The sequence below is a fragment of the Triticum aestivum genome, chromosome 3B, assembly GCF_018294505.1.
Source record: "Triticum aestivum cultivar Chinese Spring chromosome 3B, IWGSC CS RefSeq v2.1, whole genome shotgun sequence".
NCBI lineage: Eukaryota > Viridiplantae > Streptophyta > Magnoliopsida > Poales > Poaceae > Triticum > Triticum aestivum.
Genome location: NC_057801.1, coordinates 528,370,342 through 528,442,430, shown reverse-complemented (window position 1 = coordinate 528,442,430; position 72,089 = coordinate 528,370,342).

Below are 72,089 nucleotides of genomic sequence, written 5' to 3'. Positions count from 1 at the left end.
GGCGGCGACGGTGTGCTTCGGCCGAGAGTGAGAGAGAGCGAGGGAGAAACGGGGGAGAGTGAGAGGGAGCAGGGGGAGAGGCGTGGCGTCGTCCAGGGCGTCGAGCGAGGAGGGGAGGGCAGGCAAGCAGGCGAGCAGGTGGCGTGGCGCGGTGGCCGTGCGCGCGCGCCGGCCTCACTCCCCTCCCTCTGTCGGGACGAAGACGACAGAGGAGGGAGGTGGGCTGGGCCAGCTGCTGGCTGGGCCGGCCAGCTGGCTGGGCTGAACGGGGAGGAGCCCAGGTAAGCTTCTCCCTTTTAGTTTTTTTCTGTTTTCTGTTTTATTTAATATAACTGCAACTTTGTGGATTTAAATAAAATACCTAGGCAATTCCAAAAATCACCAAACTACTCCTGGCTCATAGTTGGATTGTTTCCAACATGAAACATTTTAGTTTGGAGATATTTGAGCATTTAAATATTTTATATTATTTTAAATGCCCAAATTCAAATAGTTATGATTTAATTCAAGAACCCTAGGATGGCCTAGAAAAATGTGCACCACTTTTGTCAGAGGTTCTGAACCAAGGCAAAAATGATGGGCATTTTAGAAGGGCATTTCAGGTTCATTGAAAATTTATTTTAGTAACCCTAGTTGGTTTCAGAGGGGACTGGGGGTTCTGTCATCCCCATTTCAAGTTTCTGATGAAGGAGTAAACATGATGCAACACTCTAATGCATGACTAGCTAGGGTGTGACAGTTGCGGTTGAAGGCAGTGACGCAGAGGTTGTGATACTCATGTGATAAACAATCAGACAAAGGTGAATATTCGGAACTCGCCAGATGGAGTTCTGGGCCGCCTGCTCAGCAACCGGCCCGAAACTCGGGGACTACACCCAGTGGGTGCGCTGGCGCGCCCCCATAGAGAAGAACGAGAAAAAACAAAGTCAAAGAAGAAAGCATACCCGGATAGCTGCTCACGACGCCAGATGCGCCTTGGTGCAGCTCTGGATGGCGTCGCCTTCTGCTCGCAGTTTCGCCTGGACGTCCAAGAGCGCCTCGTTCAGCGGGCCGTTACCGTCGCCTCGCACCCACCCAACGGGCGTGGCGCTCGTCGCCTCGGCATCCGGGATGGCCGAGCTGGCGACACCGGTCTCCAAGGGCCGTGGCGCCGAAGTCGCCTTTTCAAGACGGCGGCGCGCTGGCGAGGCGACTTGAAGGAGCAGCTTCGCCACGGCCTCATCTTCAGTCAGCGGCACCGGCGGGCCTACCGGCTGCTTGCCATGCGCACTACCAGACGGTGGTTGAGGCGGCGGTGGCGGCGCGGCCGTGTCCGACGTGGAGGCTTCGCCGCCGTCCTTCTCCATGATGGGGTTCTCCCAGCCGGCTTCCCCAGTCTACCCCGTGAACTCCGGGGGCGGCGGTGCAGAGTTTAGGGGGATGACGAGCAAAGACGACTAGCGGTGCATGGTCTCATCAGCTCGCCGTCTTGCTGCGACGGCGGCTTCGGCCTCCTCCAGTTTCTTCTGGGCAGAGGCCGCCGCCTTCTCAGCCTCCGCCTTCTCCAGGCGGTCGGCCTCCTCCTCGTCGCGCTTCTCCCGCGCGTTTTGCTCCATCGCCTCCCAGAGGTCGCTGGCGGGGTCAATCCGCCGAGTATCAGCGAACGTCTCGGCCGACCCCATGACAGAGGGGACGGCGACCCTCTCAAGGGAAAGGGGGGCCCTGAAGCAAAGAAGGAATATAAAAGACTAGGAAAAGATTCATCAAAAGAAAACAAGACGAAGGCAGAAAACACTTATGCAGAGACTAGTGGCAGCTTCTTCACTTCCTTGCTGAAGCGGTTGGCGTTTGCGGCCGCCTCTTCCCGTTTGGTCGCGGCGGCCGCCCCCTTGAACTTCTTCGGCCGGCCGCCGAGCGAACTCGGCCCGGCCCAGCGCTTCTTCGCGCCAACTTGACCGGCCAAGCCGGCGGAGGAACTTGCGCCTAGATGGCCGGCTTTCGATTGGTGGCGTTGGGCGACTTCCCCTTCGGCGTCATCCTCGGGCCGGTCGGCGAAGGTGGCCGAGGGCCTAAGGCCATCTCCTGCTCCTCCTCCTCCTCCGCCTTCGGCGTCGGCCTCCATCGCCGCCGCCCCCAAGTCGGGGTCGTCAACGTCGCTCTCCGCTCGATCAGGGACGAACTCGCGGGGCGGTCCCATGGCACCGGCTGAAGGCTGTATGAGGGGGTTCTGACTCAAAGAAACCAAAAGAAATCAAAAGTCGGACTCGGCTGCAAAAGAAAATAGAGGAACAAGAAAGATGACTTACCACAGGTGGGGGGTTGGCGCGCGAGTACGGCTCTTTGCCGAACTGCCAATCCGCCGCAAGCTCGCAGTTTGTGATGTGGTTCACCATGTTCGCCACCTCCGCGTGGGGCATGTCCCTGGTGCACATCCGACTCAGGTCGCGGTGTCGCTCATCTAACTAATCAAATGAGGTCGGCCTTGGAGAGGGAGGACTCGGCGCGCCATGAAGGCGGCCAGCAAGTCGGCCTCGACCAAGCCCTCCGTCTGCGTCAGCAGTCGGAGTCGCGCTACGGCAGCAGCACCCGCGGGAGTCAGTGTCTTGACCCGGTGGGACCAGCTGGGAAGCCTTCCAGCCAGCGCGCCGGCTTCGTAGTGCGGCAGATTGACCCAGTCGCCTTCTGGGGCGACGTTCTTCACGTAGAAGTAAGAACGCTGCCACATCTTCACCGACTTGAACAGCGGGATGGAGGGAAATGGATTGTCAGTGGTCGACCTTCACATCACGATGAAGGCGCCGCACTGGGCTGGCACGCCGGCGACGTGCGTGCCGAGCTTGGATTGGAAGAACTCTCCCCACAGCTCGATGGTGGGGAGAACGCCAAGAAAACCCTCGCACAGGGTGGCGAAGGCGGCCAGCAGCACCATCGTGTTCCGAGTAAGGTGGTGTGGCTGGAGCCCGTTGAACTCCAAGAAGGAGCGGAAGAAACCGCTCGCCGGTAGCCCCAGGCCGCGCATGAGGTGCGAGCGGAATATGACCCGCTCGCCCTCCTCTGGCGCCGGCCTTATTTCCCTCACCGGCGCGGCACGGGCTCGCACCAAGTTTGCGCCGGGGAGTCGACGCGTCTTGTGGAGGAGCTCGATGAGGTTGTCGTCCACCTCGGAGCTGTCCCACATGCCGGAGCGCACGGCCGGGGCCGCGGCGGTGGAGGAAGAGCTCATCGCTGTGGGCGCGGCATGGTTCTGTGCGACAACGGCAAGAGGAAGAAGAGGCAAGAGGAAGCGAGGGAGCAGGGAAGAATGGGCATGCGTGCTTCGCCGTCCCGCTCCCCCCGCCTACTTATAGGCCCATAGGCTGAGAAGCCGATGGGGCGGGCATGGGATTAACTGCACACGGGACCCCACGCCCCCATGATTTACCCCATGAAGTTACTGCACGCAGTAACGACGTGGGAAACCCAACCGTCCGCACGGCCGCAACGGATCCGTTCACGTGCTGAGGCGCGGTAGTGGCGGGCCCCGCCTGAAGGCCTGTCCCGTCGCGCGCGTGGGTGGGCAGACTGTCCCTACCGCGTGGCGCCGCGCGATGGGTCCGCAATGGGCGGATGCAGGGAAGCATATCAGGCACGCCGACTGGTTCCCGCTGCGACTTCCAAACTCCTTAGAGGGGAAGATGACCCTCTACGAGTTCGACTCCAGACAGTCGGCGAGAAGGAAGATGGCCAGCAAGGCCCAGATTCCGCCACCAGAAGAATGAAACTGTTGAGGCCCCACGACGTAACTCCCTCGGAGCCTCACCAGCTTCGGGGACTACTGTCGGAGTAATGGGCCACGGGTAGGCTAACCCGAGTCCCAGAACCTTTCAAGACATCGGGGCAAGCTGTGCCCCTTGAGTCCCAAAGACGACTCCAAGACAAGCCGAGTCCCAGAGGCGACTCCAAGATAAGCCGAGTCCTAGAGGCGACTCCAAGACAAGCCGAGTTCCAGAGGCGACTCCAAGACAAGCCGAGTCCCAGAGGCGACTCCAAGATAAGCCGAGTCCCAGAGGCGACTCCAAGACACGCCGACTCCAGGCCGACGACTTCCGAAGAGGCCGGCTATAGGGAGTCGTCCTGCAACTCCAACCACCCCGTTTAATGAGGGCAGGAATGGCCACAGTGCGCTGTACCGACGGAGATCTCCGTCCGTCGCGGCATTGTTGCCATGCCAGTCCTGACATCAGCCCCTGGGGGCGGGGCTCTGTGCCCACGACGGCATGTCTGTACGACCCAGAGACGGCGGGCCCCGCCGGTCAGTGGTAGTGCAGAAGACGGCGAGAGCGCCACAAAGACGGACCCGTTGGGAGTCGGCCCCCAGGAGTCGGCTGGCCCCTCCCACGGGCCCCGCACGCCGTTAACCAGACACGATAGGGAATGGCAACAGTGATCGCCCGTCAGGCGGCGGCACTGTTGCCATGACCCCATGACCAAGCCAGTGTCATTAGAAGCACGGCTACAGTAATCCGCAGCCGGCAAGACCCGCCCGCAGCGGACAAGGGCTGTCGGCCCCGTACCAGGCAGGTCGGCGGGACCCACCAGTCGGTGGGCCCTAGTAGTCGGCGGGGAGGACTTCGGCTTGAGAGAAGACAGACGACTGGGACCCGCGCCCAGCCGGTTTTACCATTGTACCCCGGGGGGTAGGCCTATATAAACCCCCCAGGGCACCCATGCAAAGGGTTCGAAACCATTAGCACTAGACCAGATCATATAGGAAGGGGAGAGCTAGCCTTGCCCTCTCCTACCTCCAGAAACAGCTCAAGGAGCAACCCTGTACTCACTTTGCCTTAGAGATTATGTGGAGACCCCGCAGAGCAGCAGTAGGGGTGTTATCTCCTCAGAGAGCCCTGAAGCTGGGTAAGATCCACCGGCGCGCATGTCTTCGCCTCATCCTGTTTCCAGGCACCGACGACGTTCTACTCGCCCCCACCATGATAAGCCATCCTTTGGCATATGTCGCACCCAAGCCCCGACAAGAACATGTTGTCTGCAATCCACACATGAAAGGATATATGCGTATATCAAACAAGTTCATTAATTTGACTTTCAACATGTTCATGGAGTACTATAATACTTTACAACATGCTACTCGATTGAGGTGTTCAATTTTGTATTTAGTTCACTATTTTAACGTAGTGAACGAGCTATTTCATTGGATCGAGATATTTCATTTTGGGTTTGATTCGCGTTTTTGAGTGGGTCAACTATTTGTCATATAGTAAATCGCTAGCAACGAGCATGTAAAAACACATTACTCCCGAGCATCATCTCTCCGTCTAAAAAAGAAGTGGCAAGCTAATATTTCAATATTTGATTCGAATCGACTTGGTAAGGTAGACGTGGATGCTCGTTCTCCAAAAATTTGAACGAACCGTTAAACATCCTCTGCTCGGTGGAATTCACCCGAGCAAATAAATGGGAGACGCGAAATTACCGTCCTATGTGGGACACGCATCAATTGGCCCGTTGTACATCGAGGGTAGGTTCCTAAATTCATGCAAGCACGCCTTCTCCTTGGCCGAATTGACATGTGCCAAATAATTCATAAACCATGGTCAGCAAAACACGCTCTCCTCGCTCGAAATAGCTTGCGCCCACTATTTCAAAACACGCTCTCCTCGCCCGAAATCGCTCGCGCCCACTATATTTCAAAACACGCCATCCTCGCCCAAAATCGCTCCCGCCCACTATTTGGGGAGAAGCAAAGTTACTCTACTATCCCCGACCCTCAGTACACAGACCCAAGCCGAGAAGCCTAAAGGCAGGGGTAGAACTGTAACTCCCCCTCACATTTCAGAAAAATGCGTCCGTAAGACATGGTTCCACTCCCCTCCCAATTCCCCCCGCCCCCATTCATACCTCATGGGCACCAAATCACCTTCTCCCCGGGAAGATCCCTTCTCCCGAGCCGCGAAAGCTCAGCCCCTCCTCCATGGCGCCCCCCACCGCACCAATTTCACAGCCGCCCTCCTCCCTAATGCCGGAGATGCTGTCCATTTGCCGTGGTGCACTGGGCCATGTGCCTCTTACTCCATGCTGCTGGAGCTGCCTCGACGACGACCGCGTGAACCATACCGGAGCCGATTCACCCCTGCCGTTGTTCACGACGCCGGAGCGGCTCCAACTTCGGATCCGTCTAGAGTCCTGGCGCTACTTCCCTGTAGCCATCGACCGTTGCGACATCGTTGTTTCCCTGCCGCCGGTCGCCACTGCAACCGTGCTGACCTCACCGACTCAGCAGCTGGACCTACCTACTTCACCATGCCGCCAGATAGGTCGCACCCTCATCTCAAATCACTTTATTTAGGCGTCAGTTGTCTGAATTTTTATTCTGGGCCAATCGATTCCCAATGGGAAGCAGCACCCCTCGATGAGGCGGAGCTCCTAGGCTGCCGGTTGGCTGGTGGCTAACATAAGGGTGCAGGGCCGCAAGTTCGCCGCGGAAGCAGCACTTAGATGGCTATCTTAGAGTTGTCTGGGTTGAAGGTATTGCCGCCGCCAGATCTGGATGACAGGGAGTCTTTGTGGATTGGCTCGGGGGCGGCGCAACCACGGCAGTGCGATGGGGCGGGGAGCGGGGTGTTGGCTGGGGCCACGGACGGCGGAGGCAGGCTGCTCTGCCATTGGTCGCTGGCTCTTCGGGGAAGATTCCGAACAGTGTCAGCCGGGAGGCACAAGACGGCCATCAAGCCATCCGGCGTAGATCAGACAGTACCAAAATAAAATAAAATCATGTGACCCCAATTTAGTCTTCAGACAACAAATGTGTGACCACTCTCGTCCCTTGCTGTTGATATTTTAGTGTATTTCTTCAGATCAAAGAGATATGTCGTTCTTAACATTATGCGTTGTCTGCATCTTCAGCCACACCGTCTTCCGACTCAGCGCAGCTGCTCCAACAAGGGAAGCATACACCAGAAGGGAGCTATAGTCCCCAGTCAACAGTTCCCTGCATCGAATGCGCATGCCCGACTTGGACAGCCACAACAATTGTAGGGCCATCGAGAAGTCAGCACATGATGCTCACTCCTATGGATGGCGGCCAGATAGGTTGTACCCTCATCTTACTTGTGTGCAACATTTATGGTTTTGTTATTCATCTAAGCATGGAAAATAGATTATCTCATTTCACTGTATATTCATGCTGATCTCTTATGGGTATTGATCAGGAGTTAACGTTGTTCCATAGTTCAGCTAAGATACTTGTTCTTTTGGTAATGTTCTTCCATAGTTATCATCCATCAGCCAATGCTATCCCACAGGCCGGTGATTATAGTATTATACCACTTCTAGTATTACCTATGTTGTTCTTTAATACTTTTGTGTGCCATCTAGTTAATCTTGAGTACAAACGATACATATTCTATAGCTTTCATCTGTGTTTTCCATTTAGTTTTTGAGACATGTTGCTGCTAGTTAACCCCAGTCCTACTATTTATGTCGTCTCCTACAGGAACTCATTACATAAGTCTAACTACTAGTTGTCTTCCATGCATGTCAGATATAATTGCACACACTGATATATCCACAAGAACCTCACGGAGCAATGTAAAGGCCAATAAACTTGATGTCAATGATACCCAATATGATGGAACATGTAAAGGCAGTTCTTCAGAAGACTTGCAGAAAGATGATGAATCCTCTTCACCCCACAAGGTCCTTGCTCTAACTTGGCCTGTGATATGGGTACAACATGCATATAATGTCCTGGAGTGTATCTACTCTGTTGTAATGCCATGTGCTTAGCATGTTGATCATGCATGTAAATATGTCATGCCTTCCTATTTTTCAGTACCTATTCCATTCCTGATAACATGTTTTCAAATTCAAGTACTTCCATTCTACTCTATCGCAATGCCATCTTCTTAATTTGGATATCATGCTTCTGAATATCTTATGCATTGTTATTCATCAATATGTACTTCATCTGTCTACCATACCATGTTTTTTTACATTGAAGTGATGTTCTAGTGCTTTGTTGCAATGCCATCTTAGTTTCCCAATCATACACGTGTATATTGCCTTAGTTTTTTCTGTACGTATTCCGCTAGCATACAATTTTACATTCAACTAGTGTTTTTTTCTGTATTGTCCTGTCGTATCCCTAGCTCTTACACCATACTCCCTCCGTCCGGATTACATGTTGCCGAAATGGATAAAAAAGGATGTATCTAGAACTGAAATACGCCTAGACACATCCATTTTTTCCCGGATGGAGGGAATACATGTCAATATGTCATGCCTTTCTATTCTTCAGTACCTATTCCATCTATGTTGTCGCATGTTTTATAATTGAAGCACCATTCTTCTATATAAGGCATGCAAGGGGAAGACGGCTATGTTAGAATCTGAAGGGTTACAAACCAGGTCTTTGCAAAAGACCCAAACGCCAGGAGATAATAAACCAACTCCATTTTTCATAAATACTGCTCCATCACAGAGAAAACCAACTCCCACAGATAATAAGCAGATTCTAGTGGCCAAAGAACTAGTCCGCTCCAGTCCAGCAAAAGAATGTCAACTCCATTCTAAGAAGCGTGTGCGTATCGTTGCATCATGAAGTTTTATAGCATTCTGATCATATTTTCTACATGTTTCTTACCCTTCTCTCTTTTAGAAAATAAGGTTAAACGATAGAAGACTTCCTCCATTGGGATCGTATTCGAGGAAAATATCTTGCGGGAATTCTCTGTGCTCCAATGCTGATGTAAGTACCTGTGGTATATCACTATATTTTTACATCAGTATGTATTTTGTTAATCAGCATGAATCTAACCTTTATCTGATCTAAAATTAGTTGTAGCAAAATGTTAAAGGCGCCAATGTTGATTTTTGTAAGGAAAACTGCCTGGTAGTTTTGCATACTGAGCTGCATGAGTGTACTATCTCATTTCATGCACATTACTGAATTGTAGTGCTTCTCTGGTTGGCCATTCATTCATTGTGTCAATGTTGCTTTCGTATTACCTTACCTGGCTGATGATAGCTGTGCCATATTGTGTTAATTTGGTGTAGGCTAGTTGCCCAAACGTTCGTTGTGTCAATGGTGCTTTCCTATTATCTGACTTGGCCAATGTTAGCAATGCTAGTGTGTTAATTTGGTGCAGGCTGCTGAAGATAAGAAGACAAACTCTGAAAACAGCAAGGCAACCCCATTGTTTCTTTCCAATAAATCTAGGCCAGGTAATATGGCAATTACTCAGGATTAATCTATTTGGTTCCCCTCCTAATTTAATGTTATGATGCAGTGGTCGAGACACCCTCCACTATCAATAATACAAGCCTGCCAAAATCGCCATCTGAATCTGTTCAGTATCCTCTATCTCGAATGCAACGGAATAAATGTATGTTTGTGAACCAATTAATGGCTGAAGCAATGATGGAAATGGTGGAGGAATCAGAGGTGCAGAGTCGTGCGACACAACAACTGATCAATGTTTTTAGAGACAGTGTAGCAAAGCAGCAAGAACTTGCCCACATGCTTATGGGCGTCATCTGTGCTGAGGTTGCAGATTGTGACATTGTAGATCGTTAGGTTCTACCCATTTATTTGCACTGGCATCAATCTTTGATTGCCCAGTGGATGTAATTTCCTGTAATATATGCTGGATGTGCAATGTTTTTCCCTGTATGCCGTACCTTTGCTTGATCAGTTTTGGTCTTGTGCATAACTGCTCGTCGTAATGGGCTCAAATTATCTAATTTGGCCTAAAGACATGTACGAGCTTTAGTGGGCCCATTAAATTAATGGGACATTACTAGGCCGAATGTTAATGGTCGGCCCTCTTACCTCCAGGGTCGTTAACAGGCCGACATCGAAGCGGGAAACAGGTGGGCCCAATTGATTTCATGGGACGTTAACAGGTCCTTACTAAGTTTGGGCTACATATGGCCCAACTATACTGTAGGCCTTTAGCAGGCCAAAAGAGATAGCGGGCTTGTACTGGACCATGAAGAGCATGGGCCGCTAAGAGGCCGAAAGTCATGTCGTATTGTAAATGGCCCAACTGTGTTGTGGGCCTTTAGGAGGCCGAAAGAGAAACCGGGCTGGTATTGGACCATGAAGGGCATGGGCCGTTAAAAGGCCAAAACTAAGGTCCGACTACAAATGGCCCAACTCATTTATGGTCCGCTAATAGGCCGAAAGCCACACAGGGCCGAGAATTGGCCCAACACTTAAATGGGTCGCTAAAAGGCCAAAACTCAGGTCCGACTACAAATGGCCTAACTGATTTATGGGTCGTCAACAGGCTGAAAGAGACACCGGGCCGGAAATTGGCCCAACACTTAAATGGCCCGCTAAAAGGCCGAAACTCAGGCCCGACTACAAATGGCCCATCTGATTTATGGGTCGTCAACAGGCTGAAAGACACTCTGGGCCGGAAATTAACCCAACATTTAAATGCGTCGCTAAAAGGCCGAAAGATGTACATCCTGAAAATTGGCCCATCCATTGAATGGGCCGTTAACAGGCTGAAATCTCATCGGGCCGATATTGAGCCCAAATATATAGTGAGCTGTTAACGGGCTCGAACTGACGATGGGCTGCAATGGTGTCAAATCTTTAACGGGTCGTTGACGGGCCCAATTGGCACATCTCGTATGGGTTGTGGGCTTAAATGGACCTGACACAAGTAGGCCTTATATGGGTCGGCCTACTAATTTTTACTGGGCCGGCCTTTTTCACCGGAATGAGCCACTGTTGGGCCGTGCCACGTCTCGACCTATCATAGGAGCCTCATATCCAATGAGTGGATGACATATGTCCCAATGGTGAGGCAACACGTGTTTCCTACGGCCAATGATGATTTTACACGTGGAAAATCCCCTTTGGTCCGGGCTGTTAACGGGTTATCGGATCCAAAACCGGACCCGATAGCTTAACAGCGTTCCGTTACGGTGGATGCCACGTGTCGGTCACCCTTGACGAAAGCACTTCTGTGACGCGCGATTTATCGTCATGGAAGTGGACACTTCCGTGATGATAATTTTGGTAATGTCATGGAACACATCTACGACAGGACAGGTATGACTATATTGATTCTATCATAAAATCATCATGGATGTACATGCATGAAAAAAAACGCAACCTACTGTGACAAACACGTATCATCACGGAAGTGTATTTTTTTTTGGTGAAAGAACCGCTAAGATGCGTGCTAAAAAATATTGCTTTGTAAAAGTGTGTTCTTCTAGTTTTCATGACAATAATGATGAAGATCTAAAAGTGATTGATGCGACTCCTATTAAATATTTGTTTTCCATTATGGATCTTGATAAAGATGGGACTGGAGATGAGTCAACTTTAGTTAAAAGGCGTCCCAATGATTCGGAGTTTTTAGATCTAGATGCAAAATTTGATAAAAGTGGGATTGGAGAGGTCAAAACTTTAAGTAGAACGAACCCACTCTTTTTGATTTCAAGGAATTTAATTATGATAATTGTTATTTAATAGATTGTATTTCCTTGTTGCAATATGTGTTAAATTCTCCTCATGCTTATAATCAAAACAAAGCTTTTACTAAACATATCATTGATGCTATGATGCAATCTTTTGAAGGAAAGCTTGAATTAGAAGCTTCTATCCCTAGAAGACTTTATGATGAGTGGGAACCTACTATTAAGATTAAGATTAAAGATTATGAATGATATCCTTTGTGTCATTTGGGTGCTAGTGTTTCCACGATTCCAAAAACTTTGTGTGATGTGCTAGGTTTCCATGAATTTGATGATTGTTCTTCAAATTTGCATCTTGCGGATTCCACTATTAAGAAACCTATGGGAAGGATTAATGATGTTCTTATTGTTGCAAATAGGAATTATGTTCCCGTAGATTGCAATCCTGTATGTCCTATTATTCTTGATAGATCTTTCCTTAGAATGATTGGTGCAATTATTGATATGATAGAAGGAAACATTAGATTCCAATTTCCGTTAAGGAAAGGCATGGAACACTTTCCTAGGAAGATAATTAAATTGCCTTATGAATCTATTATTGTCAGGACCCCGACTCAATGCCACATCGATCTAGCATGTAACACCTCATATCACTTTGCGGCCTCACGCACGGTATCCCCACGGTTGTCGCCTTACCTTTGCCCGGGACCGTTTGCGCCTTTTGTCACACGTATATGATAGTGTCACTAGCATCCATATGATAAGGAGCCCGGGCTGACATGGCTAGTCGTAAACCCAAAGTGGCACAAAATTACAGGGACAGGCATCCATGACCCAGCATCGAACGTGTCGGTCATCAGCGAGTGAATCCAGGTTGTAGCACTGGGCTAACAGGACTCCGGTGAACCGGGCTGTAGCGGGCTAACAGGACTCCGGTATTCATCGCGTGACATTTCCCTGAAGGGACAGACAAAGGAACAAAGAAGGACACATGCCGGCCAGCCTAAGTGTTCCGGAGCTGTAGCAAGCTACCATGGCTCAGTGAAAGCACTAGGAGACATTTCCCGGTAAGAGAGGCTACTAAGGATAAACAACTAGATAGTCAGATCCCACACATACCAAGCATTTCAATAACATACACACAATATGCTCGATATGTGCAAACACAACATGGCCTCACAAAATGACTCTACGACTCAAGTATTTTATTCAATAGGCTCCGAGGAGCGAGATATTACAAACATGGGTCTCACGACCCAACATTCAGAGCATACAAGTCAAAGCACATGCGGAAGCTTAACACGTCTGGGTATAGACATCTATAAATGGAAAAGGCTGAGAAGCCTGACTAACTACCAGATCCTGCCGAGGGCACAAGATCGTAGCTGAGGTAACAAGCTAAACGTCGAAGTCCACGTGGAACTACTAGTGAGACTGAAGCCTCTCTGCAAAAACATAAATTAAGCAACGTGAGTACAAATGTACCCAACAAGACTTACATCAGATCTATCAACATATGCATCATTATCAACAAAGGGGTGGTGGGGTTTAACTGCAGCAAGCCAACTTTGACCCGGTGGCTATCCTGAACTATGACTGCAAGTAACTCTTTTGAGGTGGCGCACACGAGTCCACATATTCACCATATCAATACACCATGATGGGTCCGCTCCTGTCTCCCTACGAGAACGCCATCCATAGCACTCACGCTTATCTTGCGTATTTTAGAGTATCCACTTTCACTTGTCTATGAACTGTACAGGCAACCCAGAAGTCCTTTTCCGCGGACATGGCTATTCGAATAGATGATGTTAACCCTGCAGGGGTGTACTTCTTCACACACGCTCTCACCACTTACCGCCATTTACACGACATGTACTCGGCAACCTTCAAGCGAAAGCCCAGCGAGGGTGTCGGCCACGACCTGACTAACCACACAAGTCTCTCGTCTAGGTTTATCGCCTATTCGGGTTCCATCCGCAAGGAGATCCGGCCGGGGTGTCGCTCACGGCCCCAAACGATGTGAGCAGGGTTCCCAAGCCCACCATCCGGGTGCCACTTGGTACACCGTGCCACTGTGCCTAGTCTGTCCCAAGCCCACCTATACCGGATGCCACTTGGTAGACTACTAGCACTACCTACAAACACCAGAAACGAGTTGCAACTCCTGGACAGAGATCGAGTCGGTTAATAAGTCGAGAGAGTCAATTAAGGATCCCAATGTGTGGTAGTAGCTGTTCATGGATCACAAACACAGAACTCGGTTCTTAAGGACGGCTTCAATAAGACAACCCACCATGTACTCCTACATGGCCTCTCACCTCTACCTTTACCAAATCGTGTTCACACACTTAGCTCTCAACAGTAGGACATGTTCACACACCTCCAATTCATCCCTGATGAATCAGACCTGACTCAACTCTAAGCAGTAGCAGGCATGACAAACAAGCATGAATGAGTAGGCACATCAGGGCTCAAACAACTCCTACTCATGCTAGTGGGTTTCATCTATTTACTGTGGCAATGACAGGTCATGCAGAGGAAAGGGATTCAGCTACTGCAGCAAGTAAAAAAATATGTCGTTGTTGTCCTAATGCAGTAAAAGAGAGCAGGAGCGAGAGAGTGGGATTATATCGGAATGAACAAGGGAGTTTTGCTTGCCTGGCACTTCTGAAGATAGAAATAGTTCTTCATCGGTGTCATCGATCTCATCGTCGGTATCACGTCTATCGAGAGGGGACAAATACCGGCCACACAGAAGGGAACACAATAAATGCAATGCACAATATGATGCATGATCATGACATGGCAAAATGAGTGTGTTGGGCTAATGCAACTACAAACCAGATTAAATGAAGTTGGTTTGAACCAAGGGTTCAAATTCCAACTCCACATGTGATTATTTAAATGCCATTCATTTCATTTGTCCTAAACAGTAGTGATAAGTTGTACTAACATGCATGAAAATGGTACAGATGGATAGATTGGATTTTTCTGATCATTTTTCATATATAACTTATTTCATTTGGAGCTATAGATTAATTTCTATGATTTTTAGAAGTTTAAATCATTTTCTGGATTTTCTTGGTTATTTAGAAATAAAACAAATCCAGAAAATGACTTATTGCGTCAGCATGACGTCACTGTGATGCTAGCGGTCAACAGGAGCCGGTCGAGTTCAAACTGACATGTGGGGCCCACTGGTCAGTGACTCAGGGCTGGCTTGAGTGAATGACAGGTGGGACCGGTCAACGATGACTGGGCCAGAGTCAAAGCTCACACGTGGGGTCCACGGCATTAACACTAATTTAACAGAAAAATTATACTAACCTAGTTAAGTGCAGGGGCCCACATGGCAGTGGCTCATGGGGGTGCTTATAGTGGTCATTAGCACTAACTAACCGGCACCACGTCAGCCCGCCGAAGTTGGCCGGCGGCAACCAAAACCGTGGCGGAAGCTCGCCGGAGGCGCTGCTCCGGCAGCGGTTCGACGTGCTAAGGGCACCAGGAGGTAGCCCTTCCTCCCGCGCATCCAACGGAGGCAGCAGGGGGGCGCGGGGTCGCCGGAGTTGGCGACGGTGTTGAGCCGAGCGGCTGTCGAAGCCACGGCACGAGGCAGGCGTCGCTGCGGTGCACGGGGAGGCCAACCGAGGGCCTCAACGGCTTCCTAGGGACCTAGAGAGCACGCCGGTGCTACGGAGACGAGCGGAACAGCTCGGGGGCGCAAAGCTCGCCAGCCATGGCGATGGCCGGAGCTCGATTCTCGCGGGGCGACGACTAGAGGCGTAATCAAGCTCGGGGAGAGGGGGTTCCGGCCCGGGAGCTCACGGTGGTTGCAGAGGCGTCGATGTGGGCTCGGGGGAGGCTCGGAGCAGACGGCACGGCGGTGGCGATCTCGGCATCCCGATGTTGAAGAAGAGGTCGAGGATGATGCGTTGGGGCGTCCGGCGTCGCGTGAGTCGTCGAGGAGGTGTAGACGATGGAGGCGGAGCTCATGGGCACGTCAGAGGGGCGAGGGGGTGGTTGTGGCCGTGGTAAACGGCGTCGGCGGCGACGAGCTTCGCTCGGTGGGGAAGAGAGAGGGATCCAGGGGGCAAGTGAGGGTGAGGGAGAGAGCAAGGAGGGTCCAGGAGGTGACGTGGCATCCGCAGCGGTGTCGTGGAAGGGGCCAGGCAGGCAGGGAGGGAGGAGGTGGCACTGCGCGTGCGTGCGCGCCGCGGGCATATGCCCCTGTCCTACTATCCCTAGGAGGAAGACGACAGGGAGAAGATGGTGGGCTGGGCCGGCCGACTACGATGCTGGCCCGAGGTAAGTGGGCTGCTGGTAAGCGACAGGTAACACTCTGTCTCTATTTTAATTTTTGTTTCTGTTTTCTATTTTGTTCTGTTTTGTTTTGATTTAGTAAAAACACTAAACCATCTGATAAAATGCTGAAAATAATTATGTGGATAGAACTAAAATATACCAAACCACATAAAATGTTCTAGAATTATTGGACATATATTAATTATATAAAAATATATACAATGCAAATAGTTATTTATTTAATTCAAAGGCCCAAAATAAATATCTCTGAGATTCCAAAAATATTGTTTTGAGTTTTACCTCTTTCCAATATTTTCAGAGACTAAGAGGAACATTTTCTTGGACTCATTTGATGAGATTTAAATGCTGGTTATTTTTAGAGGTCTTCTGAGGATTTTGAAAATTCCTCAATTCAAATTTCATTAGAATGTAAACATGATGCTCACATGAAGGCTAGCCTAGTGCGTACCAGAACTAGGGATGTGACAACTCGCCCCCACTAAACAAGAATCTCGTCCCGAGATTCAAGGCGTGAGGTAAGAAGGCAAAGGGGACACTAAGCCAGCTCAAACTTCACGATCCAAATGTCCTTCTCGAGGATGTTGATTCAGTGCTCCAATTTATCTTGATGTCTTTGCTTTTGAGATCTTCATCCAACACGAGGACAGAGACACTCTACAAGGATGGATCATCTTAATGATCACAAGATCAACTCACGGAATGAGATGTAGAACATCTCTTGAGCTCAGAGGCAAAACACACATCATGAAGGATGGAAGAAATAATTTGATGAGGGTTTTAAAGTAGCGAGGAATATAGTTGCCATGATACCACAACGAGACACCTTAGGGATGGTGACTCGTAGATATATCCGCCTTAAATGGCAAAAAGAATTACCTTTGATACATAGATCATTGGAACTCTCTATACCAGCCTAAGGAGATTCTCAAACGATCGTTTGAAAGGGTTCGTTAGAATGGCATACCTAGTCTAGAATGGATGATGTGGATTGCCTTGTTGAAGACAACATAAGGGATGATTTTGCTTATCACCGGAAATGGATGGAACCCATGGTAGGACCACTTTGAGGATGATCCCGATTAGTAATTACTGAGAAGGGTAGTCCATAGTAGGATGGCACAATGACAGTGCAAGCTAGGAACAAGGTGCAAATGTTGGGAATGATTCTAATAACTGGGGAGAGGCTCAAAAGTAGAGAGTGAGTCCACTGTTGAAAATTTATAGCATAACCGAGGAAACTGGAAGCAATCCCAGTTGGTGCCAATGATAACACCTAGAGCATGCGGGTGCTCTCAAGTACTTGAGGATTTCCATATTCATCAAGGTTTACCAATATCCGTGTCAAGTATCCTGGTAACACAACATACTACCATGATGAATGGTGATGGAGGATGCAGATGCAAAGGAAGATAACACTTTCTCAGATTTCATCTTAGCGAGGCCAAGGAAACAAAAATCTGTATGATCAACCGAGAGACACTTAGCACTCCGCTTCTAATGTTCTCCTTGATGTACTAGCGTATCCCATTCATAGATATGGTTTGGTATCTAGAACATCAAGTAAAGGTCGGACTTCGGGATTACAAAAAACCATAAGGGACAACTAAGGAGTAAATCCTGCGAAATCCATATGGGGAGGTGGCCAACTTTCTCAATCAAGATACTACAATAACAGGTCTTCCGGTTGGGTGTGTTGGCCACGACATCCACTTTACCGGTTACAGAGAGACCAATATTATAATTCTTGGAAAATGTTCCAACCATCATATCTGCCTGAGATTCAGATCTGGTTGGTGTCAGAATAATCTAGACTCATCGAGTCTAGAAAGAAAAATGAAAGTTTGCAACACAAACCGACGAGATGATGTTGCGAGATTCTCAGGAAATGAACTAAGATAGCAAGCTCCAAAACATGAGCTGGTTCTGCTACAAACATGTGAACACGTTGTCCCAGACAAACATGATCCCATGGTAGTCTTACAATAAAACACTACCGAGTTCCGGTGGGAAACCATCATCGAGGATATCGAAGTCCTTGCATAAGGTATACGCTTAGGAAGGAGCTTCTTCTCCTTGAACAAATCAATCAGTGGCTTGGTGTGCTAGGGACACATATAGAATGGAGGTAGCTAATCTCACAATCCAATGTATACTTCGCACATGCATGACTGACTTGGGATGATTCCAAGTGAAGCAAAAACAATCTTTCTTGGATACACGGCGGCAACTTACACCAAGTGCACGTGAATTAGAGAAAGTCACATCTTTCATCCGGACATATGTTCCATGAGCGGGTCATGAAGATAATGCTTATAAAAGTTTCCAATACTAGCTCGATGTTCAACACAATCATGGAGAGGTTAAATATGTTGCTGATGGGCTCAACAACAATTCATCCCGGTTTCCATGAAGAAGGAATTCCATAAATATGTGAACAAATGATAGCACTGGTCAGACCCAGAAGATATAATGGTGTATGCTCGAGGAAAATCCACGAGTAAGACAACATTATGAACATCATTGGTTCTGATTTGATTTGAGGATAGCCCACACTCAAATCAAAGTTTTGGCAAGACAATAGGTCCAACAACTGGTCACGAGGATCAATCGATGAAGATATCATCTTTCTTCAACACGCATACAAGATATCCCCTTTAAATGAACTAAATCGAGCAAGCTTCTATCTTCCAACTCTCAAGGTTTTTGTTCAGCTTAACCAACTAGCTCAGGGTACCCAACAAAGATTCTTGGAGAAGGGTGGTATACAGGAAAACCAACTTGATAATGAACTCAACATAGCGGTCAGGTGACAACCTAGTGATACTTCCGAGAAGATATTCAGAGAATCATGAACCACCGGTATGTCACTAAGCTCGAGAACAATCTTGCTTTTAAAGGCAAGATGATGTGATCAAACAAGCAAGGATTGGCACTATCCTAACTCATTGACTGAAAAGTGCACCGGGAATAAGGACTAGGTAGCACGATCTATCTTAGAATGATGATTCAAGAACGAATACGCTAAGAATGAAATTATTGTCCTTTAACTACCAAGCAACGGGGTTGCTAGCAGTATTGATTTCACACATCACGATTCACTTGTCGGCATTCCGGTTCAACAACACGGGGACCGAGGAATGAATAATGATGGCGAGAAGTATCACTGCACCAAGAATTCATAAGATGATGTGTAATTCCTCTGACTTTCTTGACATAAAGAGGGTAATACTTCAGGGTAGAACAGAACAAAAACTGGATTAGTATTTGATCTGCGGAGTATGACTACTTTGACCCAATCCTAGATATGGATGAGGTACTGGAGTTCATTTCTCCTAGTCATTCTGGAATAGAATGGCTTCACGGACCACAAGGGTAATAGGCACCAATGAACAAATGCACGCATACTCTTGACTATGAATTGATAGAGGAAGGTCAGAATACGACTGAAGAGGGACAACTCAAAGGAACACATATCTTTCTGAGTTGTGGATACATAGGTTAGTATGTCGAACAAGTTCAACATAATTCTCCCGGATAACCCATGCAGAAAGGTAGATCTGGCAGAGTCACAACATAGAATCGAGAACTCATCAGGAGCACTCTGGTGGTGACCCTTGGTTCAAAGAACTTCTGCCATAAGTGGTTCATAGTATTTGGAAGAAGGAAATACCACGAGCCTCGAGGACTATCACAAAGGTTACTAATAACCTAAAGGAACGAGCAAACACTATCAACATGAAGTGAGTAGGGTGAGTTTCGGGTTCAAGACCCAGGAGTAGAATACCTACTAACTAAATTGCATCACGGGATGCTTTCGAGAATGATGGCCAGAATCATCACACTGGGAATACAAAACGTGGCTAGATTACTAGGTGATACTCTAGATACCTAGGGTCATAATAATGATTCCAACATATATGTCGAGGCAATAGAATACCTCAACTCAACAATTAGTGTGATTAACCTGGCCCAAAGGAACATCAAAACCATAGGGAAAGGATTTGCAAGTGCATCAGACTATATAGAAACCTGGAATGACTCGGACAACATAACGGCTGTAAATGCTCGAAAAGATTTGAGCCATGCTATAAAAATGGTGGCATAACCACTTAGAAGCACAATATCAAGGTTCTGAGATCAACAGTTAACATACGGAAGTAGTAGGAGCTGAACTGAGGCTTAAATCCAACAATCTTATAAGTCTACGGATTAGTAACACGTGATCCTGATAGAAGAAGAGAAAGCCTAGTTTCTTAACCCCATAGGAAAGATAAGATGACTCAGATCAGAAGGCATAAGGTATAAGGAGTAAAAAGAGCCTTACGTTCCCATCCCACAATCAATTCCCCTACATATAACTAAAGCATTTCTAGACTCAACTTCGACCAGTTTGGCTTGGTAATCCTACAGGTAGTCAAGCTCTGATACCAAAGCTGTCAGGACCCCGACTCAATGCCACATCGATCTAGCATGTAACACCTCATATCACTTTGCGGCCTCACGCACGGTATCCCCACGGGTGTCGCCTTACCTTTGCCCGGGACCGTTTGCGCCTTTTGGCACAGGTATACCATAGTGTCGCTAGCATCCATATGATAAGGAGCCCGGGATAACATGGCTAGTCGTAAACCCAAAGTGGCACAAACTTACAGGGACAGGCATCCATGACCCAGCATCGAACGTGTCGGTCATCAGCGAGTGAATCCAGGCTGTAGCACTGGGCTAACAGGACTCCAGTGAACCGGGCTGTAGCGGGCTAACACGACTCCGGTATTCATCGCGTGACATTTCCCCGAAGGGACAGACACAGGAACGAAGAAGGACACATGCCGGCCAGCCTAAGTGTTCCGGAGCAGTAGCAAGCTACCATGGCTCAGTGAAAGCACTAGGAGACATTTCCCGGTAAGAGAGGCTACTAAGGATAAACAACTAGAGAGTCAGATCCCACACATACCAAGCATTTCAATAACAAACACACAATATGCTCCATATGTGCAAATACAACATGGCATCACAACATGACTCTACGACTCAAGTATTTTATTCAATAGGCTCCGAGGAGCGAGATATTACAAACATGGGGAAGTTTAAATCATTTTCTGGATTTTCCTGGTTATTTAGAAATAAAACAAATCCAGAAAATGACTTATTGCGTCAGCATGACGTCACTGTGATGTCAGCGGTCAACAGGAGCCGGTCGAGTTCAAACTGACATGTGGGGCCCACTGGTCACTGACTCAGGGCTGGCTTGAGTGAATGACAGGTGGGACTGGTCAACGATGACTGGGCCAGAGTCAAAGCTGACACGTGGGGTCCAAGGCATTAACACTAATTTAACAGAAAAATTATACTATCCTAATTAAGTGCAGGGGCCCACATGGCAGTGGCTCATGGGGGTGCTTATAGTGGTCATTAGCACTAACTAACCGGCGCCACGTCAGCCCGCCGGAGTTGGCCGGCGGCGACCAAAACCGCGGCGGAAGCTCGCCGGAGGCGCTGCTCCGGCAGCGGTCCGACGTGCTAAGGGCACCAGGAGGTAGCCCTTCCTCCCGCGCATCCAACGGAGGCAGCAGGGGGGCGCGGGGTCACCGGAGTTGGCGATGGCGTTGAGCCGAGCGGCTGCCGAAGCCACGACACGAGGCAGGCGTCGCTGCGGTGCACGGGGAGGCCAACCGAGGGCCTCAACGGCTTCCTAGGGACCTAGAGAGCACGCCGGTGCTACGGAGACGAGCGGAAAAGCTCGGGAGCGCGAGGCTCGCCGGCCATGGCGATGGCCGGAGCTCGATGCTCGCGGGGCGATGACTAGAGGCGTAATCGAGCTCGGGGAGAGGGGGTTCCGGCCCGGGAGCTCACGGTGGTTGGAGAGGCGTCGATGTGGGCTCGGGGGAGGCTCGAAGCAGACGACACGGTGGTGGCGATCTCGGCATCCCGAGGTTGAACAAGAGGTCGGGGACGATGCGTTGGGGCGTCCGGCAGCGCGTGAGTCGTCGAGGAGGCGTAGACGATGGAGGCGGAGCTCATGGGCATGTCAGAGGGGCGAGGGGGTGGTTGTGGCCGCGGTAAACGGCGTCGGCGGCGACTAGCTCCGCTCGGTGGGGAAGAGAGAGGGATCCAGGGGGGAAGTGAGGGTGAGGGAGAGAGCGAGGAGGGTCCAGGAGGTGACGTGGCGTCCGCAGCGGCACCATGGAAGGGGGCAGGCAGGGAGGGAGGGAGGAGGTGGCGCTGCGCGTGCGTGCGCGCCGCGGGCACACGCCCTTGTCCTACTATCCCGAGGAGGAAGACGACAGGGAGGCGATGGTGGGCTGGGCCGGCCGACTACGATGCTGGGCCGAGGTAAGTGGGCCGCTGGTAAGCGACAGGTAACACTCTGTCTCTATTTTAATTTTTGTTTCTGTTTTCTATTTTGTTCTGTTTTGTTTTGATTTAGTAAAAACACTAAACCATCTGATAAAATGCTGAAAATAATTATGTGGCTAGAACTAAAATGTACCAAACCACATAAAATGTTCCAGAATTATTGGACATATATTAATTATATAAAAATATATATCCAATGCAAATAGTTATTTATTTAATTCAAAGGCCCAAAATAAATATCTCTGAGATTCTAATAATATTGTTTTGAGTTTTACCTCTTTCCAATATTTTCAGAGACTAAGAGGAACATTTTCTTGGACTCATTTGATGAGATTTAAATGTTGGTAATTTTTAGAGGTCTTCTGAGGATTTTGAAAATTCCTCAATTCAAATTTCATTAGAATGTAAACATGATGCTCACATGAAGGCTAGCCTAGTGCATACCAGAACTAGGGATGTGACAATTATGAGAGCCACTTATGGATTGCATACCAAAGATGGCAACACCTAGATCTATTCGCATTTCAATGCCAGCTAAGGGTGTTAAACGATAGCGTTTGTTGGGAGGCAACCTAATTTTATTTGTGTTCTTTGCTTTTTATTCCTGGTTAGTAATAAATAACTCATCTAGCCTCTGGTTATATGTGGTTTTAGGTTTTAATTAGTGTTTGTGCCAAGTAGAACCTTTAGGATACTTACGGTGATAGTTGTGTTGATCCTGCTGAAAATCAGAAACTTTTGCTCTTAGTAAATTAGTTTGTAAAATTATCAGAATTGAGATTTTGATCTGATTCTTTTTGCTCTGGATTGGTACACCAATTTCGCAGGTTTTCCTAATTTATATGGATTTTTGGAGTTACATAAGTATTCGGTAGTTACAGATTACTACATACTATTCTGTTTGGACAAATTCTGTTTTTCGCGAGTTGTGTGCTTATTTTGATGAATCTATGGGTAGTATTGGGGGGTATGAACCATGGAGAAGTTGTAATACAGTAGATATTACGCCAATATAGATAAAGAATGTGTTTGCAATAGTACTTTAAGGTGGTGATTTATTTTCTTATACAAACGGAGCTCATGAGATTTTCTGTCGAGTTTTGTGTTGTGAAGTTTTCAAGTTTTGGGTAAGGATTTGATGGACCATGGAATAAGGAGTGGCAAGAGCATAAGCTTGGGGATGCCCAAGGCACCCCAAGGTAATATTCAAGGAAAACCAAAAGCCTAAGCTTGGGGATGCCCCGGAAGGCATCCCCTCTTTCGTCTTCGTCTATCGGTAACTTTATTTGAGGCTATATTTTTATTCACCACATGATATGTGTTTTGCTTGGAGCGTATTGTATGATTTGAGTCTTTTCTTTTTAGTTTACCACAATAATCCTTGCTGTATACTCCCTCTGCCCGGAAATACTTGTCATTGAAATGGATGTATCTAGATGTATTTTAGTTGTACATACATCCATTTTCATCCATTTTGATGACAAGTATTTCCGGACGGAGGGAGTACAACTTTTGGGAGAGACACGCATGAATCGTGATTTATTAGAATACTCTATGTGCTTCACGTATATCTTTTGAGCAAGGCAATATTGCTCTAGTGTTTCACTTATGTCTTTTTATAGCACGGCGGTGGCTTTACTTTATAGAAATTGTTGAACTCTCATGCTTCACTTATATTATTTTGAGAGTCTATTAGAACAACATAGTAATTTGCTTGTGTTATAAAACTAGTCCTAATATGATGGGCATCCAAGATGGATATAATAAAAACTTTCATATAAAGTGCATTGAATACTATGAGAAGTTTGATTCTTTATGATTGTTTTGATATATGAAGATGCTAATATTAGAGTCATGCTTGTGGATTAATTGTGAATTTGCTAGTTTGTGTTAAAGTTTGTGATTCCCGTAGCATGCACGTATGGTGAACCGTTATGTGACGAAGTTGGAGCATGATTTATTTATTGATTGTCTTCCTTATGAGTGGAGGTCGGGATCGCGTGATGGTTAACGCATACCAACCCTTCCCCTAGGAGCATGCGCATAGTACTTTGATGACTTGTAGATTTTTGCAATAAGTATGTGAGTTCTTTATGACTAATGCTGAGTCCATGGATTATACTCACTCTCACCCTTCCACCATTGGTAGCCTCTCTAGTATCGCACAACTTTCGCCGGTACCATACACCCTACCTTCCTCAAAACAGCCACCATACCTACCTATTATGGCATTTCCATAGCCATTCTGAGATATGTTGCCATGCAACTTTCCACCATTCCGTTTATTATGACACGCTTCATCATTGTCATACTGCTTTGCATGACCATGTACTTGACATCGTATTTGTGGCAAAGCCACCGTTCATAATTCTTTCATACATGTCGGTACACCGCCGGAGGCATTCACATAGAGTCATATTTTGTTCTAAGTATTGAGTTGTAATTCTGTAGCGATCAGACCTCAAATGGTCAAGTTTTTGTGCATTAGTGTCATCCCTAGATCGGTAATGCTGAGATGCATAGTACTCGAGGAATTATAACACAGTTTCAATCACACACTTATTACATCGAGTCCTCATAAAGTGTATGATTACAAAAATAAATCATGGCTGAAGGCCATCTAAACTAGATAACTGCGGAAGCTTCAAAGGTAAATGAGTCCATCAACTCCAACGGCATAGCTGAGTGCAAAACAACGACCTATCGCACCTTATTCGTCGTCTGAGTAGTCTGCAACATAAGACGTTGGAGCCCGAAATGGGTCAGCACATGGAATATGCTGGCATAGTTACATTGTAAAGCTGATAATGCAAGAACTATATCTACATGCAATATTTGGCTGGTGGAGGCTGTAAGTTTCATGGTTTTGCATAAAGCTAGTTTTTCCCTACAACAAAGGAATAAATTTATTTAACTACTACCATGTTGCCCATTATTTGAGAAGGTAACCCCAACTCAAATCCTAATTAAAAGTATCATCATTAACCCATCATCATAATTAATTAGAGTAATGTGATGAGATCACATCAATAGATTCAAGGACTAGATACTCAAGATGTCCATAACCGGGGACACGGCTAACCATGATTAGTTTATACACTCTGCAGAGGTTTGCGCACTTTTCCCCACAAGACTCGACCGCATCCATGATCGGATGATCGAGACATAGCCTTTCTAAAGCAATAACTCTCTACTCCAGGTAGACAGTACCACCTACATCCCTCTACATCTGCTAGTCTATCTCTTCAAGATCTCACGCAACTTACTCAACTATGCCAGAGCCCATAATGGCTTGTGGCTGCAAACGGAAGTTTCTAGCATGAATAATCTTATGATCCCTTTGATCCTGGGTGGCATTACATAGGATAATCACATGGGTACTCTGGGATTTCCAAAAACAGGCAACACTTGGTTCCCGAGGTGCCTCAACCAAGCCACCCAGATGTATATCAAAGTTGCCACCTTAATGTTATCCATGATTAAAATAACTCTCAACTTCCATGTGTGAATCACGATCCAATCCCGTCTACGAGCATTGCTAAGCAATAATAAGCATAACGTATATTCCCGGGGTGATCAAAAGGTATTAGGTTCCTACCTCAAGCACTACAACCAAAACCACATGTTCCCAATCCTACTGATGGAAATATTTGAGGGGCAATACTAATGCATAGTAAAAATTGGGTATAAAAGAGTATGATCAAAGTGTAACTTGCCTTGTTGACGATTTGCAAACCCTAGGGATTCGTAGTAACAAGCTTCGCACTCCGGGTAATCTAGCATAGACACACAATAGCATACATAAGCAATCACTCAATCGAAAGACGAGAAAAACTGAGAAAAGATCCAAATCGAACACGAAACAAGCAAACGACTTAAACTAACAAGAGTCAAAACCTAACAGCCATATTATCATGCGAATTAGATCTTAGCAGTAGAAACATGTGATTAGCTATGATTCGCAAAAAGAATCAACTCAAACGGAGCAACAAAACTCAAAATACGAAAGAAACAAGGTCATTTACTAATCTGGACTAAAGTCAAATTTTACAGTACCAAAATCATGTTCAAGTTGGTTAACTGAAAAGACGGGTTCGAGACGAAGATTTTGGCGCTGGTTTCATCTAATTTGGATAAATGAGTAAAATACTTGTTTGAAAATCAGGGGCTGAATCGCGATAAAAATAATCGAGGATAAGTCCCTGGCCGAAAATAAAAATAAAAAGAAAAAACTATCTGACGAACATCCGCTAACAGAGACAAACGAACGAATTCATTCACTATTAGATCTAAACGAACGAACATGCGCAAAATAGCTCTAAACCGAGAAAATCTGATCTATTAAAAAACTGAAGTAGGTCTAGGGTTTACCGAAAATAAACCGACGTAACGGACAAACGCGGCAGTCGGCGTTGTCACGGATAAATCAGGGGCTGAGTCGCGATAAAAATAATCACAGATAAGTCCCTGGCCGAAAATAAAAATAAAAAGAAAAATCTATCGGATGAACGTCTGTTAAGAGAGAGAAACGAATGAATTCGTTCGTTATTAGATCTAAACGGATGAACGTTCCCAAAACAGCTCTAAACCGAGAAAACCGGGAAAACCCGATCTATTAAAAAACCGAACTAGATCTAGGGTTTATCGAAAATAAACCAACGAAAAACCGGAAAAAAATGGCGGCGGCTGCGGATCCGAACGACGGCGGGTGGCGTGGTCACGGCGAGGCGGAGGGGTTCCGCGGGTGGCGGCGCGGGCGAGGCAATGGCGGGCGAACGCGGCGGCAGCGACGAACGCAGCAGGCGGCGGTGGTGCTGGTGGTGGCGAGAGGGGCCGGGGCGGCGCCTTATAAAGCCTCGAGGGGGGCGTGCTTGCAGGAGGGGGCAGGCGGCGGCGGAGTCTGAGCCAGACTCCAGGCGGAGTCCCCCGGCATCACGGCGGCGCGTCGTGGAGGCGGTTGGCGCGAGCGGGCCGGCTGGGCTTCGGCCCAGTTCGGTCCGGAGAGTTTTTTATTAAATAATAAGTCCACCATAGAAAATCCTAAATAAAAAATATAAAAAATTCTTAAAATGCTAAAAACAATTTTCACCGTCTAAATAAAATATTTAGAACAAAGTGAACATTTTTCTGGCCTTAAAAATGCAATTTTGAAAAATGCATATTTCTCTAATTCCAATAAAATAGCAAAATTTGAGAAAATTTCCAGGATCACAACCAAAATGCAAATTAAATATGATATGCATATGATGACCTATGTATAACATCCTAATTGAAAATTGGGATGTTACAAATTCTTGAGTTGTAAGTAAATAAAGTGTGATGATCTTCATTATTAGAGCATTGTCCCATGTGAGGAAAGGATGATGGAGACTATGATTCCCCCAAAAGTCGGGATGAGACTCCGGACGAAAAAAAGAGAAAAGAAAAAAGGGATAAAAAAGAGAGGGCCCAAATAAAAAATGAGAGAAACATAGAGAAGGGACAATGTTGCTATCCTTTTTCCACACTTGTTCTTCAAAGTAGCACCTTGATCTTCTTGATAGCGAGTCTCCTATGTTGTCACCTTCATATACTAGTGGGAATTTTTCATTATAGAACTTGGCTTGTATATTCCAATGATGGGTTTCCTCAAAATTTTCTAGGTCTTCGTGAGCAAGCGAGTTGGATGCACACCCACTTAGTTTCTTTTTGAGCTTTCATACACTTATAGCTCTAGTGCACCCATTGCATGGCAATCCCTACTCACTCACATTGATATCTATTGATGGGCATCTCCATAGCCCATTGATACGCCTAGTTGATGTGAGACTATCTTCCTCCTTTTTGTCTTCTCCACAAACATCATTCTATTCCACCAATAGTGCTATGTCCATGGCTCATGCTCATGTATTGTGTGAAAGTTGAAAAAGTTTGAGAATACTAAAGTATGAAACAATTGCTTGAGTGAAATCGGGGCTGTGCATGATTTCAATATTTGGTGTGATGGAGATAGAGCATAGCCAGACTATATGATTTTGTAGGGATAGCTTTCTTTAGCCATGTTATTTTGAGAAGACATGATTGCTTTGTTAGTATGCTTGAAGTATTATTATTTTTATGTCAATATTAAACTTTTGTTTTGAATCTTTCAGATCTGAGCATTCATGCCACAATAAAGAAAATTACATGGATAAATATGTTAGGTAGCATTCCACATCAAAAATTCTATTTTTATGATTTACCTACTCAAGGACGAGCAGGAATTAAGCTTGGGGATGCTTGATACGTCTCCAACGTATCTATAATTTTTTTATTGTTCCATGCTATTATATTATCTGTTTTGGATGTTTAATAGGCATTTATATGCTATTTTATATTAATTTTGGGACTAAACTATTAACCGAGGGCCTAGTGCCAACTTCTATTTTTCTGCCTATTTTAGAGTTTCGTAGAAAAGGAATACCAAACGGAGTCCAAACGGAATGAAACTTTCGCGATGATCTTTCTTGGACCGAAAGGAAACCAGAAGACTTGGATATGAAGTCGGAGACACAACAAGGTCGTCACAAGGCAGGAGGGCACACCCCGGGGGGTAGGGCGTGCCCCCTACCTTGTGGGACCCTCATAGCTCCCCTGACCTAGTTCCTTCGCCTATTCTTATACCCTGAAAACATCCAGGGGAACCACGAAACCACTTTTCCGCCGCCGCAACCTTCTGTACCCGTGAGATACCATGTAGGGGCCTTTTCCGACGTCCTGCCGGAGGGGGATTCGATCACGGAGGGGCTTCTTCATCAACACCATTGCCTCTCCGATGAAGCGTGAGTAGTTTACCATAGACCTACGGGTCCATAGTAGCTAGATGGCTTCTTCTCTCTCTTTGATTTTCAATACCATGTTCTCCTCGATGTTCTTGGAGATCTATTTGATGTAGTATTCTTTTGCAGTGTGTTTGCCGAGATCCGATGAATTGTTTGATTTATGATCAGATTATCTATGAATATTATTTGGTTCTTATCTAAATTCTTATATGCATGATTTTATATCTTTGCAAGTCTCTTCGAATATCAGTTTAGTTTGGCCTGCTACATTGATATTTCTTGCAATGGGAGAAAGTGTCCTTTCCCAATGACACTAGGGGTAGCAAGGCACATATTGTATTGTTGCCATCGAGGATAAAAGGATGGGGTTTTCATCATATTGCTTGAGTTAATTCCTCTACATCATGTCATCTTACTTAATGTGTTACTCTGTTCTTTATGAACTTAATACTCTAGATGCATGCTGGATAGCGGTTGATGTGTGGAGTAATAGTAGTAGATGCAGAATCGTTTCGGTCTACTTGACATGGACGTGATGCCTATGTTCATGATCATTGCCTTAGACATCGTCATAACTATGCGCTTTTCTAGAGATTGCTCGGTAGTAATTTGTTCACCCACCGTAATATTTGCTATCTTGAGAGAAGCCACTAGTGAAACCTATGGCCCCCGGTCTCTTTTCCATTATATTGAATCTCTTTTACATCTTACTAGTTTCTGATCTACTATTTTCCAATCTTTTACTTCCGATCTATAAACCAAAAATACCAAAAATATTTACTTTACCATTTATCTATCTATACCAGATCTCACTTTTGCAAGTGACCGTGAAGGGATTGACAACCCCTTTATCACATTGGGTGCAAGTTGTTGATTGTTTGTGCAGGTATTCAATGACTTGTGCATTGTCTCCTACTGGATTGATACCTTGGTTCTCAAAACTGAGGGAAATACTTACGCTACTTTGCTGCATCACCCTTTCCTCTTCAAGGGAAAACCAACGCAAGCTTAAGAGGTAGCCGCTAGCACCCAGAGAAGATGCAATCCGGCGACAGAGAAGTCGCCTCCTGAAGTAAGGAGGCACAGGGTGGACATCGCGGCGGCTTCATCCCCTCCGTCCTCCATGCTCTGCTCCATGTCTGAGCTCTTAGGGGAAAGAGAGAGAGAGAGGGTTAAAGAGGTGAAGAATACAAGAGGACCCCGCTGGACCGAATAGATGCGTATTAGGATTGGTATTTTATTTTATTTTTCGTGGCCAAAAACAGCCACGCCGAGGAGAGGCAGGGATGAGTGACACGTAGCAGCGGCTCACGTACGGGGCGCAGGTAAGCCCTGTCCCTTCATTTTTATTCGTAAGATATGAATGAGGGTCGCCTGCCATCGATTCCAGCACGTCCTTCTAATAAATCTGTAATTCCTTCTTTATTTCTCATGCAATTAGCGTCTATTTTATTTCTTTTTCTTTCGTTATATCATCCATGTGACGAATCCCATTAGTCGGCCCGTTAATTACCCCTGCAATTAATATGGCGCCCACATTCCTACCTCTCTCTTTCCGTTCTCCTTCCTTCTTTATTTCTCATGTAATGTCTACTTACTTTTTTTCTGGCTCCACATAATTGTCGTGTATTTCCTTCCTCTCTTTTCTTTTTCCTTCCTCTCTCTCCTATTGCTCTTCCCCTCATTTGTTCCGTCAAGGACAAATCTTATTCATGCCATATTCTTTGCTTAATTTCCGAAGCAGCTCCTTGATGCTTGATAACCTAAGAACGTATATAAACTGATAAAAAATTCTATAAAATAGCAAGGTGGGACTATTAATAAGTAAACAAATATGAAAAACTGCCTCCAGTGGTCCAGCCTTCTCCCCTTGTTTGTCCCGTGGGCCGCAGCAGTCGGCCCGGCCCAACACGCCCGTGCTCATTACCTCAGCCCGTGTACGCCTCATCTTCTATTCTTAAAAGGCCGAACGCCTACATTAGCACAAACATGAGCCTAGCTAGAGTAGTCTACTTTGTTGGCATATATTTGGTAGGCCAGGGATCAAATCCCAGCGTCCACAACTTTCTCCCCTGTTTTTTTAATTCAAACACATTTGGAAAACGATAGTGAACCCGACGGAAAAACTCCGTGCTTTATTAGTAGGTAAATCTAAAGATATATATATATATATATATTATATATATATATATATATTATAGGGAAAGATATCTCAGTTATGGCACTTAACTATTTAATGCACAAAACAAGAACGGTTGACGCGATTAGCAGAAAGCAAAGCACCTTTTTAGCGGGGATTTTCATCATTCTATGAAGGTGCAAAACCAAGTGTGACTGTACAACTAGACCAAACAAGTTCAAACCGAGAAAATGGATCCACTCAAAGACGGCACGGCACGCCTGTCTCGTTTGGTCCGTCAGTCAAAGTGATTCCTCTTCTTGGCAAAACAATAGAGTACAATAATTTTTTTAGAATGCTCTTGGCATGTCACTAACATGTGGGAGCGAGTGATGAGTTAACCCCTCAATAGACGGCAAAATCGCTAGCCCGCCGCACTTTGAGAGAGACGAGGAGTAAGAAGCGATACGGGCTGGTGGATTACTAGAGCTAGGTGTTGCATGGATGCCAAGAAATATGGTGATAGTGTGGGTTGGCCATGTATGATATAACTACACTGGGCTGCCAAGTTTTGGACTCTTCCGGTCTACTATGGAGAAGATTGGGAGATTTATACCGCTAACTAAAAATATTAAAGAGTCCAAACGCCCCACCGCGAGGTTTCTTGCTCCTTCTCGCTCGTCGGAAAGCGTTCTTCTGAGTTTTGCCGACACGTGGGACATCCAGCATCCAAGTCCACATGTCATGCAAGAAAATGGAGTTTACTATAATAGGAGAGACTCACCAACGGTCATGAACGTAGGTGGAGTATGTGCACGAATCCCCCCCCCCCCAAAAAGGAATACGAGCACGAAGAGAAGAGGTGAAGGCACCGACGCAGGTACTCTTTGCCTCTTTCCCTAATATTCACATGCGGGTACATGGTGAGCTCATTTCTGTACAAAGATGCAGCTCACCTGATAATTTGGTGAGTGTAGTAGTTGTTCATGGGAACCACGCGTGGACTAATCAAAGTTTGATCATGACGTGGTGGCGCATTTTTTATAAATTTAGTTATTCTATTTGATGGCACGTATGCAACGTTATTTTCTCGATGGAACATGAATCGTGCATGCACTGAATGATGGAGCACGAGATGGTAGTCATGGACATGGTCAGCCCTTTTTGGAGACTAATACACTACTTTTGATGTGTCCCATCAAATCGTAAATGAGGAGAAGCTTTGCTTATTACTAGTACGGCCTCTCCCTCGCTCACGCGTGCGCGCGGTGCCTCGCGGGACGAGGAGAAGCTTTTGCTTTATGATAGTGCACTTAATACAGACGGTGGACGTGCAGTTGTTCATTCCATGTCAGATTGCCAGAAGTATCTATACTGTAGTACCATGATCATTCTTCGACTTTGGGAAGAGGCGAAGAGCCAAGCGGACGATCTCCTACTCACAGTATAATCGGCCGTGTTTGCATGAATTTTTTAACGTAGTACAATCTGAGTGGATTGCTCTAGTGAGAAAGTTTCAGGTGCTACCAGACTTCACATGCTACCCTGATACATAATTTTGGATCGTTGGATATGAGATCCAATGGCACCGGAGAAGCTATTTGCGCGTTGTTTTGATACTATTGAATGACTTTTTTGCAAAATGTTCAAGAGATTCCAGTAGCCGTTCGATCTGAGATCCAATGGATCCCAGGAGTCCGTTTCAGGTGCTACCAGACTTCACATGAGCCAATCGATTCGCACCCTTCCGCACTCCATTTTGTCTCGCATTCCTTCCTCCGTCTAGCAAGCTGACAAGTGGGCCCCATGCTCGTGTATGCCAATGTGGTAGTCAATTATTTTGCCAGAGTTAGCTATCACACCCTTTTGATGCCACGTCAATGCACCCACTAGAAACAAGTTAGACTTGTTTGGTTCAACCGCCTCCCTAGTTGTTGCATGAGTGCTGCAATGTGTTAGTGTCAGTTGCAAGATGAGCCAGGAAGCTAGCAGTGAAGTTGCCAACATGCTCAAAGTGCACGCAACATTGAGTAGAAAGAAGCATGCCCAGGAAATTAATGCGTGCTTAGGGAGGCCTTTGCTCAAAGAGCAAGTGTATATAAGGTACAATCGGCAGGCTATAAGGAAGAGGAGCAAGAAGCGATAAGGGATGCTGGATATACTATAACTAGGTTGTGATGCCCCGAGACCGATGCTCCAGATGCCTTCTGAAAGTGCAACTATCACTAGGTGGTTTTGGTAATTCATAACAACATATAGCTCATTGAGCTAATGCTATTCCAAGACTATTATTTCTGGAAAGCTCAATGAATGGCATAGCATGGATGATGAAAGTGGATCCCTCAAAGTACTAATGACAAAGGATTGGCTCAAGCACAAAAGCTCAAGACTCTTCATTTTATATTTTAGTGATCCAAGATCACATTGAGTCTATAGGAAAAGCCAATACTATCAAGGAGGGATGAGGTGTTACTTAATGAGCCTCTTGCTTCATGTGCTTGGTGATATGCTCCAAAAACCCTCAGCTACTTTCTCACATCCACAAATGACCTAAACCTAAAGCCAAAATCGGTCACACCGATTCTTTCTATCTGGCGCCACCGAGTTCTAATGTCATAGCCACTGCCACAAACCGTAGGCAAATCGGTCCTACCGATAGGGATCTCGGTCTCACCGAGATGGGATTGTAATCTCTCTGTTTCCCTTCGTAACATTTCGGTCTAACCGAAGTGAGCAATCGGTCCCACCGAGATTGCAATGTAAACTCTCTATTTCCCTTTTATAACATTTCGGTCTCACCGAAAAGAGCAAATCGGTCCCACCGAGTTTACCTGACCAACTCTCTGGAAAGCCTATTACCAAAATCGGTCTCACCGAGTTTGTGTGATCGGTCTTACCGAGATTACGTTATGCCCTAACCCTAACCGAATCGGTCCTACCGAGTTGCATGTCAGTCCCACCGAAAATCCTAACGGTCACTAGGTTTATCAAATCGGTATGACCGAGTCTGTTGAATCGGTCCCACCGAGTTTGGTAAATTGTGTGTAACGGTTAGATTTTGTGTGGAGGTTATATATACCCCTCCACCTCCTCTTCATTCGTGGAGAGAGCCATCAGAACAAACCTACACTTCCAACTTACCATTTCTGAGAGAGAACTACCAACTCATGTGTTGAGGCCAAGATATTCCATTCCTACCATATGAATCTTGATCTCTAGCCTTCCCCAAGTTGCTTTCCAGTCAAATCTTCTTTCCACCAGATCCAAATCCTATGAGAGAGAGTTGAGTGTTGGGGAGACTATCATTTGAAGCACAAGAGCAAGGAGTTCATCATCAACGCACCATTTGTTACTTCTTGGAGAGTGGTGTCTCCTAGATAGGCTAGGTGTCACTTGGGAGCCTCCGACAAGATTGTGGAGTTGAACCAAGGACTTTGTAAGGTCAAGGAGATCGCCTACTTCGTGAAGATCTACCGCTAGTGAGGCAAGTCCTTCGTGGGCGACGGCCATGGTGGGATAGACAAGGTTGCTTCTTCGTGGACCCTTCGTGGTTGGAGCCCTCCATGGACTCACACAACCGTTACCCTTCGTGGGTTGAAGTCTCCATCAACGTGGATGTATGATAGCACCACCTATCGGAACCACGCCAAAAACATCCGTGTCTCCAATTGCGTTTGAATCCTCCAAACCCTTCCTTTTACTTTCTTGCAAGTTGCATGCTTTAATTTCTGCTGCCTATATACTCTTTGCATGCTTGCTTGAATTGTGTGATGATTGCTTGACTTGTCCTAAGATAGCTAAAATCTGCCAAACTCTAAAATTGGGAAAAGGTTAAGTTTTTAATTGGTTAAGTAGTCTAATCACCCCCCCCCTCTAGACATACTTCAAGGTCCTACAAGTGGTATCAAAGCTTTGGTCTCCATTTGCTTTGATTTCCATAGCTTTTGGTGGTCATAGCCTTGGTTTCACAACCTAGGAGAGTATGGCGTCTAGCGAGGGAAATTATCACCGTAGAGGTCCTTACTTTGATGGTACTAATTTTGCTAGTTGGAAGCATAAGATGAAAATGCATATTCTCGGACATAACCCCGCCGTTTGGGCAATTATTTGTATTGGCTTGCAAGGTGAATTCTTTGATGGGAGAGAGCCGAACCGTGAAGCTAATGCGGAAGAATTGAAGATGCTGCAATACAACACTCAAGCTTGTGACATCATCTTCAACGGATTGTTCCCCGAAGAATTCAACAAAATCAGCCGTCTTGAGAATGCAAAGGAAATTTGGGATACTTTGATTGATATGCATGAAGGTACCGACTCGGTCAAGGAATCTAAGTTGGATGTGATCCAAAGTCAACTTGAAAAGTTCAAAATGAAGGATGGTGAAGGCGTCGCTGAAATGTACTCTAGGCTTACACTTATCACAAATGAGATTGCCGGCTTAGGGAGTGAAGAGATGACCGACAAATTCATCATCAAAAAGATCCTAAGAGCATTGGATGGAAAGTATGATACCGTGTGCACATTGATCCAAATGATGCCAAACTACAAAGATCTCAAGCCAATGGAAGTCATTGGAAGAATTGTTGCTCATGAGATGTCACTTAAGGATAAGGAGGAACTTCATAACAAGTCAAGTGGTGCTTACAAAGCCTGAAGTGAAGCCCCCACATAATCAAGTGAGAAACAAACCTTCAATGAAGAATTGAGCTTAATGGTGAAGAACTTCAAAAAATTCTACAAGAGTAGAAGCAAAGAAAGAATCTCCAAGTCAAGGTCTTACAATGACAAAAGATCTTCTAGTCGAGAGCGAAATTGCTACAATTGTGGGAGACCCGGACACTATTCCAACGAGTGTACGGCACCCTACAAAAGAAGAGAAGATTCTCCAAAAAGAAGAGGCAAAAGAGAAGAATCACCACTGAGAGAGAGGAGGAGTAGAGATGATCGTTATGAACGAAGACCCTCACGGAGAAGCAAGGATTCGGAAAGGAAGGACAAGTCATGAAGGAGCTACACAAAACGAAGACATCAAGCTCATTTTGGTGAATGGGTATCCGGCTCCGACTCCGACAATCACTCCGAGAGAAGCTATCACTCCGACTCCGAATATACTCAAGATGAAGGTCTTGCCGGTCTAGCACTTGTGTCAACCAACTCCTACGACATATTTGATTCACCAAATGAAGGAATTGGAAGATGCTTCATGGCCAAAGGTCCAAAGGTAACACATACTGAATATGTTGATTTCAATAGTGATGAAGATGACTTACTTGTGGATGATGATTTACTTGTTGACAACTCTAGTGATGAATAATATGATGAAACGTCAATTAATCATGCTAATCAAGATAAAACGAATGACAATGATCAGGAGAAGATTGAGCTTCTAACTAAAGAACCAAACACTCTTAAGTTAGCTCATGAAACTATCTTCAAAGATCATCGAGAACTTTTAAGGGCTCATGAGAAGTTACGCTTTGAAAAGCTCAATCTTGAGCAAGAGCGTGAGTTCTTAAAAGAAATCAATGATGATCTCCGTAAGAAAAGCTCTTCTTACATTGGCAAGCGTTTACTCTTATCTACTTACATGCCTCAAGTCAAGTCTAGTAACAAGTACAAGAAAGATCCTTCCTCTAGTAGTAACAATAATAATGTCAAATCCAATATTGTTGCTTCTAGTAGTTCTCTTGATTCCACTAATGATTCTCTTAACCAAATTACACTTGAGCAAGAAAATAGCTTATTGAAGGGAATTATAGAGAAAGGTGTTTACAAGAGCCTTGCCAGGAGTAAGCAATTCGAGGAAATTGTACGCAAGCAAGGAAGGCACCGGAAGAATCAAGGTGTTGGTTTTGAACGAGAGTTCAATGCCAATGGAGTTGAGTGGGAAGAAGATCAATACCCCAAGACGAAGTTTGTTCCTCAACAAGAGAAGTATGATCCTACTTCCTTCAAAGGAACACAAGCACAAGATGATCTTCCACCACAAGACCACAAGAACAAAGGCAAGGACAAGCTTCAAGAAGAGATTGATGCATTTGAAGAAGCACCTAAGGTCTCGGTCAAGTGGGTTCCCAAGACTACATCAAGTTCTACTTCATCAAGTACAACTACAACTCCAAGGATTCCCATCAAGATGACGTGGATCCCGAAGAAGAAGAACTAGAGAGTTCTTGAGGGTGACTCCACCAACATTCTTCACTCGTATCATTATGGCAAGAACAAGTGCAATCAACTTCCACATCTTGCACTAGTTCAAGGAGTCACAAACCCTCATGTTGGTATGGCAAGGGACAAGGTAACCTAATGATTTCATGGACATCATCTTGTGTGTGCTTCACTCTATGTCTATGGATATTCTTGTTTGTTCCTTGTGGGACTAATCCATGTAGGTAAGTTGAAAGTGCAACTTACTCCAAAGGATTGCTCCAAATGATCTACATCAACATTGAGCATCCACATCTTTAACACCTACATGAAGTCATCATCGACAAAACCCAAGGTTAGTTCATCCCTCTAAAAGGGGATCTCACATCTAGGGGGAGCTTAACTCTAAGAATTGAGTCAAAGCAACTCTAATGGTGTGAACACATCAATGCATTATGTAAAAGTGGTAACCCCACTTGAGCTTAAATGGTGAGTATGACCTATGATCAAATGTTTTTCATTTGACTTCTAAGTCAATATACTCATATATATATGACCTAGTCATCGCCAATTGTTTAATAGATGCTAGAATTGGTTGTGCAATGTTTTGCCACATATTTCATTTGCCATCTTATTGTGTGAGCATGTTGGTGCATATTTTACTCATTCAAGGACATCCACTTGTTGTTTTGAGTGATCGGCTTCCTTTTCTTTTTGCCAAGTGGATGGACAAGAATGCCTAAGAACCTTCTCTAGCTATCTATGCTTTTCTCGTCTCAAACTCTATTCATGCTACATCACAAAATTTGATCAAGTCATATTCGAACCACTCTGTGTGAGGAGCACTCGGGGTCCCCGATTTGTCATAGACTTAAACTTCCAAAACTTCTTTGTGATTCTCGGTCTGACCGATTCCTCCGTTTCGGTCCTACCGAGATCACTAAGTCAATCTAGGTTTTCAATCTCGGTGCAACCGATTTGAACTTTTCGGTCACACCGAGTTGCTGTAACTATACACAGTTATGCATCTCGGTGCCACCGAGTTGTTCCACTCAGTCACACTGACAGGGTCGGGCTATATATAGTCACGGGCAAAAATTTGGAAATTTCTCCAAACCTCTTCGCCCGCGCAATAGCTCGCTCTGCCATCAGGGTCTCCGGATCATCTCCTCATCGCCGGCCGCCTCCTGTCGCTGGTCTCCACCACCGTCAACGGATTTCACCCCCGCCATTGCCACCATAGCAAGTTCATCACCAAGCTAGGGTATGGACTCGATCACAGTGCTATCCTCGTCCGGTTCCTAGCACATTCTGTTCTTAATGATTCTTGCCACGATTGAAACACTCCTATCCAGTCAATGCAATCCTTAGATTAGATGAGATTCAAAAACTCAGGGTTAGGTTTCCGCCGAAACCATCTTGGACCCACCGAGTTGAAAAACTCGGTCCCACCGATTTGGCTAACGCCATTGCACTAGTAACTCTCAGTCTGACCGAGAATTGCTAATCGGTGAGACCGATTTTAGGACTTTGTGAAACCCTAGCAGTCTCGGTGCCACCGAACTGTGACTCGGTCCAACCGAGTTCATCAGTTTAGGTTCCAAAACTGCTTCGGTATCACCGAGTTTGAAAATCGGTTGATCCGAAATGCTTTCTGGGGAAAACTAAAACTGAATTTTTGAACCATTCTTTTGCAAAAATCTCTGCATTTTGTGATGCTCATCCACTCTATCTCATCTATAACTCTTCACAGGGTCAGCAGTTAGTGATTTGCAGCATGTCAGACCAAAGTGATAGTCAGAACAGGTCAGTAGAGCACAATCACATGAGTGAGGGCACTAGTCCCTCTAGCACTTCAGATGAAGGAAGCAGGAGCACCCCAAGCAATCTGCCTAAAGCTGCCACCAGGACAAGGAAGAAGAGAATCTCAGATTCTGAGGATGAGGATTATAGAGCAGAAGAGGATGAGGCTACCTCCAAGAAGGTAGTGCTCAAAAAGGAGTATGCCTCAGCACAGAACACTAAACCTGGACTCAATAGGAAGGTTCCTGCCAAGAGGACACCTATGCTGAAGGTCAGAGGATCTACTCAAGTGCCTGAAAAGACTGAACCCAAAGAGGCACCTGCAAAGAGGGTCACAACTTCCAAACCCAACAAAGTTCCCACTGGAGAAACTATGAAGTTTACCATTGAATCAAAAGATGAAGCTGCTGCTTAGGATAAGAAGAAGAAAAGAGCCAGAACCACTACTGCCCAGGTTCTTGGAAATCCCTCAATGAGGAGAGACTCTGAAGAGGAAGAAGAGGTTGCTGCACCAGCACCCAAGGAACAAAAGCTTATGGGTGATGCTATTAGATCAAGGGTTGCAACATCAAAGCCCAAGGAAGCCCCCAAAGCTACCCCCAAGCCCAAGCTTGCACCAAAGAGGAATACCAGTAGTATTCCAGCTGCTGAGAAGAACAAGGCCCCAGTGCCTGAAGTTGCTGATGAGGAAGATGAAGAAGGACAAGTCCTGAGGAAGCTCAAGCCCAAGATACCAGACCACAATGATGCCCATCCTGTGGCTGAGGACATGAAGATCAGAAGAGACTCAGGGTTGAGGCTATGGAGGATGACAGATCCATATGCCACAAGGAGAAGAACTGCTGTTGAGTACAGGTTCTGTACAAAGGAACAGCAGGACTTCTATGAGACAATCTTGTTGGACAAGAAGCCCATAGTGTGTGATATGATGTGGGTCGACTGGACCTACATGAAAGATAATGAAGAACACTATCCTGGAGTGCAAGACAGTTTTGTTGGTTGTGGAGTTGCAGATTTTGTTGGGCAAAATCTCACCAACTGGAATGATGAACTCATTATGCAATTCTACTCCACAGCACACTTCTATCCAGATGGGAGGATAGTTTGGATGTCTGAAGGTACAAGGTACCATTCAACTGTTGAGGAATGGGCAAAACTGATCAATGCCCCAAAGGAAAGTGAAGATGACTTGGATGTCTATGCCAAGAAGAAGATGGGCCACAATTCCATGGCACACATGTACAAGGAGATCCCAGACAAAGCTATTGAGACACATAAGTTTGGGTCAGTCCACTTTCTTCTGTCAGGGCTGCCAACTATCAACTGGATCCTAAGGCACACTCTGTTGCCTAAGTCTGGTGACCACAACATGATTAGAGGGCATGCAATCAACATGTTGCATTTGTCTGATGTGCCACAGAAATTTAAGGTCCTGAGCCTTATGGTAGAGACCATTAAGAGGACTGCAGTAGACCAGAAGAGAAGTTGTGGATATGCCCCTCAGATTCAGGAGTTGATTAACTCAAAGATGGGCACAGGAAAATATCTATTGGATAAGGAACATTTTCCTCTCTATCCAGACTCTGAGGACAATTAGGTTGTCATGAATGAGAATGAACCATCATCAGTACAAGCTCAAGAGAAGAAGGAGAAGGCAAGGAAAGAGAAGGCTGCCAAGATGCCAACTCAAGAGGAGGCATCTGAGTACTTTTTGAAGAACAAGCAGGAGCAGCTTGGTTACTTGATAGCATCAACACTGAGGATTGAGAAGGAATTGGCCACCCTCACTCAGAATCAGGAGAGCTTGGAAAGAATCATGGAACAAAAATTCCATGATCTAGATGTCAAAGTAACTAAGATTCAGTCAGTTGTGGAGCAGCTACAGGATGACATGCAGGAGAGGAAGGGCAAGACAATCACTAATGTATTTGCCAGAGTGCCTAGAGCTCAGAGGTCAGCTGCAGTGCCTGTGACAGACACCAGAGCCACATCATCTGTACCAGCTACAGCTCCTATAGCTCCAGTGCAACCAGCTCCAGCACCAACTCCTCCAGCTCCATCCACATCAACCGAAGTCTTCGTCCAAGGAGCCATCTCTACACCACCACCTGAAGATCAAGCTTGAGAGTCGATATAGCACTATGCATTTTCTATGAACTTTTTAGTAACTTGTTGCCAAAGGGGGAGAAAAATGTATAGATCATAGGCTTCGAGAGAGTGTGTGTGTGTGTTGCTTTTGTTCTCTCTTGCTTTGGTGGTTAAACTTTATTTGCTTTTGATTGTTTGAGATACTATGCTATTTTTGTGAGACATTGATGATCATGTGTTTGATCATAAGCTACACTTATGCATGTTTGATGATATTGTCTTACCTATCCATATGTGATCATTCACTTTGCTTGGTGATGAGTGCATGTATTCAATCTTTATCATTTTGAGCGCTCCACCAAGATGTATGTGACATGGAAGAGTAACCATGAGCCTAATTCCTTGTGCATTTGCAGTCCAAAGCAAATCTTAAACTATGCACAAATTTAGGGGGAGCTCTTACTTATCACATACTTCTCAAAGCGACGATGTTGTTCTATCTTATTATCATTTGTCGAAGCTTTGATCTATATGTTGTCATCAATTACCAAAAAGGGGGAGATTGAAAGTGCAACTATCCCTAGGTGGTTTTGGTAATTCATAACAACACATAGCTCATTGAGCTAATGCTATTCCAAGACTATTATTTCAGGAAAGCTCAATGAATGGCATGGCATGGATGATGAAAGTGGATCCCTCAAAGTACTAATGACAAAGGATTGGCTCAAGCTCAAAAGCTCAAGACTCTTCATTTTATATTTTAGTGATCCAAGATCACATTGAGTCTATAGGAAAAGCCAATACTATCAAGGAGGGATGAGGTGTTGCTTAATGAGCCTCTTGCTTCATGTGCTTGGTGATATGCTCCAAAAACCCTCAACTACTTTCTCACATCCACAAATGACCTAAACCTAAAGCCAAAATCGGTCACATTGATTCTTTCTATCCGGTGCCACCGAGTTCTAATGTCATAGCCACTGCCACAAACCCTAGGCAAATCGGTCCTACCGATAGGGATCTCGGTCTCACCGAGATGGGATTGTAATCTCTCTGTTTCCCTTCGTAACGTTTCGGTCTAACCGAAGTGAGCGATCGGTCCCACCGAGATTGCAATGTAAACTCTCTGTTTCCCTTTTGTAACATTTCGGTCTCACCGAAAAGAGCAAATCGGTCCCACCGAGTTTACCTGACCAACTCTCTGGAAAGCCTATTACCAAAATCGGTCTCACCGAGTTTGTGTGATCGGTCTTACCGAGATTACGTTATGCCCTAACCCTAACCGAATCGGTCCTACCGAGTTGCATGTCGGTCCCACCGAAAATCCTAACGGTCACTAGGTTTATCAAATCGGTCTGACCGAGTCTGTTGAATCGGTCCCACCGAGTTTGGTAAATTGTGTGTAACGGTTAGATTTTGTGTGGAGGCTATATATACCCCTCCACCTCCTCTTCATTCGTGGAGAGAGCCATCAGAACAAACCTACACTTCCAACTTACCATTTCTGAGAGAGAACTACCTACTCATGTGTTGAGGCCAAGATATTCCTTTCCTACCATATGAATCTTGATCCCTAGCCTTCCCCAAGTTGCTTTCCAGTCAAATCTTCTTCCACCAGATCCAAATCCTATGAGAGAGAGTTGAGTGTTGGGGAGACTATCGTTTGAAGCACAAGAGCAAGGAGTTCATCATCAACGCACCATTTGTTACTTCTTGGAGAGTGGTGTCTCCTAGATTGGCTAGGTGTCACTTGGGAGCCTCCGACAAGATTGTGGAGTTGAACCAAGGACTTTGTAAGGTCAAGGAGATCGCCTACTTCGTGAAGATCTACCGCTAGTGAGGCAAGTCCTTCGTGGGCGACGGCCATGGTGGGATAGACAAGGTTGCTTCTTCGTGGACCGTTCGTGGGTGGAGCCCTCCATGGACTCACGCAACCATTATCCTTCGTGGGTTGAAGTCTCCATCAACGTGGATATACGATAGCACCACCTATCGGAACCACGCCAAAAACATTCGTGTCTCCAATTGCGTTTGAATCCTCCAAACCCTTCCTTTTACTTTCTTGCAAGTTGCATGCTTTAATTTCTGTTGCCTATATACTCTTTGCATGCTTGCTTGAATTGTGTGATGATTGCTTGACTTGTCCTAAGATAGCTAAAATCTGCCAAACTCTAAAATTGGGAAAAGGTTATGTTTTTAATTGGTCAAGTAGTCTAATCACCCCCGCCCCCTCTAAACATACTTCAAGGTCCTACACCTTCATTTATTTAAGTTGTTGTTGTGTGTTTATTATGTTTGTTGCATTATCATAATTGTGTTGCATATTTCATTCCTATACGTGGTTTGCCATGTTCATGATGAATACCATTGCCATATTTTGCTCTTGCATCATGTTCATATTTTATTATATTTGATTGCGCCATCCTTGTTTGCTTGCCATGATCATCTCACTTGCTTTGCTCTATGCTTCATGATGTGATTTTGCCTATGTCATTTTGTTGCATTTGCATCATGATCATCCTTGTAGTGTGCATATTCATCATGTGCACATTTGTTGTGTGCTTGTAATCTTTGTGAACTCCTTCTCCTCATCTCCTTTGTTGTTCCATCTTGCCCTTCCATCTAAACCATCATCAAGTGCAACACCCCATCACTAGCCTCTTCCTTTCAATTCTCACACATTTATTGCAAGTTGTATTTTCCTGTCCCAGTAAAATGTTCACTTATTTTCTGTAAATCTTACATCATGCCTGCACCCTCTCTGCCAAGTTGCAGCTCTTTGTAAGTTGTTTTGGTTGGGATAGAATTTAACTCAAGTTTGAATGAAATTCAAACTTGTTTTAAATTTCTGTCTGTAAAAATATCCAAACCAATTTTACTTAATTATCCATTATACCAGCAGTCCATAAATATTTTCATCTTGGCCACTACCCTATCCAAACTCCTAGCACTTTTCTCTCTTCTTTTCTCTTTGAAAAATAGGGAAGAAGGTGAGGAGGGCAACAGCCCAGCGCAGCTGCAGCGCAGCCCAACATCACCCCCAGCCCAATGCCCAAATGGCCACCCGCTCCATTTCCCCTCCGTCCCCCTCGCTCCAGACACAGAGAGCCCGCGCCGTCGTGCCATGAGCTCACGGACGTCGAGGCCAGCGATGCTCGCTCCCCTTTATAAGCCCTGTAGCGACCCCTAGGGTTTCCCCTTCCTCCTCTCCCCCTTCCCCGCCGCTGCTGTGCAGGTAAGAGCACCCAAGCGCCCTGTTGCCTCGCTTCCGATCGCCATGGCCGAGGCGAGCCGGAGCTCTCCTCCGGCCTAGGAGCTCCAACGCTGGCCCCTTCTTCCTCTATGCGCACCACGACACCTCCATGACCCCGTTCCCGCTGCGATCCAAGGCCGGAGACGCCAAGTCCATCGACGTCATCTTCCTCTGCTTCCTCTGCTTCACGGACCCGAGCGCCTCCGTCGATCATCGCGCCCTCCCGCCGTCTCCAGTCACCCGCGACCTTGTATGACTCCAGTAGCACCCCCACGGTGAAGCTCCGCTCCTCCCCATCTCTCTCTCTCCGGTTCAATTCTATCACCGTGGTCGTCTTCCCGAGTCGCAAATCCCATGTCCGCCATGGATGAGGTGCTCGAGCTCCTCACACCCATGCGCCTCGTGCACATACGCGCACATCACACGTGCGTCCTTTGCACACACGCCGCCCCTTTGCTGCACCTTCGCGGGCACATGAACACGCACATGCATCTGCACATGCGCACGACCGCGCTAGTTCGTGAGCCCGTGGCCCTGCTGTGTCTTGCCTCGCCGCCATGCCCGGGACAAGCTCAAGCTCGTGCTCGAGCCAATCTCCTGCAGCTGCTCCGCCTGCACGCGACCATCCCGCAGCTGCTCAAGCATCCAATCCCGCTCCCACGCCGGTGCTCTTCTGCTGCAGAAGCTGCCGCCTTCGCTCGCTGTCATCGCTGGAGTTTTGCCGTCCATCCCTGAAGCCATGGCTTGCTGTTGTAATCATCTATTAGTTATTGCTCCCCACCTGAGATCAATCCCCTCGCTAGGTTGGTGGTCATCGCCGCGCATGCTTATCTGAGGGATCTGGGGTTCAAATCCCAGGCGCCCCTATTTTCCTTTTTGCTCTCTGTTCGTTGATTCTTTAGTCCAAATCAGTTCGAGAGCATGTGTCATCTAGAGACGAACCCATCCAATCTCGCCTATGCATTGTAGTACAACTGGTTAGCAATGCGTGTGCACTTTCAGGAGGTTCTGGGTTTGAAACCCAGCACTCCTCTTTTCCCCCTCAGTTTTTATGTTTCTTTCGCCTGCACACACATTCAGCCGCTTGGGCCCGATTCCATTCTGGGCCGATGCACTGCGTTGCTTCTTGACCCAAGTATGTTTTTTTCCTGCTTTGTTGGTCTATCTTTTTCTAGTGCATGCATAATTACAGAAAAATTCCATCATTTTAAAATGCTCATAACTAAATGTCCATGCATCCAAATTAAACAAACTATATATGTAAAATGCTTAGAATCTCATGTAGTTTCACAATATTTAACTTTCATCTATGTTAAAGATGTTTAAAATTGTTGTTTGCATTAATTTTCATGTTTGACATGTTCATATGGTTTATTTCATAACTAAATAACCGTACCTCCGAATTTAATAAACTTTATATGTAAATGGGGTAGAAAACTGCATAGATTAACATGGTGCACCTTATTTTTCTGTTTAACAAATCTAAAATATGGTTTAGGCAGAACAATACCAAATTCAAGATATGCACATGGGGATTTTCCGGAATTGTTGTTTCTTGTTCCGGCCTCATTTAAACTTGCCTAGATAGGTAGTTTTCTTATGCTTCACACCCTTGCCATGTTTAACAACATTTAATATTGTTGGGTGCATAAACAAGAGAGAACTTAAATAATTGATGTGGTGTTTCGTCAATATGCAACTCATTGCATATTGAGCTCCACTTAATTTGTAGTGTTGTTTGTTGCACTTTGCCATGCCATGCCTCTTTAAACCGGACATGCATCATGCCTGGTTGTGCATCATGCCATGTTTATGTGATGGTTGTTTACCATGTTGTTTGCTTCTTTTCCGGTTGCTTCTCTCGTTAGCTTTGGTTTCGTTCCGGAGTTGTGAGGATTCGTTTGACTACTCCCGTTCATCTTCTTCATGGACTCGTTCTTCTTCCTAGCGGGATTTCAGGCAAGATGACCATCACCTTGGATCTCATTACTATCATTGCTATGCTAGTTGCTTCATTCTATCGCTTTGTCGTGCTACCTATCTCTCGCTTTTCAAGCCTCCCAAATTGCCATGAAACCACCTCTAACCTTTGTCACCCTTCCTAGCAAACCATTGTTTGCCTATGTTACCGCTTTTGCTCAGCCCCTCTTATAGCGTTGCTAGTGGCAGGTAAAGACGAAGATTGCTCCATGTTGGATTATGTTTATGTTGGGATATCACAATATCTCTTATATTATTAATGCATCTATATACTTGGTAAAAAGGGTGGAAGGCTCGGCCTTATGCCTGGTGTTTTGTTCCACTCTTGCCGCCATAGTTTTCGTCATACCGGCGTTATGTTCCCGGATTTTGCGTTCCTTATGCGATTGGGTGATTCATGGGACCCCCTTGACAGTTCGCTCTGAATAAAACTCCTCCAGCAAGACCCAACCTTGGTTTTACCATTTGCTTCACCACCACCTATACCTTTACCTTGGGTCGGCCAACCCGAGGGTCATCTTTATTTTAGCCCCCCCCAGGCCAGTGCTTCTCTAAGTGCTGGTCCGAACCGAGCAATGTCCGGCGCCCCCTGGGCAACCAGGGTCTATGCCAACCCGACGTCTGGCTCATCCGGTGTGCCCTGAGAATGAGATATGTGCAGCTCCTATCGGGATTTGTCGGCACATCCGGGCGGCTTTGCTGGTCTTGTTTTACCATTGTCGAAATGTCTTGTAAACCGGGATCCGAGACTGATCGGGTCTTCCTGGGAGAAGGAATATCCTTTGTTAACCATGAGAGCTTATAATGGGCTTAGTTGGGACACCCCTGTAGGGTATAAACTTTCGAGAGCCGTGCCCGCGATTATGTGGCAGATGGGAATTTGTTAATGTCCGGTTGTAGATAACTTGATACTAGATTCGAATTAAAATGCATCAACCGCGTGTGTAGCCGTGATGGTCTCTTCTTGGTGGAGTCCAGGAAGTGAACATGGTTTTGGGTTATGTTTGACGTAAGTAGGAGTTCAGGATCACCTCTTGATCATTGCTAGCTTCACGACCATTCCGTTGCTTCTCTTCTCACTCTTATGTGCGTATGTTAGCCACCATATCATGCTTAGTTCTTGCTGCAACCTCACCACTTTACCCCTTTCTTTCCCATTAAGCTTTGCTAGTCTTGATACCCATGGTAATGGGATTGCTGAGTCCTCGTGGCTCACAGATTACTACAACAACAGTTGCAGGTACAGGTTATGCGATGACCATGATGCGAGAGCGATGTTTGCTTGTTTTGGAGTTCTTCTTCCGCTTCTTCTTCGATCAGGGGATAGGTTCCAGGTCGGCAGCCTGGGCTAGCAGGGTGGATATTGTTTGAGTTTCTGTTTGTGTTTCATCCGTAGTAAGATGGTGCTCTTATGTAAGGTGATGTTGTATTCATGTGGCATTGTATACCTTTGGTATGTATCCCCATCTATTATGTAATGTTGATGTAATGATATCCACCTTGCAAAAGTGTACCAATATGCGGTTCTATCCTTGGTGGGACCTTCGAGTCTCTTTAGGATAGTATCACATATTGGCCGTGACAAGTTGGTATCAGAGCCTCGACCGACCATAGGAGCCCTCTTGATTGTTGGCCGTTGTTGAGTCTAGAATAAAACTATTTTGAGTCTTAGGATTATATATATCGGAGAGTAGGATTATTTTTACTCCTCAGCCCCCTTCGTCGCTCTGGTGAGGACTCTCGACGTAGATGTTTTGTCTTTCCTCTCCTCAATTTTCACAAAAAAAAATTAGGATCACGCGGGTATCTTGGGATTGTTCCGATATTCTTGTGACGAGAACATTGTTCTTGGTGCCTCCTGACATTTAGGGGTTGTGGCAGTGTCCCGGGGAGTTGAGCTCTGAGGTGTTGTCGTCACAATTTTATCGTTGCAGTTCTAGAATACCTGAGTTTTGCCGACATTGAAAATCTCTTTTATGCAGTTGTTGGTGAGATAACCTCGACGCCACCCAGTACTGGGGAGTTCGGGAGTATTGCCATAGCTTGTATAAAGGATGCTTTTTGAAGGTTGAGGTACACGATTTCCGGAGTTTTCTTGGTTATGTGTTGACGGATGGATACAACTGGATGTAGGGATTGTTAGTTTGGGTGAGATATATTGCTTCCCCTGTATCCCCAACACCAGATTGCATAACCAGAAAGTTTCGGGAGTTTATAGGTGGGAATTCAAGTAGCTCATAGAATATCTTTCTGACAGATGCCTGATATGAGATTGGGTAAATCTCTATCATATTTATTTGTTCCGGCTTATTTCTGCAAGCCAATCCTTTGTTTTGTTTTGAGTTATGGTATTCGAGTTGCTTCAATGTCAAGTGTTTATTCAATACCTTTCAAGCGGTGTTCTCATATTTCTATGGGAGTACTAAACCTTTTGATCATCGAGATTGTCTTGTCAATTCTTTCCAACTGGCGTGCTTCTCTTCAAGTGGATCCGATCATTTTCAACATCCGCAAGATCAAATCTAAGTTTTCTCACCGGTGTTTGTTTCATCCATCCCAAGTTGTCTTTGTTTTCCCCGCCCTCCCACCCTTTTTCTTCAAGGACTCAGATTTCTTAATCATGTATCCTTTTATTAATGGGAAGTCTCTCCATTCTTTTCTGTTAATGTTCTTATCCGGTGATTTCCCATGAAGATGCTCAACAGTTTCAAGTTCATCATCCTTCATTGTTGTTTCTTCTCCGGTGGATCCAACTCCAATTCAAGCTTTCGATATTCATCATATTCCTTTCCTCGTTTCTAATGCTTTCTCATGCCGATGCACCTCTTAATCATTCACTTCTTCCTATTCATTTGTTCTGGAGTGCTGAAGATATCTCACAAGCCTTGTGTTTCCATTCTCAATCCCTTCAAGATATTTCGAGGTTGTTATCTCATTCAAGCCATCTAATTCAACCGGTGCAAGCTCTCTTTAAAATTGTTCAACGGTGTTTTCTTTTGAGTGGGCCCTAACCCACAGGTCTTTTCCCAGGATCTTACCTGACTCGTTTATTTTTCCAGAGCTATTCTATAATTCTTTCTCAAAGTTGACGTAAGAATGAATTATCATCAGTCATATGCCTTGTCCAAGATCGCTTTCAAATTCTTTTCATCTTTGGCTCAACTTTTTTTTCTTTTAATCCTTCCGGAGTGTCTCAACAATTCATCGTGGTGTTTCTCATCATCATTCTCGGATTTTGAAGACCAAAGAAGAGTTCCTCTTAAATCCTTACCCGTTCTTCCAAAGATGCGTATTTCAAGCTTGATGCCATCCTCTCATAATTGTTTTCGATTGCGAGAATTCTTTTCTTACCATCCAGAGTATTTCATGAGTTGTTTCCATTTCTTTCCTCCGAAGGCCATCATGTCATAATTCTTCATTCTCAGCGTGTAGCTATCGTTCTCCAAATCTTACCGGTGCATCGTTCAAATAACCTCTAATCAGTTCATGGCCTCTTCGTTCTCATGTATCTAAATCCCCTCAAGTATCTTCATTCATTTTCCAATTCTTCCCGATGAATTGTTCCTTTGCTACTTTCATTTTCAATTCTTACGGTGGTTCGTTCAAGATTCCTCTTCCTTTGCTACCGTATCATTTCATTCGTTGTTTCCAATCCCACCGGTGGTCCCATCAATAACTTCTTCAAGTTGGCGCTATATCTCTTTTCAATCCCTCAAGAAGAATAAGTAGTATGCCAAATCTGTTGCTTGTGATCAATTTAAATTGGTGAAGGATACGCATAACATAATTCTTATTATTGTTTCATCCAAGTGATCTAGTTTCTTCTTTCCATCGTTGTTCATCATGTCACATTTCTCGGTTCGAGATGCTCCATCTTTTCTTTTCTAGAGTTCCAAGTTTTCCGCATTATCTCATCACGAAGCTCCACCTAAATTATTGCAAGGTTTCACCTTGTGTTTTCAACTTCTCTTCCTTTCTATCACCCTTTTATTACCAGAGTTCTTCATGGAGGCTCTACATGGTGGTTCGTCAAGGATTCCTTTCATTCTTCATTTTTTCTTCAAGACTTCTCTCGAGGTGATGATCCGCCAAGCTATACTCAAAATTAAACATGGTGCTCAACACATGTTTTGTTTTGAGGCGTTCAAGTATTCTTCTTCTTGCATTTCGAAGTGCAATTCTTTCTACCTTAGCTTTTGAGGTGGTGTTATATCATTCTTGGCAATTTCCATTCAGGTTTCGCGATTCACATGTTGTCAAGAATGAGGTATTTTAAATCCATCAATCTATTTTTTGGAGTTATCTTGGTATAGATTTCACCTAAAGCCTTCCCTAAGGAATGTTGCTATTTGTGGTTCTTATCTGATCCAAGTTTTCTCCTATCCTCTCGGCGAAAGAAGTTTTCATCTCTTCTTTGATCTCAAACAATCAATTGTTTTTCGTTAGTGGTAGAATTTCACCTCAAGTGTTGAGATGTTTCCATAAGCCCACTACAAGCTTACTCTTTTCGTTGTTGGTTTTCCAACAACTCCGTTATAACCTTCTTGTAAGGGTGCTTTCCAAGCTCATTTGTGGCAGAAGTTGGCATTTTCTCCTCCATCTGTTATTCCAATGATCTATCTTCTATTCTTTCTTCCGGAGGCATTGAAATGTTGCTCTTTTCACTCATCATGTCGAATTGTGAAGGTCATGTTCTTTTCATGCTTATCCATTTAACCAGCGTGTCGTGTCCTCCATTCAAGTTCTTTTCGTCTTATCAAGTCTTGCATCTCTTTTCAACCGGAGTGCTCTCCGAATTTGATCTTCCTTGTTCCTTGTTTATCTCGTTTCAACAAGAGTGGTTCCAATTCCTTCTTGTCCATTGTACTCGTCATTCATAGCTTTGCAGCCTCCGAGGTTCACATGGTGTTCCTTGTTTCTATTTTCTACCACAGTGCTCTCAATTGTGTTCAACTCCGTTGTGTTCTTTCTTTCAACTTTGCAACCTCTCAAGGTTCGTGGTTTCACTCCTTTGTCGTAGAAGCAACTTTGTTTTACCTCTTCCTCTTCCATTTCTCTTCAATGCCATCTTAGATCTCGGGACGAGATCTCTTGTAAGTGGAGGAGTGTTGTGACGCCCCGAGACCGATGCTCCAGATGCCTTCCTTTATTTAAGTTGTCGTCGTGTGTTTATTATGTTTGTTGCATTATCATAATTGTGTTGCATATTTCATTCCTATATGTGGTTTGCCATGTTCATGATGAATGTCATTGCCATATTTTGCTCTTGCATCATGTTCATATTTTATTATATTGCATTGTGCCATCCTTGTTTGCTTGCCATGGTCGTCTCACTAGCTTCGCTCTATGCTTCATGATGTGATTTTGCCTATGTCATTTTGTTGCATTTGCATCATGATCATCCTTGTAGTGTGCATATTCATCGTGTGCACATTTGTTGTGTGCCCATTATCTTTGCGAACTCCTTCTCCTCATCTTCTTTGTTGTTCCATCTCGCCCTTCCATCTAAACCATCATCAAGTGCAACACCCCATCACTAGCCTCTTCCTTTCAATTCACACACATTTATTGCAAGTGGCATTTTCCTGTCCCAGTAAAATGTTCACTTATTTTCTGTAAATCTTACATCATGCCTGCACCCCCTCTGCCAAGTTGCAGCTCTTTGTAAGTTGTTTTGGTTGGGCTAGAATTTAACTCAAGTTTGAATGAATTCAAACTTGTTTTAAATTTCTGTCTGTAAAAATATCCAAACCAATTTTACTTAATTATCCATTATACCAGCAGTCCATAAATATTTTCATCTTGGCCACTACCCTATCCAAACTCCCTGCGTCTAGGCGGATAGTAACAGGAGACAAGGGACACGATGTTTTTACCCAGGTTCGGGCCCTCTCGATGGAGGTAAAACCCTACTCCTGCTTGATTAATATTGATGATATGGGTGGTACAAGAGTAGATCTACCACGAGATCAAAGAGGCTAAACCCTAGAAGCTAGCCTATGGTGTGATTGTTGTTCGTCCTACGGACTAAAACCCTCTGGTTTATATAGACACGGGAGAGGGCTAGGGTTACACAGAGCCGGTTACAAAGGTAGGAGATCTACATATCCGTATCGCCAAGCTTGCCTTCCACGCCAAGGAAAGTCCCATCTGGACACGGGACGAAGTCTCCAATCTTGTATCTTCATAGTCTAGGAGTCCGGCCAAAGATGATAGTTCGGCTATCCGGACACCCCCTAATCCGGGACTCCCTCAGTAGCCCCCGAACCAGGCTTCAATGATGATGAGTCCGGCGCGTAGATTGTCTTCGGCATTGCGAGGAGGATTCTTCTCCAAATTCCGTATACTTGTCGAATAGTGTCCGGCTTCTTATAAATGTTGCGCTCCTTGGCTTCCACGCCCAATAATGGCCATCTTCCACCTGTCGAACAAATGCGAAAAGCCAGGGTATTTTTACACTTTCCCACCTAGCTGCGCAAATGAGCCGCCTATAAAAAGAGACGAGGATCTAGATCCAAATCACACCATCCTCCCTCCGCGAGCATTCATCGGAGCGCCTCTGAAAAAATCCATTCCATCATGGACAGTCGACGCGGCTCCTCCTCTCGCGCTCCCAGCCCTCAGCCTGGAGATTGGGAGAGATGCTCGGTCCCGCACAGCGAGCTAGCGACGCTCCAAACCAAGGGATTTCTTCCCCCAGCCTTCATGGTTCCGGTTCAAGCCGGACTCGCCACCTATAAGGGCGGAAAGCAGGCGGAGAGCGTCCCCGATCCCTCCAAAGGAGAGCGGGTATGCTTTGTCCCTTATCTGATAAGAGGACTCGGATTTCCAATACATCCGTTTCTCCGGGGGCTCCTGGAGTTCTACGGCCTCCAGCTGCACCACATTACGCCTACCACCATTCTGCACATTGCGGGCTTCGTGGCCCTTTGCGAACTGTTCTTGGGCGTCGAGGCTCATTTTGCATTGTGGAAGAGGTTATTCTGCCTCATACCCCGTTCTCATGAGGGGTCAATATATCAAGTGGGTGGAGCCGAACTATGGCGCATCGCCGGGACCGCATATCTATCCAGAACCCCGAAGAAGGCGTCCGAAGACTGGCCTTCGGAATGGTTTTATATCGAAGACGTCCCGCTGCCACATCCTATTCGGATCGGCCTCCGGGAGTTCAGTAATGCTCCTTTGAAGAAGCGCCTGAGCTGGCGCCCGCGGAGCCCCCAGAGGGAGAATGACAGAGATGTCCTCTACCTGATGAGCCGAATAAGGTTATTAGCTCATTCCGGCCTGACTATGATCGGAGTCATGGCCACATGCATTATGCGGGGGGTGCAGCCGCTCCAGTATAGGGGCCACCCCATGTGGGATTTCAACGGGGAGGATGATGCCACCCGCCATGGCCGTAAGGGGCCGGGATCGGTCGCCGATCTGGTGAAGATCTTGTCCGGCCTGTACAAAGGGGAAAAGGAGGATTTTCTCCGTGTTAGTCCACTGAACGGATTTTCTATGAATAATCCTCGAAGCTGGGTAAGCGGACATTTCTTTTTGCCTATCCGATCCCCATTCCCATGGTTAAGTATCTCATTTTGTGATTTCGACGCAGGAACTGCGCCGGACCGTAGAGGATATACAAAGCCCGCCTCCACAACCTGAGGATTCGGAATGGTCCCTCGATCTGGCTTCCGAAGAGGATCCGGACATAAAGGTGGAGCTGAACGATGGGGTGTTCCACCAACTTAGCATCGACAATGCTTTGGTCGCCATTACGGCCGACTACCCCGGAATATTTCCACCTTCCCAGGTAATTGTGACTGAAGTCCTGATACCATGACCCATCCGTGCTTATTTCTGATCACCGCATACCAATGGTGTTCCGCAGGAGGTGCCTTTGAGGCGGGAAGCCGAGCCCGCGGCGGCTGGCCAACAAGGGGCAGCTCGGCCCTGCAGGCAGAAAAGAAGTGCGGTGCGGATCGAGACGTCGCCGCAACGGTATGGCGCGCCACCGTGTTTCAAGGAAAGATTCCTGGAAGGCATACTAACGCTCGTGATTTTTTCAGGAAAAAGAGCGCTCGCAGGACTGTGTCCAGAGAGGTTGCCAATCGAGCCTCCGCCAGCCAGGCTCCAAAGCCAGGTCCGGAAGGGGAGGCGAACACAATGCGTGCGTCGGATGCTCCTCCAACAGAGGATGCCGACAAATTGTCCGCCACCAAATCTGAGGTGGAGAGCGCCATGAATCATAGGCATGGCCGGACAATTCTTGTGACGCATGTTTCTCCCAAGAGGCATTGAATGCCTTTAATTCAGGAGATGCGCACCTCCGTGCCGCTCAAGATGGTCGTAGCCAGAGCAACGGAGCAATATGTGAAAGACATATGGCTGAGGAATTTTGACAGTTATATATGCCAGTAGCCCCCGATACTTAAAATAGTTAGAATAACAGATTTAAGGATCATTTGTTATGCAGGATCTTACAGAAAAGAATACCCAACTGTCCCAGGAGCTTAAAGAGTGCAAGGCCCAACTTGAGGCCGCACTAGCCGCCACAGGGGGAGCTACAAAGACCCCCTCTGGTAATATACGCTTTAGAAGAGAAGTAGTTTGCGAGGTGCGGTGTGTGTGTAAGTCTGACAATAACATTGCAGATGGCGCCGGGGTAGATCCGGACAACCAACAGCTCCTGCGCCAGTTAAAAGCCCGCAAGAATGTGCTTACACGGGTGCGACAAGAGAAGAATAACCTCCAAGATGCCAACACCCAGCTAGGCGAGGAACTAAAAGATGTTCGTGCCCTGCTGTCTCACTCCATTAAGGAGAATCGGCGGCTTCGTCACGGCATTTTCAGTAAGTGCTTGAACGAACCTTAAGAAAGAGTTCGGCGAGGAAGTCGACTAACAGAAATATGTCTGTAGGTATGCTCACAGGTCGTCCTGCACAGGAAATGCCCGGTTCAATGGGTGACCTACTTCCCGAGCTGTTGCAACTGCACGAACGAGTTCGGCAGGTGATGAGAGGCGTCGCCCAGGCCTTGTGACCATCCATCTCCCTACCCGAAGGCCTTGGAGAGCTTGCAAAGAAGCTTCAGGGAGCACGGCGGCGCTTCCGGCTATGGAAGATATTGGCCTGCCGTCAACGCGCCAGGGAGGCCTGGGCCATGGTGAAGACGCGGTACACGAAGGCTGACCCAAACCACATGGCCGAGGTCGGACCTGTGGGGCCCGATGGGAAGGAGATCCCTGTGAGCTTAGTGTACGGCCTAGTAGAATTGGCCGCAAAGTATTCCCAGCGGGACTGTAAACTAGACAGCCTATTAGATGGTATTGAAGAGGAATACAATCAGTAAATTTGACTATGAAATTTAAAATGACATGTAAAATGCCTTCTAGCCGGATTGTAGATCGTTTGTCGTAGCGGACCTTTTCGCTTCAACCTCGGGACCCGACAGTCCGGAGTGTGTCCGAATACCCTCGCGGTTATATAAAAAACCGGGGCATGCGTGGAGACCAGGCGTAGGGGTCATTAGTGCTTTATCAGACAAGTGCCCAACTAGTTATGTTATATTACATGGTTAGTAAGAAACATCTTCCAGGGAGAATAGTTCCATTAGGGGTTCCTTTCCCTGGGAGGAATGCCCTAAAGTGCATGTCCGGACTGCGAAAAAAGCAGGAAAGCATGTGGGGGTAGATAAATAAATAGGTAAGAAATCGTCTTTTAGTTAACCGACCGAATATTCCCTTAAGAACGCTAGCTTTCGGCTTCACCCAGTCTGAGGTACACATCTGACTGACCCGGCAGTAACAATCGCAGAGGTGCTCCCTTTACCACCTAGCCGAACAATCGGGAACGTAGGGGTAAGGACAGGAGCCAGGCAACCCAGCTTGGCCAAAACTTAAGTCATATCGATGCATATAATGGTGAATAAAAGGTACATGCGGAAGTGTGACACATGTGTTGGGCATAAAGCCCGTATAAATAAGCTTCTGTTAAAGAAGCCCCCAGGTATAATGAGCGTGAGTAGCACGTCAAATGTGTGCGAACAATGCACAGATGAGCCTCCAAAGGCTTTAAGAAAAAAGGAGAGAGAAGGAGAGAAATGAAAGACAACTAAAGTATAACATGTAGACGGAGGAAGGAGACGAACTCAGAGTCCGGCGCTAGGCGTAGAATCTTCGGAGATGGGCTGCGTTCCATGGGTTCGGCTCGAGTCGGTTATCCGATGCGTTTCGTAGATGGTACGCTCTGCCGGTCAGGACTTGGTCGATGATGAAGGGACCTTCCCATTTGGGCTTGAGTTTGTCCTTTTTCTTGCCTGGCAGGCGTAGAACTAGTTCGCCAACATTGTAAGTTTTGGCCCGTACTTCTCTGCATTGATATCTTCGGGCCTACTGTTGATAGAATGCGGAACGAGCTTTTTCCACATCGCGCTCCTCCTCTAAGGCATCCAAACTGTCCTGCCGATCCAACTCGGCTTCTCTTTCTTCGTACATGCGCACGCGAGGTGAGTCATGAATTATGTCGCAGGGCAAAACTGCCTCTGCACCATATACCATAAAAAATGGTGTGAATCCGGTAGTGCGATTCAGCGTGGTCCGCAGCCCCCAGAGTATGGAGTCGAGCTCCTCTACCCAGTGCGTGTTAGATTCCTTGATGGACCGCACTAGTCTGGGTTTAATGCCGCTCATGATTAGACCATTTGCTCACTCGACTTGACCATTAGTTTGAGGGTGATAGACTGAAGCGTAGTCGAGCTTGATGCCCATGTTTTTGCACCAGGGTTTAACCTTGCCGCCCGTGAAGTTCATGCCGTTATCAATGATGATGCTATGGGGGACGCCGTAACGGTGTACTACCTCTGATATGAAGTCTATCACGGGTCCGGATTCGGCCGTCTTAACTGGCTTGGCCTCTATCCATTTGGTGAATTTATCCACCATGACCAATAGGTATTTTTGCTTGTGGGTTCCCCCTTTAAGGGTTCCAACCATGTCACGCCCCCAGACCGCGAACGGCCAGGTGATGAGTATAGTTTTCAGGTGGTGGGTGGCATGTGGCTTTGATTAGCAAAGAGCTGGCAACCGACGCATTGTTGGACTAAGTCCTGAGTGTCTGCCCGGGCTGTTGGCCAATAAAATCCTGTACGGAAGGACTTGCCTACAAGGGCCCGGGCTGCGACGTGGTGCCCACTGAGTCCAGCATGAATTTCAGCCAGAAGATTTCGCCCTTCCTCTTCGGAGATACAACTTTGAAGGACTCCGGTTGTGCTTTTCTTATAAAGCTCTCCCTCATGGACCTTATAGGCTTTAGATCGCCGTACTATGCAGCGGGCCTCGTTTTGGTCCTCGGGAAGTTCCTGCCTAGTTATGTAGGCTAGGAATGGTTCGGTCCACGGGGCAATGACTGCCATTATTTCGTGGGCTGAAGGTGTTATTTCATTGGCAGAACCACCAATTGTGTTAGAATGTTCGGTGTCGGGCGGTGCGGTTGGGTCCGGATTGTTGCTTCCGGACTCCCCTTCCCATAGTACGGATGGCTTGAAAAGCCATTCCAGGAAGATGTTGGGAGGGACGGCATCGCGCTTTGCGCCGACGCGTGCCAATACGTCCGCCGCCTGGTTATTATCCCTGGCTATATGGTGAAATTCGAGCCCTTCAAACCGAGCTGACATTTTTAGGACGATGTTACGGTAAGCTGCCATTTTCGGATCCTTGGCGTCAAAGTCTAAATTTATTTGGGATATCGTGAGGTTCGAATCCCCGCGCACCTCTAGGCGTTTAATGCCCATGGAGACCGCCATCCGGAGGCCATGTAGAAGGGCCTCATATTCGGCTGCGTTGTTGGAGTCCGTGTACATTATCTGGAGTACGTATTGGACTGTGTCTCCGGTTGGGGACGTTAGGACGACGCCAGCCCCCAGGCCGGCCAACATTTTGGAGTCGTCGAAGTGCATGATCCAATTGGAGTATGCGCCGTACTCTTTAGGGAGTTCGGCTTCAGTCCATTCGGCGACGAAGTCAGCCAAAACTTGCGACTTGATAGCTCGCCGTGGTTTATAGGTTATGTCGAACGGGAGGAGCTCGATGGCCCATTTGGCAATCCGGCCCGTTGCGTCGCGGTTGTTTATAATGTCATTAAGATTCGGAGGCTACTGTTATCGAACACTCTTGGAGGTAGTGTCGCAGCTTCCGGGATGCCATGAACACCGCGTATGCTATCTTTTGATAGTGCGGGTATCGTGACTTGCATGGAGTTAGGATAGTGGACACGTAGTAAACTGATTTTTGGAGAGGGAACTTGTGTCCGTCCGTTTCTCGTTCGACAACGAGCACCGCGCTAACAACTTGATGGGTTTCCGCGATGTATAATAGCATTGGTTCACCCATGTTGGGGGCGGCCAGGACCGGATTTGTTGCCAATATGGCTTTGATTTCTTCGAGTCCGGCCGTGGCGGCATCCGTCCACTCAAAGTGTTCGGTGCGCTGTAGGTGGCGATAAAGGGGTAATGCCTTTTCTCCTAAGTGGGAGATAAAGCGGCTTAGAGCCGCCACGCATCCAGTCAATTTTTGTATTGGTTTGAGGTCTTTTGGGATATCCAATTGTGGCAGAGCTCGGATTTTGGCTGGGTTTGCTTCAATTCCTCTACCGGATACAATGAAGCCCAAGAGCTTTGCGGCTGGTACGCCGAAAACGCATTTCTCCGGGTTGAGCTTAATGTCATATGCTCGGAGATTGTCGAATGTGAGCCTCAAGTCGTCTACTAGAGTTTCGACATGCTTGGATTTGACGACCACATCATCTACGTATGCCTCCACTGTTTTGCCGATCTAGTTTGCCAGACATGTCTGAATCATGCGCTGATGTGTTGCACCGGTGTTTTTGAGCCCGAAAGGCGTTGTGTTAAAGCAAAATGGGCCATATGGAGTGATGAATGTCGTTGCGGCTTGGTCTGTGAGGGATTCCTGGACTAGGGAGTGTCCGGATAGCCGAACTATCATCATCGGCCGGACTCTAAGACTATGAAGATACAAGATTGAAGACTTCGTCCCGTGTCCGGATGGGACTTTCCTTGGCGTGGAAAGCAAGCTTGGCGATATGGATATGTAGATCTCCTACCATTGTAACCGACTCTGTGTAACCCTAGCCCTCTCCGGTGTCTATATAAACCAGATGGTTTTAGTCCATAGGATGAAGAACAATCATACGATAGGCTAGCTTCTAGGGTTTAGCCTCCTTGATCTCGTGGTAGTTCTACTCTTGTAATACCCACATCATCAATATTAATCAAGCAGGACATAGGGTTTTACCTCCATCGAGAGGGCCCAAACCTGGGTAAAACATCGTGTCCCTTGTCTCCTATTACCATCCGCCTAGACGCACAGTTCGGGACCCCCTACCCGAGATCCGCCAGTTTTGACACCGACATTGGTGCTTTCATTGAGAGTTCCTCTATGCCGTCACAATCAGGAAGGATGTGTCACATCCCTAGTCTGGTATGACCTAGACTAGCTAGTCATTTGTGCATCATGTTTAAATTTCATTTAAATTTGAAATGAGGATTGGTGGAACCCTCAGAATCATTTTTGAAAATGACCCAAATAAAAATTTCTCCAAAAGGGTCCAAGAAAATGCTCATGTTGCCCTCTGAAAATATTGGACAGAGATAAAAATCAAAACAATATTTTTAGGAGCTCATGGATATTTATTTTGGCCATTTGGATTAATTCGATAAATATTTGCATTGGAAATATATTTCTATATATAGGAAATATGGTCCAAAAATTATGCCATTTATAAAGGAGCTCTGGAATAATATTTCTAGCCCCTGCAAAAATTGGCATAAGGTAATAAATTGATTTAGTATTTTATTAAATCAAAACAAATGTCAGAAAAATTAGAAAACAAAAATAAAAGGAAGGAGGGGCTTACCTGGGGCTTCCCCCTGTGCAGCCCAGCCGCAGCAGGCCGGCCCAGCCAGCAGGCGGCCCAGCCCACCTGGCCCCCCCTCCTCTGTCGTCTTCCTCCCCGACAGGGGGACGGCGCATGCCCGACGCGCGCGCACCGCCGCGCTGCGCCACCTCCTCCCTCCCTGCTTGCCTGGCGCCCCCTCGTCGCTCTGGATGGACCGGACGACGCCACGCAGCTGCCCCTCACCGCTCTCACTCCCTCTCCCTCGCCCTCCTCCTCTCCCCCTGCTCTCTCTCTCTCTCACCCGAGAACCACCGCCGCCGCCGACGGGCATCACCGTAGCCACCGCCTCTCCCTCGCCTTCCCGACACGCTCCCCAGATCCGCCGCGACCCCCTCTACCTCCTCGTCGAGCCACGCAAGACGGAGCACCCCCTGGAGCCGTCGCCGTCGCCAAATTCGCCTCCGGCCGCCGTGGATCCTCGCCGGCGATTCGGGAGCTACCGGGCATCCCCGACCTCGCCCTCGCGCTCGCTGGTCTCGCGGTGAGCCCCCGCACCGAACCCCCTCCTCCCCATGTTCGTTTGCCCCGTCTAGCTAGCTCAACCACCGCGCCCGTAAGTACCTCGCCGCCGGCCATGGCGCCACGGTGGCATGAGCCCAAGCCAGTCACTCCCGCGCGCGTCACCGTGTTCCTGGTGACGCCAGGAGGCCGTAGGAGCCCTCCGCTTCCACTGCCGTGCACCACAACGCCGCGGCCGCAAGTTGCCGAGCTCCGGCCGCCGCCGCGAGCCTTGCTCCGGCGAGCTCCGGCGCCCCCGCAGCCCCCCATCAGCTCCCCTGGTTGCGGATGACGACGGGCTACGCCCCGGTGGTCTTCGCGCGACCAAACGCCACCTGCAGCGCAAGTCCGGCGAGTCGCCGCCGCGCTAATGGTCGCCGCCGGCCAGAACTCCGGCGGGCTGACGTGGTTTTGCTAATTAGGCACTAATCCCCACCTACTGACGCTGACCAGTGGGCCCAGGGCTTAGTCAAAGCTAATCAGCCTGGGTTTGACTCGGGGTTAACCCCAGTGTCACTGAGGTGTGGACCCCACACGTCAGGTTTGACCCTGGACAGCCGCGTTGACCGCTGATGTAGTGATGACGTCATGCTGGCGCAATATATATTTCTGGATTTAAATTAAATCAGAAAATTTCAGAAATTGTTTTAAACTTCAAAAATTCATAACAATTCAACCGTAGCTCAGATTAAAATAATTTATATATGAAAAATTAACAGAAAAATGCAATCTTTCCATCTGTACTATTTTCATGCATGAAAAACTAACTTATACATGCTGAATATGGGAAAACACATTATGATATATATAAGAGACTTAATTTAGAAATGCATTTGAACCTTTGGTTCAAATGGACTTCAAACCAAATGTTTACTAGTTACATTAGCTCAAACAGCATCACATCTACATGCCATGCTCATGCATCATATTGTTGCATATGATTGTGTTTTGATTGCCGGCACCGTTCCTTCTCGATAGGTCCTGCTCCGGAGACGTTCCAGAGTACCTGTCTGTAAAGCAGTGCCTCCCTTGTTGTTTTACCAGGCAAGCAAACCCCTTGTTCATTCCGATAAAACCCTACTCTCTCGCTCCTGCTCTCAGTTATTGCATTAGGACAACAAAGATTCATCTGCTACTTTGTGCTGCGGTAGTTGAACCCATTCCTCTGCATGACCTGTCATTGCCACAGTAAATAGTTGAAACCCACTAGCATGTGTAGGAGTTGATTGAAGCCACTGATGTGTTCCTACCATGCTATGCCTGCTATTGCTTAGAGTTGTGTCAGGTCTGATTCATTGGGAATGAATTGGAGTGTCACGATATGTTCTGATGCTGAGAGTGAAGTGTGTGAACACGATTTGGTAAAGGTAGCGGTGAGAGGCCATGTAGGAGTACATGGTGGGTTGTCTCGCTGGAACCGTCCTTAAGCACTGAGTTCTATGTATGTTGTCCAATGACTCGATACTACCACACATTGGGATCCTTAATTGACTCTCTCGACTTATTAACCAACTTGATCTCTATCCAGGAGTCGCAACTAGTTTCTGGTGTTTGTAGGTAGTGCTATTTTTTTACCAAGTGGCACCCGGCAGGGTGGGCTTGGGACAGACTAGGCACACGTGGCCTGGTGTACCGAGTGGCACCCGGATGGTGGGCTCGGGAACCCTGTACACATCGTTTGGGGCCGTAAGCGACACCCCGGCCGGATCTCCTTGCGGGTGGAACCCGAATAGGCGATAAACCTGGACTAGAGTCTTGTGGGGTTAGTCAGGTCGTGGCCGACACCCTCGCCAGGCTTCCGCTTGAAGGTTGCCGAGATACATGACGTGTACATGGCGGTAAGTGGCGAGAGCGTGTGTGAAGAAGTACACCCCTGCAGGGTTAACATGATCTATTCGAATAGCCGGGTCCGCGGTTATGGACTTCTTGGATGCTTACATGGTACATAGACAACTTGAAGTGGATATTCTAAAATGCTCAAGACAAGTGTGAGTTCTATGGATGTCCTTCTCGTAGGGAGACGGGGATGAATCCATAGTAGTGTATTGTATGGTGATTAGTGGACTCGTGTACGTTGTTTCACCTCCAGAGTTTCTGGTAGTCGTAGAACAGGATAGCCACAGAGTCAAAGCTGGCTTGCTGCAACTAAACCCCACGTTACCCTCTTGATACATGTGCATGTATGATAGGATCTGATGTAAGTCTTGCTGAGTACCTTTGTACTCATGTTGCTTTATTTATGTTTTTGCAGCAGAGACTTCGGTCTTACTAGTGTTCTCATGGACTTCGACTAGTAGCTAGTACCTCAGCTACGATCTTGATCGGATGTTGTAGATAGTCAGGCTTTCAGCCTTTTTCATTTGTAGATGTCTGTACCCAGACATGTAATGCTTCCGCTTGTTGCTTGTATGCTCTGTATGATGGGTCTTGTGACCCCTGTTTGCAATAAATGCTATGATGGCTCTTCTGAGCCTTTATCTATATGATTGTTGGGTTATGCTGTGATGCCGTGTTGCACAGCACATACTTGCATGTTATGCGTACGTGTAATGTGTATTGCTATGTGTGGGATCTGACTATCTAGTTGTTTATCCTTAGTAGTTCTCTCTTACTAGGAAATGTCTCCTAGTGCTTCCACTGAGCCCTGGTAGCTTGCTACTGCTCCGGAACACTTAGGTTGGCCGGCATGTGTCCTTCTTCGTTCCTGTGTCTGTCCCTTCGGGGAAATGTCACGCGATGAGTACCGGAGTCCTGCTAGCCCGCTACAGCCCGGTTCACCGGAGTCCTGTTAGCCCAGTGCTACAGCCTGGATTCACTCGCTGATGACCGACACGTTCGATGCTGGGTCATGGATGCCTGTCCCTGTAAGTTAGTGCCACCTTGGGTTTACGACTAGCCATGTCAGCCCGGGCTCTTTATCATATGGATGCTAGCGACACCATCATATACGTGTGCCAAAAGGCGCAAACTGTCCCGGGCACAGGTAAGGCAACACCCGTGGGGATACCGTGCGTGAGGCCGCAAAGTGATATGAGGTGCTACATGCTAGATCGATGTGGCATTGAGTCGGGGTCCTGACAGCTTTGGTATTAGAGCCTGACTGCCTGTAGGATTACCAAGCCATACTGGTCGAAGTTGAGTCTAGAAAATCTTTAGTTATGTAAGGGAATTGATTGTGGGTTGGAACGTAAGGCTCTTTTTACTCCTTTACCTCATGGCCTTCTGATCTGAGTCATCCTATCTTTCCGACGGGATTAAGGAAACTAGGTTTTCTATTTCGTCTATCAGGATCACGTGTTACTACTCCGTAGTCCCATAGGATTGGTTGATCAGAGTCATACCCCAGTTTTCGAGTATTTCCGGTGTAGTCTGTTTAGCATGATCTCAGAACCTTGAGTAATGCTGATGAGTATGTTATTACCCCATTCTAGTAGGATGTCTCATTCTGAGCATTTTACTGCCGTTATGCTGCCGGAATTTTCCTAAGGAGTTCGAGTGATATTAATTCCTTGTCCTACATTCTACAGTCTATAGTTAATGTTGATTGCATCCCTGGGTTTCGTTTCGCAGGATGTCATCAAGTTCTTTTGTTCCTAGCCAGAACCATGGAGATGGTAGGGATGAGGATCCTCCCGACCAGCCTTCGTTGGCAGAGTTCATGTTAGAAATGGAGAGGAACAAGCGTGAGTCCAACCGCTTGTTGGCACGTATCGAGGAGAACACCGCACATCAGTTCAAAGGGTCTGCTACCATTCATGACTTCATTCGTTTGCACCCACCTACCTTTCATCATTCCATCGAGCCACTCGATGCAGATGACTGGCTCTGTAGCATCACTCATAAGCTGCGTTCCGCGAACGTAGCTGAAGATGACAAGGTCACCTATGCCACATACCACCTGGAAGGTCCTGCAAGTCTTTGGTGGCAGAACTATGAGACTTTGCTTCCAGCTGGCCAGATTCCTACCTGGAGAGATTTCACTGAGGCTTTTCGCGAGCATCACATTCCCCAGGCCCTCATTGATCGCAAGAGAGAAGAGTTCTGTGGTTTCACCCAGGGTAAGATGGCTGCTGATGCCTATAGTAGAGAGTTTGAGAACCTCGCCCGTTATGCCACAGAAGAAGTGTCCACGGACGCCAAGAAGCAAGCTAGGTTCCGGAAGGGTCTCAACCCCAAGTTGCGTCGTGATCTCCACCTGCATCATTGTGATACATTCCAAGCCCTTGTGAACAAGGCCATCAATGCAGAGACAGCTCAGCTCACTTACGAGGAGTCTCGTAAGCACACCCGTAATTTGGGATCTTCCTCTGGCTCTAGTTCCCAGAAGCGCCGGATTTGGGTTCCAAACTCCGCTCTTCCTTCCGGTTATACACCGAGGCCATTCCATATGGTGCCTCCCCCAGCTCAGTCGTATGTTCCACCCTTGCCTACTGGTAGACCGCTTGTTAGTGCGGGTCCACGTCCAACCTCAGGGACTTGCTTCACATGCGGGAAGCCAGGACACTATGCACGTGATTGCTCTCAGACTAGTTATGCTCCACCCCAGCCCGGGAAGACTGTTGGCTGCGTCAAGCCATCACGCAAGATGATCAGTGTCAAGTCAGCCCCCACTGAACGTGGACGTGTGCATCACGTCTCAGCTAAAGACGCTCATGATGATCCGGATGTCGTTCTTGGTACCCTCCTTGTCAATTGTCACCTAGCATCAGTTCTATTCGATACTGGGGCATCTCACTCCTTCATTTCTGAAGGCTATGCTCGTTTGCATGACATGTCTTTTTGTGATATGCCAACTCCGCTTGAAATCCAAACCCCAGGGTCTAGATGGCAGACCACCAGAATCAGCCATGGTAATGAAATCCTTGTTGACAGACTTGTATTCCTTGCATCACTTGTAGCCCTCAAGTCCTCAGATATTAACATCATCTTGGGTATGGACTGGATGACAGCTCATCATGCCAAGGTTGATTGTTACACAAGATCTGTTCAGCTTACACACCCGTCTGGCAAGATAGTCACCGTCTCCACTAGAGTTGCAAAGCGTCAGCTCTATTCTCTTAATGCCAGCCCTCTTCCAGACCTTGAAGATATCCTGGTAGTTCGTGATTTTCCAGATGTCTTTCCAGAGGAACTGCCAGGTGTTCCACCTGACAGAGATGTAGAGTTCGTCATAGATCTTATCCCAGGAACAGCTCCAATCTCCCGGAGACCATACAAGATGGCACCCTTAGAACTAGCCGAGCTTAAGAAACAACTCGATGAGTCCTTGCAAAAGGGTTTCATCCGTCCTAGTTCTTCTCCTTGGGCTTGCCCCGTCCTCTTTGTCAAGAAGAAAGACGGTATGGACCGGATGGTTGTTGATTATCGTCCCGTTAATTTGGTCACGATAAAGAACAAGTATCCGCTCCCCAGGATCAATGACCTGTATGATCAGCTCGCTGGATCCTCAGTCTTCTCCAAGATGGATTTAAGGTTAGGCTACCATCAAATCAAAATCAGAAACGGGGACATTCCCAAGACAGCTTTTGTCACTCGTTATGGCCAGTACGAGTACACCGTCATGTCCTTTGGCCTAACCAACGCCCCAGCCACATTCTCCCGCTTGATGAACTCGATCTTCATGGAGTACTTAGATAAGTTCGTCGTGGTTTACCTCGATGATATTCTTATTTACTCGAAGAACGAGGAAGAGCATGCCGAACATCTTAGACTGGTATTAGAAAAACTCAGAGAGCACCGCCTTTATGCCAAGTTCTCCAAGTGTGAATTTTGGTTGTCAGAAGTGACCTACTTAGGTCACGTAATCTCTGGTAAGGGCATTGCTGTCAATCCCGAGAGAGTTCAGGCTGTTCTTGATTGGACTCCACCTAAGACCGTTAAACAAGTTAGGAGCTTCCTTGGTCTAGCCAGCTATTGTCGCCGCTTTGTTGAAAACTTCTCCAAAGTAGCCAAACCCCTCACAGAACTTCTCAAGAAAGATAAAAAGTTCGAGTGGTCCCCACAGTGTGAGTACAGTTTTCAGGAACTGAAAAGACGCCTGACTTCTGCTCCCATACTTGTGCCACCGGATTTCACAAAGGACTTTGTTATCTATTGTGACGCCTCACGACAGGGACTAGGTTGCATTCTTATGCAGGATCGTCATGTGATTGCCTATGCATCTCGACAGTTGCATCCACATGAGGAGAATTATCCTACACATGATCTAGAGCTTGCAGCCGTAGTCTATGCACTCAAGACCTGGCGACATTACCTCCTTGGTAAACGTTGCGAGATCTACACTGATCACCAGAGTCTCAAGTATATCTTCACCCAACCGGATCTGAACCTTAGGCAAAGACGTTGGCTGGAGTTGATCACAGATTATGATCTATGGATTACCTACACCCCAGGCAAAGCCAATGTCATGGCTGATGCTCTAAGTCGTAAATCCTATTGCAACAATCTCATGTTGCAGCAAGGCCAACCACTTCTCCATGAGGAATGCTATAAGCTTAATCTTCACATAGCTCCTCGCGGATTTCTTTCTACTTTTGTGGCGAAACCTGATCTTGAGGATCAGATCATAACTAGCTAGCAATATGATACGGGTATTTCTCGTATCAAGGATAACGTTAAGAAGGGTGTTGCTGGTAGTTTCTCTGTTGATGCTCGAGGTGTTGTTTTCTTTGGAAACCGCCTGGTGGTCCCCAAGAAGCAACATCTTCGACAATTGATTCTTAAGGAGGCGCATGAATCTCCTCTCATGATTCATCCCGGTAGCACTAAGATGTATCAGGACCTACGCCAGAGGTTCTGGTGGACTAGGATGAAGAGAGAAATCGCTGAGTTCATTGCTAAATGTGACGTTTGTCGTCACGTTAAGGCAGAGCATCAAAGACCTGCTGGCACCCTTCAGCCTTTAGCTATTCCTGAGTGGAAATGGGATAAAGTTGGTATGGACTTCATCACCGGCTTTCCCAGGACCAAGAGAGGGAATAATGCTATCTTCGTAGTCATTGATCATCTCTCCAAAGTGGCTCACTTCCTTCCTGTTCGAGAGAGTATCACTGCTAGTCAGCTTGCTGACTTATATATTTCTCGAATAGTGTCACTTCATGGTGTTCCACTAGAAATCAATTCAGACCGTGGCAGTCTTTTCACTTCTCATTTTTGGGAGAGCTTCCAAACTGCCATGGGAACCCATCTTTCTTTCAGTACCGCTTTCCACCCTCAATCAAGTGGTCAGGTGGAACGGGTCAATCAAATTCTCGAAGACATGCTCAGAGCTTGCGTTATCTCATTCGGTATGGATTGGGAGAAATGTCTTCCTTTCGCCGAGTTTGCTTATAACAATAGCTACCAATCCAGCCTCAAGAAAGCTCCTTTTGAGGTTCTCTATGGACGAAGATGTCGAACACCTTTGAACTGGTCAGAAACCGGTGAAAGACAATTCTTTGGACCGGACATGATCCAGGAGGCAGAAGAGCAAGTTCGCATCATTCGTGAGAATTTGAAAACAGCCCAGTCTTGTCAGAAAAGCCAGTACGATCGTCATCATAAGGATATGACTTATCAAATTGGCGACCAAGCTTACCTTAGGGTTACTCCTTTGAAGGGTACCCATCGTTTCGGTATCAAGGGCAAGTTGGCTCCTCGTTACATTGGTCCTTTTCGCATTCTCGCTAAACGAGGAGAGGTTGCCTACTAGTTGGAACTACCCCCACATCTTTCTCGAGTTCATGATGTCTTCCACGTCTCTCAACTCAGGCGTTGCTTCTCGGATCCCATCCGCGGAGTGGACCACGAAACGCTTGATCTCCAAGATAACCTCACATACCGAGAGTACCCGGTTCGCATTCTTGATCAAGCAGAGCGTGTCACTCGACGTCAGAACATCAAGTTTCTCAAAGTTCAGTGGTCTCATCATTCCGAGAGAGAAGCTACTTGGGAGCGAGAAGATCGTCTTCGACTGGAGTACCCCGCTTTCTTTCCGTCAACCCTTGAATCTCGGGACGAGATTTTTTCAAGTGGGGGCGAGTTGTCACATCCCTAGTCTGGTATGACCTAGACTAGCTAGTCATTTGTGCATCATGTTTAAATTTCATTTAAATTTGAAATGAGGATTGGTGGAACCCTCAGAATCATTTTTGAAAATGACCCAAATAAAAATTTCTCCAAAAGGGTCCAAGAAAATGCTCATGTTGCCCTCTGAAAATATTGGACAGAGATAAAAATCAAAACAATATTTTTAGGAGCTCATGGATATTTATTTTGGCCATTTGGATTAATTCGATAAATATTTGCATTGGAAATATATTTCTATATATAGGAAATATGGTCCAAAAATTATGCCATTTATAAAGGAGCTCTGGAATAATATTTCTAGCCCCTGCAAAAATTGGCATAAGGTAATAAATTGATTTAGTATTTTATTAAATCAAAACAAATGTCAGAAAAATTAGAAAACAAAAATAAAAGGAAGGAGGGGCTTACCTGGGGCTTCCCCCTGTGCAGCCCAGCCGCAGCAGGCCGGCCCAGCCAGCAGGCGGCCCAGCCCACCTGGCCCCCCCTCCTCTGTCGTCTTCCTCCCCGACAGGGGGACGGCGCGTGCCCGACGCGCGCGCACCGCCGCGCCGCGCCACCTCCTCCCTCCCTACTTGCCTGGCGCCCCATCATCGCTCTGGATGGACCGGACGACGCCACGCAGCTGCCCCTCACCGCTCTCACTCCCTCTCCCTCGCCCTCCTCCTCTCCCCCTGCTCTCTCTCTCTCTCATCCGAGAACCACCGCCGCCGCCGACGGGCATCACCGTAGCCACCGCCTCTCCCTCGCCTTCCCGACACGCTCCCCAGATCCGCCGCGATCCCCTCTACCTCCTCGTCGAGCCACGCAAGACGGAGCACCCCGTGGAGCCGTCGCCGTCGCCAAATTCACCTCCGGCCACCGTGGATCCTCGCCGGCGATTCGGGAGCTACCGGGCATCCCCGACCTCGCCCTCGCGCATGCTGGTCTCGCGGTGAGCCCCCGCACCGAACCCCCTCCTCCCCATGTTCGTTTGCCCCGTCTAGCTAGCTCAACCACCGCGCCCGTAAGTACCTCGCCGCCGGCCATGGCGCCACGGTGGCATGAGCCCAAGCCAGTCACTCCCGCGCGCGTCACCGTGTTCCTGGTGACGCCAGGAGGCCGTAGGAGCCCTCCGCTTCCACTGCCGTGCACCACAACGCCGCGGCCGCAAGTTGCCGAGCTCCGGCCGCCGGCGCGAGCCTTGCTCCGGCGAGCTCCGGCGCCCCCGCAGCCCCCCATCAGCTCCCCTGGTTGCGGATGACGACGGGCTACGCCCCGGTGGTCTTCGCGCGACCAAACGCCGCCTGCAGCGCAAGTCCGGCGAGTCACCGCCACGCTAATGGTCGCCGCCGGCCAGAACTCCGGCGGGCTGACGTGGTTTTGCTAATTAGGCACTAATCCCCACCTACTGACGCTGACAAGTGGGCCCAGGGCTTAGTCAAAGCTAATCAGCCCGGGTTTGACTCGGGGTTAACCCCAGTGTCACTGACGTGTGGACTCCACACGTCAGGTTTGACCCTGGACAGCCGCGTTGACCGCTGATGTAGTGATGATGTCATGCTGGCGCAATATATATTTCTGGATTTAAATTAAATCAGAAAATTCCAGAAATTGTTTTAAACTTCAAAAATTCATAACAATTCAACCGTAGCTCAGATTAAAATAATTTATATATGAAAAATAAACAGAAAAATGCAATCTTTCCATCTGTACTATTTTCATGCATGAAAAACTAACTTATACATGCTGAATATGGGAAAACACATTATGATATATATAAGAGACTTAATTTAGAAATGCATTTGAACCTTTGGTTCAAATGGACTTCAAACCAAATGTTTACTAGTTACATTAGCTCAAACAGCATCACATCTACATGCCATGCTCATGCATCATATTGTTGCATATGATTGTGTTTTGATTGCCGGCACCGTTCCTTCTCGATAGGTCCTGCTCCGGAGACGTTCCAGAGTACCTGTCTGTAAAGCAGTGCCTCCCTTGTTGTTTTACCAGGCAAGCAAACCCCTTGTTCATTCCGATAAAACCCTACTCTCTCGCTCCTGCTCTCAGTTATTGCATTAGGACAACAACGATTCATCTGCTACTTTGTGCTGCGGTAGTTCAACCCATTCCTCTGCATGACCTGTCATTGCCACAGTAAATAGTTGAAACCCACTAGCATGTGTAGGAGTTGATTGAAGCCACTGATGTGTTCCTACCATGCTATGACTGCTATTGCTTAGAGTTGTGTCAGGTCTGATTCATTGGGAATGAATTGGAGTGTCACGATATGTTCTGATGCTGAGAGTGAAGTGTGTGAACACGATTTGGTAAAGGTAGCGGTGAGAGGCCATGTAGGAGTACATGGTGGGTTGTCTCGCTTGAACCGTCCTTAAGCACTGAGTTCTATGTATGTTGTCCAATGACTCGATACTACCACACATTGGGATCCTTAATTGACTCTCTTGACTTATTAACCAACTTGATCTCTATCCAGGAGTCGCAACTAGTTTCTGGTGTTTGTAGGTAGTGCTATTTTTCTACCAAGTGGCACCCGGCAGGGTGGGCTTGGGACAGACTAGGCACACATGGCCTGGTGTACCGAGTGGCACCCGGATGGTGGGCTCGGGAACCCTGTACATATCGTTTGGGGCCGTAAGCGACACCCCGGCCGGATCTCCTTGCGGGTGGAACCCGAATAGGCGATAAACCTGGACTAGAGTCTTGTGGGGTTAGTCAGGTCGTGGCCGACACCCTCGCCAGGCTTCCGCTTGAAGGTTGCCGAGATACATGACGTGTACATGGCGGTAAGTGGCGAGAGCGTGTGTGAAGAAGTACACCCCTGCAGGGTTAACATGATCTATTCGAATAGCCGGGTCCGCGGTTATGGACTTCTTGGATGCTTACATGGTACATAGACAACTTGAAGTGGATATTCTAAAATGCTCAAGACAAGTGTGAGTGCTATGGATGGCCTTCTCGTAGGGAGACGGGGATGAATCCATAGTAGTGTATTGTATGGTGATTAGTGGACTCGTGTACGTTGTTTCACCTCCAGAGTTTCTGGTAGTCGTAGAATAGGATAGCCACAGAGTCAAAGCTGGCTTGCTGCAACTAAACCCCACGTTACCCTCTTGATACATGTGCATGTATGATAGGATCTGATGTAAGTCTTGCTGAGTACCTTTGTACTCATGTTGCTTTATTTATGTTTTTGCAGCAGAGACTTCGGTCTTACTAGTGTTCTCATGGACTTCGACTAGTAGCTAGTACCTCAGCTACGATCTTGATCGGATGTTGTAGAT